We start from the raw sequence: 72,089 nt of genomic DNA on the forward strand, positions 1-72,089 counted from the left end.
AGCTTCTGTAGGTAAACATTTGCTTCAGATAAATTACAGTAGGATACAACCCTACATTTTAGATGCATTTTAAAGAATTCTACATAATCAACAAATATTCAAAATTAAAGCTGTTTTCTATTCAAAGCTGCCAGTTTGGAAAGTCTTGCTTTCAAATATATCTGAAAGAGGATCAGATGTTTGCAGCTGTATATTTTTGGAGCAAGAAAGACATCGTATGGTTAGTTTAATGCACAGTGGGCTATCCAGGGAATACACAAAAGGATAATCTTGCTTCCCGCTTTGTCTGCTGAAGGGTGGCAATCAGAATTTATACCTACTGGGTTTATCTCCTTTCCAGAGCATATCACCTTTTCCCATTGAATTCAGTTATATGAAGGGTGTGTGTTAGATGTGAAGAAATGATTTATCTTTCTAAGAACTCAGTTACATGTCTGTGTAGCGGGGTGGTCACCCTGCTCCTGCCTGAAGGGGATAAAGTAGCTCTGGGGAGGGCTGCAGCGGGAAAAGAGGCTGATTGGGGAAGCAGCCACAGGTGAGGCCACGCCCCAATCAGGCCACGGCTAGCCCTATATGAGGGCTGAGGGCCAGAGGCTGAACAGACACTCTCTCTAGCCTCTAGAGAGAGAAGGACCTGGCTGCCTGGGAAGCTGAGGAGGGTACCTAGGGTGGAGCAGTGCTGGGGAAGGGTAGAGGGAGCTGGGGAGCTCCAGCCTAGCAAAGCCCGAGGCTGCAGGCCTAGTTGAGGGCCCACAAAAGGGTACTAGGGCTGCAGAGGGGCAGCCCAGAGATAGGCAGAGGCAGCTGATCCAACCCCCCTTGCCGATGATGAGAGGTTTATAGACTTCAGTCTACCCCAGGGAGCGGGGGCTAGATGATGACTGGCAGTAGCCACTGAGGCAATGTGGGGATAGGGGGTTGGAGGTTCCCCTGGGAGGGGAGACCCAGACAGAGGGGGTACTGGGGTGGGCAGAACCCTTGGGCAAATGGCACCAGGGTCTGGGAGGGACATGGGGCCAGCGGCAGGCGAGACATCATCTGGCCTGCAGAGGGTGCTCTGGAGCTGGAAAAGAGCTAATTTCCTGGACGACCAGTAGGAGGCACCATGCTGGTGAGTCATCGCCCCGCCACAGTCTGCAATAAAGTTCATTTGACAGCCAATAATATAGGAGGAGTTCAAATAATGTTGCATTCCATTTGTGCAGTAAGCAGGGCCAGCTCCAGCTTTTTTGCTGCCCCAAGCGGCGAAGGGGGGGGGGGGGATAAAGCCGTGATTGGCGGCACTTTGGCAGCTGCTCTACTGAGCCGCTTCATTCTTCGGTGGCAATTTGGCGTCCGGTCCTTCCCTCCAAGAGGGACTGAGGGACTGAATTGCCGCCGAAGATCCGGATGTGCCGCCCCAAACACCTGCTTCCTGCGCTGGTGCCTGGAGCCAGCCCTGGCGGTAAGCGCATTTTAACTGTCTGCGAAATTTTCTTCTACAACCTTTCTGACTTCTTCCACAGAATCCTATTCCATCCTCAGACATTTGGAATATCTGTCACCTAGTAACCTTAATAAGATTTACAACAGCAGAGGGTTGGAGGATTGACAACAAGAGGAGAGATTGGCAGTGGCACTGTCAGGTGGGCGATACTGGCAGCAAAATGACTATACCTAATCAGGTGAGGAATCTGGGTGAAGCCAAGCAGAAACAACTAAGGTGTTTGTATACCAATGCAAGGAGCCTGGGTAACAAAATAGAGGAACTAGAACTAGTGCTGCAGGAAATGAAACCAGATATGAGGGATAAGGGAAACATGGTAGAATAGGAGTCCTGACTGAAATACAGGTATTGAAAGGTATGTGCTGTTCAGGAAAGACAAATAAAAGTAAAGGTGGTGGAGTAACATTGTACATTAATGATGAGTGAGACTGTAAAGAAATTAGAAGTGATGGAATAGATAAAATGGAGTCTGTTTGGGTCAAAATCACTTTGGAGAAGAAATGTAACAGATGCTTCACTGGGATAGTGTGTGGGGTTTTGCTACGGACCCCCAGGTTCCAAAGTGGATATGAACAAAGAGCTCATTAATACTTTTAATGAAATAAATACTACTGGGAATTGTGGGACACTTTAATTTCCCAAATATAGATTGGAGGACAAGTGCTACCAATGATGGTAGAGCCCAAATTCCTGGCTGTGATAGCCAACAGATTGCTTCACCAAATAGTCACTGAACCAACAAGACGTATTGCCATTTTAGATTTAGTATTGGTAAATACTGAGAACCTCATAGAGGAACTGTGTTAGAGGGCAACCTTTGTTTGAGTGACCATGAGTTAATTCAATTTAAACTAGATAGAAGGATAAACAAAAATAGGTCTGCAACTTGGTCCTTGATTTCAAAAGGGCAAACTTAAAAAAATTAAGGGAATTAGTTAGGGAAGTGGACTGGACTGAAGAACTCAAGGATCTAAATATGGAGGAGGCTTGGAATCACTTTGTCGAAGATGCAGAAACTATCTGAAGTCTGCATCCCAAGCAAGGGGAAGAAATTTGCAGGAAAGGGTTGCAGATTATACTTGATGTACAAGCATCTCAAACAGATTATTAATGAAAACGGATAGCCCACATGGTCAGGGTCTAACTGATTGCCATATTTGGGGTCAGGAAGGAATTTTCCCTTAGGTCAGACTGGAAGAGATCCCGGGTTTTGTTTTGGTTTTGCCTTCCTCTGCAGCCTGGGTCATTTGCTGGTTTGAAGTAGAGCAAATGGTGGAGTCTCTGTAACTTGACGTCTTTAAATCATGATTTGAGGACGTCAGTAGCTCAGCTAGAGATTATGGGCCTACTGCAGGAGAGGGTGGGTGAGTGAGGTTCTATGGCCTGCAATGTGCAGGAAGTCAGACTAGATGATCATGATGATCTCTTCTGGCCTTAAAGTCTGACTGCTAATCTACACTAGAATCGCTACAGCGGCGCAGTTGTACCAATGTAGCTACGCTGCTGTAGCGCTGCTAGTGCAAACCTCTAGGCAAGAGAGCTTTCCCATCGGCATAATTACTTCACCTCCCCAGGTGACGGTAGCTATGTCAGCAGAAGTGCTTCTCCCGCCAACGCAGTGCTGTCCTCACTGGTGCTTACGTTGGTGTAACTTAGGTCGCTCAGGGGGTGGCTTTTTCACACACCTGAGCGACTTAAGTTATATCGAAGTAAGTGCTAGTGTGTACAAGCCCTGAGTCGAAAATCCCTCCGGGTTTCCACAGCATAATGCTGCAGGAAGCAGCTTTCTCCTGTCATACCTCTTTCTGTCCATTTGTTTCCCCATACCCTCCAAACTCGTGGAAGCTTGAGTACTGGGAGCCAAATGGCAGGGCTTCTTTGACTTTGGAGGGGATAGATGGTTGCCACACTGCTTCACCCCCATCTTCCCCCCCCCCCAAATAAAGAGTTTTGGCCCTAAGACAGAGGGGTTTCCACTCTTTTCAGTGCCCTCGGGAAATGAAGGAGAGTTATAACCCATGAACTTAAATACCAGAAATCTGCTGAGCAGTCAAGTATGTTCCAGCAAAGCTGGCAGCTTGGAAAAGTTATTATTTTCATACAATTAAAATAATTTCTCTATTTTGACAAATATCTCACAGGAAACAAAGTAACAAGTTTCTTTGTCATTGTCTATATACAACTTCAAATGTTGTTGTTTTTTTGTTTGGTTGGGTTTTTTGGGGGGGGTTGTGTTTAAATTAGGCCAGGCAAGCCCCAATGAAACACTTTTTTGTTTCCTTTAATACCTCAGCTACATTTAAAAAAAAAAAAATGCTGACATCTGGAAATGGCCTGAGTGAAAGAAACTATTATAAATGCAAAGTTGTTGGCAACTCAAGAATGGAATTGGATAACACCGTTACATTGCTTAAACTTAATTAGGGAGGGTTAAAAAGACTGCCTTTGTTGGAGTACTGCAACACAGAGAGGAGAATAGCATTGCTTCATGACATGAGGGGCCACATTTGCAAAGCTATTTAGGCATTTAAGGATTCAGTGGGTGCTTAATCTGTTTAGGCCCTTTTTTAAAAATCCCAACTCCCACTGAAAATCACTTAGGCACCTAACCTTCTTAGGTGTGTGTTTGTTTGTTTTTAAATCCCCCTAGGCACCTTCCTGCATTCTTAGATGCCTAAATACCTTTGAAAATCTGTCCTGACAAGTGCAAGCATCTTCATTCCATTTCTTGCCTCGCGTTCTTAAAGTGGCAACAAGCTCCAAGCTTCCCAACAGATTATGTGGCTGTCAGAGCCTTGATGCAAAGACAGAACTGGGATTTAAAGCATGTGCATGATGTTGTTAGCAAGAATCTACTAACATAAACCACACTTAGTAGCTGACAGACTGTCAATTCTGTATCTTTTCCCTCTGTGTGCACTAATGAGACAAACACAACAGAAATGATCAAATTAAATTTCTACATTTACCACAAGCTTTGATTTGTTCTAACCTTCTCTCTGTCATGATATTACTATATGCCAGCATAAATCTAGTGCCTTAAAGGGTGGGGGGAGGGAATACACATTCTGATTGTGGTAAGGAAGCAGTTTTCCACTGCCAAGTGAGCCAAAAGAGGGCTCCTGTGTGTTTACCAGGAGACTGGCAGTTAGTTATGTGAAACAACAAGCATGTGTGGAGATGAGGATTAATGAGTTAAAGATTCTCAGGATAATTTTGCTCTGCCAAATATTTAAAAAGCAAGAGCCAGTTTTAAGACAGGAAGATGTGTGTAATTTTATAGTTTAGAATGGGCTCACCTTTTTGTGTGCTCCCCAGTCTCTTTCAGATAAAAGTAATAGTAATGAATATTAATGTTACATCAAATGTATTGATATTTATATAGCACCCATCTTCCCCAACCCTTCTCCCTTCCCTGTGCAAACCATCAGAATCCTCCCTTTCCCCTCCAAGGAATAAATCTTCAGTGTAACCAGGGCAACAGCTTTAGGGCTTTACAAAACAACAGTAGCAATGCACTACTTCACACACAGCTACTGTAAGAAATACAGAGCAGGCAGCAACATCAAGAGGAATAAGCATCAGGGCCGCCCAGAGGATTCAGGGGGTCTGGGGCAAAGCAATTTTGGGGGCCCCTTTCATAAAAAAAAGTTGCAATACTATAGACTACTATATTCTCGTGGGGACCCCTCCAGGGCCTGGGGCAAATTGCCCCATTTGCCCCCCCCGGGCGGCCCTGGTAAGCATCGTGTTGGGAGCCAACAACTCCTGCCATTGTGTATGCTCCTTGATAGCCTTTAACAAAGATGGGTAAAGATAACCCTCCAAGCATAATGCAAAGGCTAACAAATCCAGGCTCAGACAGACCAAGGGTTCAGAAGTGAGTTCCAAAATTAAGCGCCCTCACAGAGAATGCCCTGCCAACAGCTCCCTCTGGTTTATACCAAGGGAACTCCAGCTCAGGCACTCTGCTGATTTCAAATGTGTCTTTATGTCATGGGCAGACAGGCAATCTTTCACGTAACCAGCTCCCAAACTATTTAAAGCTTTATAGGTAAAAACCAACACATTGAATTCCACCCAGAAGACAATTGGCAGTCAAGACAGATCAGGGAACACTGGTCTAATGTGCTTCCAATGTTTGAATATTTAAAGTGCTGCATACGTGTTTAAATATTATATATTTATTTATATATTATGGTCATAGTAGCTCAAACTCGAACAATTGGCTGCCACATTTCAAGCAGTGGGACATCCCTACCTGAAGTCCTATTAAGAAGGAGTTACAATAGTTGATTCCTTTGATTAGAGGGTCTGTATTGCTTTGGTGAGTTCAACATGAGGTGCATAAAGGTGTAGCCATTTGTCACAGGGTGGCAAGTCTGTTTAAGAGGGAGCAAAGTCCAGTGCATCTGTGACTGGCGAGCAGCCACACAGCTGGCCTGAAGGCACCTGGGCTGTATAAAAGAAAGACTGAGACAGTCGTGAAGAGGCAGGTGAGAGCTACTTGTGAAGAAGGGAGAAACAGAAGGAGTAGTAGAGAGTTGCTGCAGGAGAGCAGTAACTGAGCTGCTGCTGCTAAGAACTGTGCAAAACTATTAGGAGACTGGTTAGAGCTGGGGAACCATGCCAAGCAGCGGGAAGGCTTGTGCAGAGGACCTAGGAACAAGGGGAAGAATCAGCGTGGTCAGTATAAGCCAGGCCCAGAAGTAAGAGGGTAAATGTTGGAGGGTGGATCCCAGGAGCAGGAACAGGCCTCGCAGACAAGGAGGCCTGGGTGATTGGAACAGTACAAGAAGGCTCTTGGCAGCTGGAGTGAGTGGAGGGCTTCAGGAAGCTGAGTCTAAGGAGAAGGGTGGGGACCTGGAGGATTATTCTCTGAGCAGCAGTAAGACTCAAAGTTGAGGAGGCCTGGGAGATTGAAATATTGTGGGGAGCCTTCTCGCAGGAGACTTGACTTGGGGCTACAGGAGAAGACTTGCAGGAGAGCAGTGGTTCTTGGAGCTCTCAAGTAGGAAGAGTGTCTGGAGAATGAGGCCCTGACACAGGGGTTAAAGGAACTGCGACAGAGTGTTTAATGACTCCTGAGTGGGTGACCTGGGATGGTGGCCTTTGAATGGGATTGAAGAGCTGCTGCATTGTAACCTCGTTTTACTTTGTTGGTTTGGGAGGAACTGTTTTTACTCTGGGGGCTCTGAGGAACTGTATGTGACTAAAAGGGCTTGAATTTGCTGCCAAGAGAGAGACTATTTGGGAGGATAAAGGGGAAATAGAGGCAGGCACACCTGTTGTACCTGTCTTCTGCTGGAGGGCGGTTCAGCAGGAGCTGCCTACGACACTATACAACTGTGGGGGCATGGGAGGGAAACCCCAACACTTCTGTTCTAATGTGTGACATGATTTTCCATGGAGAGGATCCATGCAAAACTGAGACAAGATTCTTATCTTGTTTCATTCTTGTCAACTATCTTTCTAAAGATATAACTGATTTATAGCCAGAGCTGCAGGCAGTATTCATAGAGCCTTGGACAAGGCATAGAAGCTGGGTTCCAATAAGCTGAAAAAGTGACTAAGGAGCAGGGCCGGCTCTGGCTTTTTTGCCGCCCTAGGCAAAAAAGCCGCCGCCCCCCCACCCCATTGCGGCAGGGGAGGGCGCCGAGCCCGGCTACGGGCCTGCAATCCCCGACCAGCCGGAGCGCCGCGGGGAGGGCGGCGAGCCCAGTTGCTGCCCCGCTCTCGGGCCGGAACGCCCCTCCAGGCGCCGCCCCAAGCACATGCTTGGTGGGCTGGTGCCTGGAGCCGGCCCTGCTAAGGAGGCACAAAAGGTTGTAGATGTTTGAAAGCAGGTGGGTAAATAGCCATTTAATGGTGTAGTCACAGCCTAGCAGAAGTGTGTAAAAACTCATATTGTGCACATGGGCAAGTACCTCCAGAAAAAAATGTCCTATCCTCATTTGTCGTTTTTCTTTTCTTTCAGACTCGCCTCAGTTTTTTCCTTCTTCCTCCTCACTAAATATGTCTACTGACCCATTTGACTTCTTCCTTTTCCTTGCATTCTTTCCACCTTTCTTTTTTCACTCTTCATTCACCACCTTTGCTTTTCCTGTTTCCTCTCACGCTGCCTGACACTTCTCCTTGAATATTTAAGCTCCCCCCCATCTTAGCCCTGTGCAACTGTGTCAAAATAGAATTTTTAATTCATATATTTACACACAAGAGCTTTCATGTGTAAAACGAAATAACTTAATTTCAAAGCTAATACAATTAGAAGACAAAACAATGCATGTGGGACGCCATCTCCTTTTGTATTAGCAGAAGACTCTCAACATCCCATTTTGATTTAGACCCCCTTTGTACTATACATTGTGTGGGTGGACTATACTGTAATACACTGTGCTTTTGATTGTTCTACATAAAGTCTTCTTCCTAGTTCTGCTAAATCTCCTATTTGGTAAAATATAAAATTACAAATTGCTCATGTTTTATATATAACTGCATCCGCTTTTGGTGTCAAAGTGCTGCACATAGATGTGACATATATCCTAGGATGTCTCTTCATAATTAGCAAATCCTGCCTGAAGTAAGACAAAGAAGGAATCTTAGGGTTACCTCGATATCTAACTGAATTGCTCTTTGAATGCTCCAGCCCCAGAAGATTTCTTCCTAGCCAACGTTTTTCCTTTAACCAGCTGTTCTTCCACATGATCTTCTTTCTCCAAAACAGTCTTAAAATATTTTCTGTACATCTTTTAAACATAAAGGCTCAGTCCTTTATGTGCACTAGAGAATGACTTGGCACACCTGCAAGGGGAACAAAGGCAGCTTTCCAGCCTTCAATCCTAGGAGCAGCTGGGAGCTATTGGCTCCTAATATAATTTAGAGCAGCCTTAGGGCTATTCTAATTTGTCGAGCACTTAGGGGGCACGGAGCTGGGGGTGGTGGTTGTCTGATCACAGCATGCTCTGGCTACACCCCCTTCTGTTCCCAGCACACCCTATACACCATCCCTGGGGTTTCTTTAGCTAAAGGAAGATTGTCATGTTCTAGACATTGGTGGTAAAATAATTGTCATATCACTCAGAACAGCAGCAGACCTGATGACAGCCCTGGAAATAGTTCTCTAGTGTAATTAGCAATAGAGTGAATGCATTCATTAGTTATTTTTATAGCACTTTGATTATGTGAAGCAATATTAAATGCTAAACGTGGCTATTCTCCTCAGATGTGTAGTGTGTCAGACTGCACTGACATAGCAGCGTTGCAGGATGCAAAAAAGAAAACATCCACCATCCTGATCACAGCTCTTTCATCAACTTCCCTCTAGTTCCAGGCAGATTTGGGCAATGTAGCCAAGAGAATAAACTGAGCTCTGACCAAATCCTCTGAAGCACTGCGCATCCTAAACCCCCTTTGCTGTCAGTAGGAGTTAAGGGAATTCAGCACTTCCCAGAGTTGTGCTTTAGTTTTGAAATTATGGACTTTTAGTATTTGAGTTTAAACTAGTGTAAATGGTGACTTCTCTGTAACTTGAAATCTTTAAACCATGATTTGAGGACTTCAGTAACTCAATCAGAGGTTAGAGGTCTATTACAGGAGTGGGTGGGTGAGGTTCTGTGGCCTGCAACGTGCAGGAGGTCAAACTAGATGATGACGATGGCCCTTTCTGACCTTAAAGTCTATGAATCTGAGTTCAATCCAGTGACAGATAAAGCAGAGCTGCATTACTGCAGAGTACTTGCTGCCAATACATTATTTCTACATGTGTTTTTCATTTAGCTTTTATTTAAGTGGTGCTCATGTAGCTGTGGTTATGTCAATGTTTCCACTATAATCCCCTACTTAGAATTCTGGCAGGAAAGATTTATTGGGATTGAACATTCCATATAGCATTTCAGCCTGCCACAGATGTGTGTTTGTATATCTTGCATATCGGGCCATTAAGTTAATGGGGAGTTTTAGGACATTTGTGCCTAGTTCTGTCATGACTTACACCTCAGACAGTTCCATTGTCTTAAATAGGAATGCAGAGTGTAATTCAGTACTGGATTCAGCCCTATCATTTGTAATGTGGACTTGTCAACCTGTTATGTAGACAATATTGAACTCATAATGTTGGAAGGGCTTGCTTGATGCATTTTGAGGCATAATTAAATACCGGGTTGTACATAGGTGTGGGGACATGCTCTGTTGACACCTGTTCTCAAAAAAACACTTATGAAGTCCCTTGCATCTCAGCCTAGTTTGACCAACCCTTATGTCCCCACCACTCAGTAATAGGCAGCCTTGATACAACACTCCCCCCAACTGCCAAAACCTTCCTTCACCTCTTCCCCCAAATCCCTCCTAACAATGCCCTGGTTTCCCCCCATCTGCTGAGTACCCCAGTAGTAACAAATACTTGTGAGTTATCATTCTTTAACCCGGCACCTCAAACATCCTTTGTGGGTTATGCCCACAGAAGTTTTCATAAAGGGCTTCACAGAACTAAACACACATGTAAACTAAAACTGTGGCTCATGTTTGCAGCTTTTCTGCATTTTTTAATTATTATTATTATTATTTTTAACAGATCTGGTCTAAAAAAATCAAGACTAGAAATTGTCATGGCTAGTTAAGACATGGGAGATAATTGGATGCTTAAACTGACAATCTAGTCCAGAGCACATAAGGAAGAATGTGTGTTTTACAAGGACTAAACCTCTCTTCTATGATTTATTTAGTTCCTTTACTTTGTTGAAGAAGCCTTTTCATTGTGTTTTTGTTTTATTTCTATCTTTTGTATTCATGAACTGAAAGCAAATCTAAATGTTGTGATTTTTTTTTTCTTCTCTCTCTCGCTCTCCTTGTGCACAGCCTCTGCTGAGCTGTCTGGAGGTCTACTCCCAAAGTCTGAAAACTGCCCCATCCATGTAATCCTATGCTACTTTTGCTGAGTTCCCTGCCAGTTAGAAGTACACTTTTGGGGGGCTTATTTTGAGCATCTTTCAGCATGCACCATCTGTGGGGTATTTTAATGTTTTGTAGAAATTACATTGATCAGACTCTCTTTCAGGCATGGCTTATTTCACCTGGTTGCATATATAAATTTTTGTCTGTTGGGGCTTGTCTACACTACCGCGGTAGTTCGACGGCTGGCAATCGAACTTCCGGGTTCGATTTATCGCGTCTGGTGTGGACGCGATAATTCGAACCAGGAAGTGCTCGCCGTCGACTGCGGTACTCCACCTCAGCGAGAGGAGTACCGCGGAGTCGACGGGGGAGCCTGCCTGCCGTGTGTGGACCGCGTCTGAACCGCGGTAAATTCGAACTAAGGTATGTCGACTTCAGCTACGTTATTCACGTAGCTGAAGTTGCGTACCTTAGATCGAATTGGGGTGTTAGTGTAGACCTGGCCTTGGAGTCAAATATCAGGGGGTAGCCGTGTTAGTCTGTATCTACAGAAACAACAAGGAATCTGGTGGCACCTTAAAGACTAACAGATTTATTTGGGCATAAGCTTTCGTGGAGGGTCTGTTGGAGGGTTACAATTTGAGTTTATTTGTGTGAATCTAGAAAGCACATTCTATACAATCAACGCTAAAGTGTGCAGTATGTGTTAAATAACTGTCATGTCAGTGTCTACTCTCTTATCAGTAACAATACGTAGTTCTTATTAGGGCTGTCAATTACAGTTAACTTGAGTGATTGATGCAAAACAAATGAATTAGATTTAAAAAAGTTGTGATTAATCAGTGTTAAACAATAGAATACCAATTTAAATTTATTATAAATATTTTGGATGTTTTACTACATTTTCAAATATATTGATTTCAATTACAACACAGAATACTACGTGTACAGTACTCAATATTATTTTTGATTAAACATATTTTCACTGTAAAAATGATAAACAAAAGAAATAGTATTTTTCAATTCACCTCATACAACCAATGTAGAGCAATCTCTTTATTATGAAAGTGCAACTTACAAAAGTAGATTTTTTTTTTTTAAAGAGTGCAGTTATGTAAAAAAAACAAGTAAAACTTCAGAGCCTACAAGTCTACTCAGTCCTAGTTCTTGTTGGTATTAGCGACTGGCTGAACAAGTTTATTTACATTTATGGCAGATAATGCTGCCCGCTTCTTATTTATAATATCACCTGAAAGTGAGAACAGACGTTTGCATGGCACTCTTGTAGCCAGCATTGCAAGGTATTTACGTGCCAAATATGCTAAACATTCGTATGCCCTTCATGCTTCGATCACCATTCCAGAGGACATGCTTCCTTGCTGAATTTAAGTTGGTATTCTATTATTGTTTAATAGTGCGATTTAAAACTGTGATTAATCATGACTATCTTTTTAATCTGGCGATTGATTGTGATTATTTTTTTAATCACTTGACTGCCCTAGTTCTTATATAGTGCTTTACATTAACTAATGAATTCTCACAACATGCTTGAGGCAAGGAGGTAGGCGGGGGGTAGTATTCTGTTGACTTCAGTGATATTTTTGCCTGCCTTCTTCCTTTGTTTGTCCTAATATCTCACCAATATAAAGCCACGGGTGTCTTTCATATTCATGTACTGCAGCACTGATCTGAAAACCATTCCTTTTTAGGTCCTAAGGTTCCCCTGCAGGTTAGTCCTAGGTTACTGTATCACCATTTATACTCCCTTTAGGATGATGTAGTAGCTTCTTAGTAAAGAGACTTCTCTGTCTGCTCATTCTGTAACGTGAGAGTGGACGGAGCAGTAAAGCTGGTTGAATATTCTACAAACACCTTGAATTTAGACCTCGTTTGATTCAGGATTCAACCCTGATTTCTGTGAATGTACATAGAGATGGTTGAATTGTTCATTGCAGATAACAGTGATCCCCATTAATCCTGAAATTATCCCCATTATACAAATGTAACCTTGTGCAGAGTGCACAAGAGGGCCTGTCCTTCAGGAAAATATTCAACCCCCAATCTCATACAGAGGAGTGTCAGTTAGAGCACAGAAATATAAAATAGCTATTACAATTCCCAAAGTAATAAAACAGTAAGTGGGGCTTTATTAGGTCTGGGGAACTCAGGACAAGGACAGTGGGAAAATGATCAAGATAATAAAAGACAAAAACAACAATACATAAACTACTTTTATCATTCTGCCAATTTCTTTTGACAGGAAAATGGGTTTTGAATAGCAGCCTAAATGTATTGGCCTCGTCTATTCTGGGAAAACTGGGCCCTAGAATTTACTGTGACGTTGTAGGGAGAACATGAGGCCCTAGGGTTAGGAGTTACACAAAAAGATAGTAAAAATGCCTGTGACCTGTCTACACCAGTGGTTCTCAAACTAGGGCCACCGCTTGTTCAGGGAAAGCCCCTGGTGGGCCAGGTTGGGTTGTTTACCTGTCGCGTCCGCAGGTTCGACCGATCGCGGCTCCCACTGGCCGCGGTTCGCCGCTTCAAGCCAATGGGGGCTGCGGGAAGCAGTGCGGGCCGAGGGATGGGCTGGCCACCGTTCCCGCAGACCCCATTGGCCTGGAACGGCGAACCGCGGCCAGTGGGAGCTGCGATCAGCCGAACATGCGGATGCGGCAGGTAAACAAACCGCCCTGGCCCACCAGGGGCTTTCCCTGAACAAGCGGCAGCCCTAGTTTGAGAACCACTGGTCTACACTACAACTTCCAAAGTTGCTATCACCTTTGAAACTGTCTTATGAGTCCCAGTTTCCCTATTGTAGATGCATCCTTTCTAATTCTCCCTGTGAAACTGCATCCAAATTCCTGAGCAGATGTGAGGCTCAGGGCATACCCTAGAAACTTTGCTGTCCTAATGAATCCTCACAACATGCTTGAGTCCAGGAGGTAGGCAGGGGGTAGTATTCTGTTAACTTCAGTGGTATTTTTGCCTGCCTTCTTCCTTGGTTTGTCCTAATATCTGACCAATATAAAACCACAGGTGTCTTTCATATTCATGTAAATAGTGTAGCACTGATCTGAAATCCATTGTGGTTTAGGTCCTAAGATTCCCCTGAAGGTTAGTCCTAGGCCACCTGGGCACGCTTCAGTGTATGCACAAGGCCTGCCCTAGGGATTTTTCTGCCTTAGGTGAACTTCAGTATGAGCACCGCATCCATCCATCCTATGACTCCATGTATTCAATTTTTACTGGGTTATTTAATGTAATTTTTGACACACAACTTTCTATGAGACAGCATACTATTTTTAAAGCACACTGTTTCTTCTTTGGTTTTGTTCTGCCCTCCTTTCTTCTTTCCATTGCCTGTATATTTTGGCATATCTTTTTTTCCCCGTCCTTCTTTCCATCAAGCTTTTGTGTGTGTGTAAAATATTTTACTTTGGATCTCAGAACGTGTCCTGTGATTTGTCTGTAAAGTGCATTGAACACTTTGGGTGGTATAAATAATAAGATGCTCTTTTTCTATGTTATGTACTAGCTGATGGACCTTCCTTTTCCCAGTACCATTTTCTTTTTACATGAAAATGGGTTCTGAATAAGAACTTGAAGTTTGAATAGACATTTGGGGACAAAGTCACCATTACTTGAACTCCACTGAGATCAATGGAGTTACATTTGGGATGAATTTGGCCTCCTCTTTTTGCAGCAAATATCAGCAAAAACTATCAAATTGGATATCTTTAGAGGAGTGGTTGTTTACCGAACAACTAGCAGTCTTAAACAATTGGAGTATTTCGATTGCATAGCCTATTAAGACACTCTGGTTCTCTAAGCCTCTACTGCCACTGCCTGGCTATGAGTAAGCACTGTCAGTCTGCAGGTCCTCCCATATCAAAGGCTTGATCCTTGACTGATTGATTTAAATTGACTATAGTATCCAGTGACTTTAATGGAGCTTTGCTAATTCACATCAGCTCAGCCCAACCTTGCTTATAGTTTTTATGCAAGCTTAACAATTTCCCTTTGTTAAGAGGGCCGTTTATGTTCAACCATAGTTTATTTTTTAGTTTATTTCTGGAAAATGGAAGTTCTGATATCAATTTTCCTACTCTGTTATTTGTGGAGATGTTTCAGCCATTTGTAAATGGGGCCTCACAGAAGTTTTTGGGGCCTGGGGCAAAATCTGAAACTAAGCAACCCCCGCCCCATTCTTTCAAACAAAAATTATCATGGAGATTGAAAAAAGTTTAAGAGGGAAAGGTACGGGGCAGAAGGACATCAGAGAGGGCCAAGGCCTGTGGGGTCATTGCCCTCCCCCCAGGGATGGGTCACTCCCAGTCCCATGTGTCCCTAAGCACCAGCCCTGCTGCCAGTTGGGGGTGGTATCCCCTAGCAGCACCTCTCCCTCATCACACACACATGCACAATCACACTCCTACCTGCAGGCTCTTGGACTGGTTGCCTTGGGCCCAGCTTGCAAGTGGTGGCAATGGTGGGATCTGGGCCCAGCCAGGGCAGGTGAGTCGATTCCTGCATTATTGATGGCAGGAGGCAAACCTGCATAGTGGTGAGACCCCTTGTGCCAGGTCTCAATGACTCTCACTCAAATTTGGCCTGCCCATCCCTCTGTCATTTTGGGGGACCTCCCATATGGGGACCCAGGACAACCCCTCCCAGTCCTGGGACAGCCCTGTTTGTAACTCCACATGTTCCCAAATAGCCTGTTTCAGACGTCTCCAATTTCATTCTAAAAATGGGTATCTATATGATCTAGGTGTCCTTGACATACCTTAAAAGTACATTCTAAGTGAAGCAATTTGATCACCACCACACGTTTGGTAATGTGTTTTGTCCAGTGCCAGCACAGGGCACCCCCATCAATGGCTGGGGCTCCTAGGCATTACTGCAATGTCAAAAATAAATAACAACACATCCCTATTCCTACTGTCAGTTTCCTTCCCCCCATGTTCCCTTGCCCTCCATTTTTAAATGCCTGAGATGTAGGGTGACCAGATGTCCCGATTTTATAGGGACAGTCCCGATTTTTGGGTCTTTCTCTTATATATTACTCCCCACCCCCGTCCCGATTTTTCACATTTGCTGTCTGGTCATCCTACTGAGAAGGAAGATAAACTTCAAATCTAATTTGAGGAAGGAGACTCCATTGTCTTAACTCAGAGTTGAATTCAGTCCTTAATGTATTCCTAAGTTTTCAGTAATAAAGATGCCCTGTTTTAAGAGATTCTTTCATGTGCTCAAATATCACCAAGTTAGTTTCCATTGCTGAAAGTTTTAACGCCGTATATAAGATTATGGAAACAAAATCTCATCATACTTGACCCCCAGTTTACCTTAACCTATTCTTTTTTTCTTGGCAATAGTGACTCTCGTTGTAATTAGCATTTCAGAAACAGGAAAAGAAAAGTAAAAGTTGAAATAACTTTTTACCTAATTCTGTCAAATGTACATATTTATTTACATCACCCTTTGAGATTATCCCTGATTTCTATTACAGCAGAAACATCATATTTCTTCTCATGGTAACTATGTAATATTGAGGTAATGCATTGCTGCCTAATTAACCATCATTTTAATTGAATTATCACTTAAGCTCACCACTTCAGAGTGATTACTATATAAACTCTCCTTTTCGTTACTCAAGTAAGATTACTGAGGGGGAAAAGCCCTATTGGCATTTCAAAAGATGTACACTTAAGGGAATATTTTCCAAAGGCACCAGGGAAATTAGGCATTCAAATCCATGGAAGCTGGGTGCCCTCCTATCTGAGCCTTTAAAAATCTCTCCCTTAATACAGACGATAAAAAAAATCAAAAAGAGAAAATCATCCAGGCTCTATAGATTAAAATCATTGCTATTCATAGCTGGTGTCAATCACCATTGCAGAGAACACACACAAGGTCTCTACACCACTTCAATCCTATATAAGACCTCAAATTAGGGCTTCAGTGGGGTATAAGTGGTGCATTGGACTTGTGGGAGTCCTCTTTGGGGGGGGGGTAATTATATCTAATAAAAACAAGGACCATAACTTTACAAAGTGTCTAAAACTAGGCCCATATTTAGGCACATGAGGGTGAAATTTTCAAAAGCAGCCTAAGTGATTTGTAAGCACAAAATTGCATTCAATAGAGTCATGCCAGTTTTCAGCAGCTGAGTATCTGGCTATGGTAGGCATGTACCCTACACAGGGGGTGAAAGAGTTAATGTGGGACTCAAGCTAATAACCCTCCTGGTTGCATCTGGAGGGTGGGCCAGCCCTAATTAAAGAGAGCCCAGCTGGGTGGTTAGTATAAAGAGAGGATGGGTGTAGGGAGTGAGGAAAGAACTCTGCTGACCCTCTCATGGTGGTAGAGAGCTCTGGGAAACAGAAAGGTTTCTGCAGGGGAGGAGACCTTGGGGGTGGGGGAAGACTGGAACAAACTCCTGTGGCTGACCCTGACACAAAGGTAGGAACTAGACCTCTGGGGAGAAGCCCTGGGATGCATTTATCATTACAAAGAACCCAGAAAGGGACTGGGGAATAGGCCTGAAGAAAGGCTAATGGTAGGAAGAAATCCAGGGAGGCAGCAGGAAGGTGTCTGGTGGAGTAGACCTTGATTGCTTGTCCTAGGATCTCTGGACTGGAACCCAGCTGCTTGGAAATTGGCATCTGACAAAACTGCAGTGCGGGCTATGCAAAACCAATTCTGGCTCTGTTGGAAGGGGAGTGTGGCGGAAAGGCCAGGGCGGATGGCTATGCAATGGGTCCACTGACTACTGCCCCTCTGTGTCTCCCACAGTGAGGATGTGGGTACAAAGGATGCGTAATTGAGATCGAACTCTGTAGTTTTAGAAACCCCATAATCGTAAGAAGGACTCTTCCTAATAATACATAAATTGGGCCTCATTCTCCTCTAATTTATGCCAATGTGCATCAGGAATAACTCCACTGAAGTCAATGGGAGCAGCAAGTGCTCAGCACCTTTGCAAATTCAGGGTACCCTTTTAGGTGACTAAATATAGCTGCTTATATTACATATAACTTAACTATGCACCCATGTTTGAAAATGCTGGCTATCGTCTTTTATTATGAAAGTGCTGTTTGCATTTCTAAGACTGAGTTTTGCTTTGCATAAATAGCAGAAATTTAAACTGTTTTATATAAAACACTGTGCACCTTCTCCAGACGTACAACACTTGCTCTTTGAGTATACAACGAGAATGATTGAGAATTTACAAATAAATCTAACAACTAGCTAATAAGTTAAAATTATTAAAAACTGGGTCCGTCAGTAAATTGAGCATCACTGTCAACTCTGCCCATAATGGTGCCATCAGGGGAAAAGTAATTGAATGTGATGATTTTTGTCTCCTCTGGGACCACAAACGCTAATGTGCCTTAATCATAATCCTATGCTTATTGCATGGTGTGACTACAGGGCCATGCAATATGACTGTTTGGGTTCCTTAATTGTGCATTTCCATATCTTCATATGTTTTGATTTCTTTGAAGAATAATTAACTTTGAATTTCCAAGGTTTATAATGCTTTGTTTTTGGGATAATTACAACTTTTCTGGAATGATTTGAACTTAGTTACTGATACATACTCAACCTTAACTCCATTATAATATGGTTTTGGGTTTGGGAATTTATTGATATCCATGGCTGTGATATGAAGAGTCTAAAAGGCCCTATTTATACTTGTCCACATTTTCTGAGGGGTTCCTGTACTGCTCAATTTGATAAACTGGATCTGAAGATCAAGCACCAAACTAGGGAGCAATGGAACAGCAATGGATTTCCATCTACCGTCAGATTACAGAATCTGATGATCTACTACTTATGCTTATTTGCTTTCCTTTCTGGTTCCTTAGGTGCCCAGTTTAAAATGCCGTACAATGATTATGAGCATTTACGGAGTAAAGATAATTATTTTTATAGTGAAAATAGTTACATATATGCAAAGAATTTACTTCTTCTGGTGCTTATAGTCATTGCTTTAAAAAAGTATCTATGGTATTTGCTGAGAAGAGAAATATAACCAGTTTTATGTGAGGATTACAACGGGTCAAAAGTCAGAATTTCCATCAGTTGGGAAAGTCTGAAATTCGGGGGGGGGGAACCTGTTCCGTTTTTGGAATGAAAAATAGAAAATTCAAAATTGGCCATAAAAGAGAAAATCTGAACATTTGTTTCAAAATAATTGAAACATTTCAATTAAATTTTTTTGAAATGAAATTAAGTCTGGGAGCCCAAGCTCCAGGCTCAGCTGTGGCTCACGTGGCTTTGTGGCTTCCAGCTTCCTGTCAGGCCTAGTGGACTGATGGGGAGCTGGGAGCCACAACTGAGCTAGGAGCCTCGGAGCTTGAAAGCTAGAGTTTCTAGGCTCCCAGCAGGGAGCCTAGAAGCCTTGGAAGCCCCAGCTCAAACTAGGCTTCTCAGGGCTTCCAGGGTCTCAGTTGTGGAGTCAGGAAGCTGAGTCCCATCTAGAACTGCAGCTCTTAGGGCTTCTTGACATGGCACCAGTGAGCCGGAAAGCTGTAGGGTCCCCAACTATAGTGGGACTGCCCTGGAGCTGCAGCCTCTGGTGAGCTGCCAGGAAACCAGGTAGGTTTCCAACAGAACCCTGGTGGTGGTTCACTGGAAGTTTGTTGAAAGTGATCCCTGTCTGTGAAACGTTCGAATTTCTATGAATCAACACTTCATAGTGAATACCTGTTTCACTGGAAAATTCTCACCCTGCTCTAGTGAGGATAACTTTTATTTCTGACATAAGATCCTTACTTTAGGCATTTCTTAGACAAAAATCACAGTAGCTTTAGTAGGCATCTAAAACAAGTTTGAAGTCCCAGGGGAGGACTGGGGCTTGGTATCCTAAGAGATATGTGGCCAAAATAAGACTTTGTCTTGCAGAGTCAGAGGCATTCAGAGAGAGGGTAAGCTGTTCCACTGTGGACTTTCATCTCTCTCTGTCAGCATGACTCCTTCCAGTTCACACAACAAGTGGGTGGTGGCTGGGGAATGGAACCCACATCCTCTGAATCCTACCTCCATGCTCAGTCTTTGCTTTCCAGTCCCCCTCCCCCCATCTCAGTGAATGGGCAACAGGTTCTAGTTTCTAAAAGAAGGGTAGAATAATACCTACCTCACAAGGGGGTGTTGTGAGACCTCATCAATGTCTGTAAAAGTGCTTTGTGATCAGCGGATGAAAGTCACTATAGTGACTTTTAAGTGTTTTTGTTATCAGTTTTTAATACTAAATTGTAGGGCTGGCTGGAAAACAAGAATTCAGTTTTGTGAAAAATTTAGAGTATTCAGCGATTAGGACACTCATGTGGGAGACCCATGTTCAAGTCAGAGCAGGGACTTCAACATGGATCTCCCACATCCCAAGTTAGTGCCCTAACTGCCAAGCTCTGGCTATTCTGGGGTCTATCTCCTTTGCACGTGTGAAAAGCTTCAGTTTTGACAAATTGGTATTTTTTGACAAAAAAGGTTTTGTCAAAATACCTGACCAACTTTACTAATTTGCACAGATTTCTCTGGAAGTAATGGAGCACAGCAAAGTCTATCTGCATGTTACTTTACTTGCACCAGTTCCTGGTTGGTTCCAGGATCAGGGGGCTGCAAAGATGGTTTGAAATCACCTTTGCCCCACAGCCTCTGGTACTAGGGAGCTCACAGCTTGGCTGAAACAGAGAATTGAACCCATAGGCTAAATATTTAAATTTGTGAAAATATCCAATTAATCTGATGTGGGAATACCAAATGTAACAAACTAATCATAATGAAATTTGAGCACATAATATAATAACCTGTTGCACCTACACTTTCACATAAGACTTAACATTTTTATGGGTAGGATTAATGTGATATTTTACTAGAAAATATATATTTCACTCTAGAGAGACTTTAATTTAGCTGAACATTTGTCATGAATATGAAATATTATATTTGGATACTAAGATCTAATGCCTTCACTTAGAGACCTTTTTATTAACTTAGGTCACTGAAATGAAATATTACATAATGATGCATAATGGGAAAAGCTTGAGAAATGGATCTTGCTAAAGGGAAACAAATGTGTTATCTCATGGTACAATGGCTATCCACGGGTTCTTCTGAATGCTGTTTTTTGATGTAAGCTTATACTTGGGATTTTAAATACATAGTTATTAGATTTCTGTAATCATTCTATTTTATGATTTCAGATATTTAAAGCCAGCTCCTCAGCTAGTTTAAATCAAAGTAGTTCTATTGAGAACTTGATTTACACCAGCTGAGGATCTAGTGCATAGTTTTGTTCTGGTATTTCAGTATGTGACATTATGCCCCCATATTCTTCATAGAGAGTTAGGGTTATGATATAATTATGGCATAACTAAGATGTATTTTATGCAAGATAGAATTGGAAAGGTTATGATTTACTGAATATGATTATCCTATTTGTATGTGTAAAGCTGACAGACCCCGGTCGTCAGCAGGTGGGATCAAACCGGGGACCTCTGGAGCTTAGTGTATGCGCCTCTACGCATGAGCTAAAAGCCAACTGGCTGTAAGCTAAGGCTATAGAGAAGACTTATTTAACTCTCTCTAAGTAGCCTCGGTGCCATTAGGTGGGACAGAACACCACATCCAGAAGGGGTGTGTGGGTTACATATGCATGTATCATTTTTGTATCTGAAGTTAGGAATATTGTCTATGCATCTATTACAAATGTGTTTACACCTGGGGAATGCCCACTAGACAGAATGCAACCAGTCTGGATGGCCGGTTGGGAAGGGCCATTAGGGAAAACAGGGCTTTGAAGATGCTAATCTCCCACCTTCCTGGGAAGCCTTCCTGGGGATGCTGCAAACAGCCTCTGAGTTATGGCTGCAGGGACCATGTGACCAAGTTTCCTGGTACTGGACTCCATGATAATACTAGTGTTTTTCCACTGATCGGGGGTGGGGATCAAACTGGGAGACAAAGGATTCCTGCCATATGCAAAAACTATTTGAGGCATCATGCAGGGTCATTCTTCATTGAGTCCCTGCCCAAGAAAGAGAACTGCTGGAAACACCTGAGAACAAAAAAACTGGACTAGGGGAGAAGGGCTGAGCCCCCAGGCTAGAGGGTGTCTGGCCTGTGAAAGAAATATCTGGAATTTTAAGCTGCAAGCATATGCAGCTTGCCTTCAAGAACCTATGCAATCTGTCTAAAACACAATTTAAGGTGAAATGTGCTACTTATAACCAGTTTCTTTAGTGTATATTCAGCTTAGATTGCACATTTGTTTTATTTGCTAGGTAATCTGCTTTGATCTGTTTGCTATCCCTTATAATCACTTAAAATCTATGTTTTGTAGTTAATAAACTTGCTTTTGTTTTGTCTAAAACCAGTGTGTGTGTAAATCATAACTTGGGGGCAGAAAGCTGTGAATGTTCCGCACCACATTGAGGGAGGGGGTGGATTTCATGAGCTTACGCTGTACAGTTCTCTGTGCAGTGCAAGACGGTATAATTTTGGGTTTACACTCCAGAGGAGGGTGTGCATTTGAGTAACTGGGCAGTTCCTTAGCTGAGCCTTCCCATGCAGAGCTGATCTCAGCATCTGTGTGTATAGCTGCAGCTAGGTGTGTCCCTACTTGTATTTGTGCTGGTAAAGTGCATTTTGAAGCCTAGGGGAGGGCTTGGCTGGCTTGCCTCAGCTATATAGTATAAAGGGACCCAGACTGATGGGTCAGGTGGGCTCAGTGGTACCCCAGTTCCAGGTGGCACCCTGAAGAGTTGGGGGGGGGGAAGCCATCACACAGTATCTATCAAATTTCATGCAAAGTGAGGAGAACTAGTCCTTCTGTGCTTGAACTAGTCATGGTAATATTTTGGAAACCAGAACCTTTCATAAAGCTCCAGGTTTTGAATTACCAAGTATGCTTTTTATTGCCTCTTAAAGATTGTGCTGAATTCCTTGAAAGTCTTCCAGAAACTATCTTTAGATATTTTAAACAACCAATGATCATAATTAACATTTAACAAAAATAAATCCAAAGTGCACTTAGACTTCTTTTTAAAGCCACACCTGTGTGCGTGGTATTAATGTTTACGATCCAAGTTATTGGCAGATTTCTTAAGCTGGGAGGGAATCAAAAGACATACACCATATATCAACACTTGTCCTGTTCTTTCATTTCAGAAAGTTTACTTTTTTTCCTGTGTGTTCAATGTTAATCAACCTGTTGCAGTTTTTTTTAGAATTCTTTTAACCAAATGCATTGCTTGTGGAAGGTGCTGCAGACTTAAAATCCAATCTGTGCTGAGCTGGGTCAGCAATAGCTGGGCAAATTTCCACCGACACCGTTAACATACCTCAGTGTTGATTTGGCAAGTCTTATCTCTAAGTGTTAGAGAACATCTCTGTTTACGTGGCCATTTAGTCTTTGCTTTACCTCTATCAAAGGTCTTCATTTTCTTTTCATTGAAAGTGTGCAGTTAGCTTACTGTTTTTCAGAATCCCTATATTTGTTTCCAGTGCATGTAGTATATAGTGCTGTACACAACTGCTAACGTTTCACCTTTTGAAAATTGTAACCCTTCCTTGTCATAATTCAGATTACAATAAGTAAGTGAAATTAGTTGGTATTTTAATAAAATAAACACTTTGTATGACATGACAGCTCTTTGATGCTCATAGGTTTCTATGAAAGTCATGTGGTTAGAGCAGAATACTGTGACATAAGTTCTGACAATTAACGAACCACTAGGTTTCTAGTAGTGGAGAGGATGAGGCCCTCTCCCTGGTGGCTCATGAGCTACTATACCTTGAAATGGTCACTTAATTTAACCCCATTTAATGCATTGAAATTGAGCTGCCAAATGCAACATATACAAATAACAATAATACATCAAATTCACAACAATAAAATGACTAACCAAATAAAGACTAAGTGGGCAGGGGGAGGGAAAGAAGACCAATTATATTCCTGTACTTTCAATACGATATATAGCCTCCTATAACTGAAGAAGGGTAGAAGATTCTGAAGTCCAGTGATTAACCTAATGTTCCTGAAACGCACTTGGGGCTTATCTACATGGTGCTTTAGTCTGCACCAGAGGTATTTAGGTTTTAGTCTGCACTAGTGTGTGGTGCACTAACTGGCTAGTTGTGGACCCTGCTGGCTCACATGAAAAGTTCTGTAGTATGTGCTACTGTAATCCTGTTTCAAACTGTACTCCCATAGTTGGGAGACACAGTACATTAATTGCAGCAGGGGCTTTTGGGGTATTACTAATCTAGATCTAATGGCTAAAGTTGCTCTCATGAGCAAAGCAGAGTCTGGTATAAATCTGGTTCTCTATGATAGAGCAGAATTTAGTTCTTATTTTTCTTTGTATAGCTATAAATAGGCAATGTGATTTCATCCACTTATAAGTGAAGACTTTCATTATTCATTTGTAGTTCACTATACACACAAGCTAAATCTGTCCTTTCAGATGACGCAGAAGGAAGATTCCTGTCAGCTGTAATTGCTGTATGTGGAAGATGAGTGCTACATTATTTTTTCCCCAGTGGAGAGAATGTTTACTCTGTTTATTATCTCATAGGAAAATTAAATTTTATTATATTAAATAAGCTAAGGGTAAATGTTGCCATCCTTCTCATTCTTTAACTGAGGCAAAACTCTTCCTGGTCCAAATCCTTAAGTCATTATTCAATTTAGATTCACGGCTTTTGCAGCAAAAGTCTTGTATGTGGAGACTTTTTTGTCTCAGATAATAACAGAAGAACACCAAGATGAGCTGATACTAGCAAGCATAGGAATTATGGGTCCTCCAAAAAGAAAGGAACTTTTCTCTGGCATATACGTTATATGGCAGAGAGTAGCAGAGAATGTCATCAGTGCCACATTTCTGCCTTCTTAACTTCAGCGTGGCTAAAAATGATATAGAATCCAATCCAAAGCTCAATGAAGTCAGTGGAAAGACTCCTATTGACCTCAGTGGGCTTTGGATCTGTCCCATAGTTGATGAAACTCCTCCTTTTCATAAAAGACCAAATTCTGTTTTCTGGTCACAGCTCTTTTCTGACTCCCTTTCCATGAACACTTATAGGACTTACTTTAAAAAAAAAAATGGTTTCCAAGAAAGCACAAGAAAAATGAAAGTCTCATTATTAATCCTGTGAATGTATTGAAGTCAATAAGTTCCTCCCTATCTATGCTAGTGCAACAGAGAGTGGGATTCAGGCCAGTGGTCCTGAACCCTAATCCTGCAAATATTTACACATGTGCTTAACTGTACACATGCATAGGAGCATTGACTTCAGTGGGACTACCCATGTGCGTGAAGATATTTGTGTGCTTAAATACTTTGCTGAATCACTTCCTGCATTATGAAATTATAACTTTGGGATTTTTTGGGGTGGAAAGAATAAAAGTTGGAAAGAAAGAGCTGATTATTGCAGGGAGAAAAATTCATCTCATGAATTTGAATGATAAAGTTTATCCTTTCTTTATTGGTATAAGCATTATAATACAGCCCAGGAGTCCCAGTCATGGACTAGGTGCTGCACAAACAGAACAAAAAATGTTAAGTGTAAAATCTTAAATGAATTATTTCAGTAAATATTTTTTGGCTCATCATTGAATGACTAAGGCCCTACTCCTATAATTCATTGTGTCTGAGGGTGCCCTATCAACTTCAATGAGATTCTGCAATGGGTGCAGGCAGGAGGCCAGTATGCTGTCAATTGAAGGATTAGGGCCTAGGTGACCCCATCCCCTTCTATTTACTACCCTTAAATTGTGGTCATGTTGGTTTGAAAATGCTTAGAAAATAATACATGGTCTCAGACCACAAGATGTCAGTATGGATTCATAATTCAGTTACCCAATGTTACTCCCTGTTGTAGCATTTTACTGTCACTGAATGAAATGGTGATGGGCCTGAGCTACAATTGTGTATGAACTTCCACAAAGCTCGGAGGTGCTCAGGTTTAGGGCCCCGTTACCTAGGTAAGAGCACATTGATTTGGATGTGATATTTGTCAAAGTTAAAGGGATATTTGGATCTGGCTGTTGGTTTGAACCTTTCTTTAGATTAGAAGTGATAGTCTACAAGAGCAGCAGGTAACTAAAACTGTATGGGGCAGCCATTGCTGTGTAGCAAAGTTTGAAGCATTGGAGATCTCAGAGCTTTCATTGTGTTTAAAAATAGATGTGGCATACTCATTTATCTCTGGAACCCTCTCTTTGAAGCCCTGGACACTCAGTGCGTATGTTTGGTGGCTTATTTGGTCTTTCAATAATATTATTTCTCATAGAAAAATGACAAGAATTCAGTGGATTTTCAAAGGCAAAAATGGTTGCTTAGGCACTTAATGGAGTTTAGGTGCCTAAATACCATTTGCGCTTTTTGAAAAATCTACCCCTACGGCACATTTTAGCATAAGTTCTTAGCTTTTGCTCAGGAGAATTAACTGATCTTAATACTACAGGCATTTACCATATGAGAGTTACGTAATAAGTACTACACACAACTGTTGGTGTGCCTGTTTGAAAACTCCAAAGAGAATTCTGAGAAACATTTGGATTAAATTTCAATTTTAAAATTAAACATTGTTTCCCTTTTGTAATCTGCTTGAGGAAACATTTAAAATACTTTGTGGAACAGATAAATTAACCAAAAGTAAATGCTCAGTAGAATACAGTATAAGTAATATTCTTTATTTTATAGGTGAGTAGTAAGTTGCTTTAAACCAAAAAATTATAGGTTTACTAGATTTATGGTAAATCTGCACTAACAAGATGTTGAAGACATGCACAAAAAGTATGACAGATACTTATATAGTATAACAATGACTTATTTAAAATACATATCCTAGGGTAAGGCAAACAGCAGGGGATTTATCTCTATCAAAGCCAAAGTTTCTTTGACTAGGCAATTAAGATGAAGTTGAAAGAAAAAAAAAATCTCATGGCTGTCACAGTTAAGGAGCAATCCCATTCTTGCTTCAACTAGACAATCCTCAAATAAGATAATTGAACACAAATTTTAAAAACTTAAATATTTAGGTTGCAATTGCAAACACTCTTGGTAGGAAATTAAAATTTAAGGTTCACATAGTGGAACATATTTTGCCCTCTGTTAACACCGGTGTAAATTTGAACTAGCTTCTTTGACCTCAATGATGTAACAACATAATAGGAGGCTGAATTTGTGCTTTTGCACCTTTAACTATGTGGCCACATGAGCTCAATAACCATAGTGTAGAGTTTACTGCTTTGGGCGATAAGCTGGGAACGATGGTATGAAAGAATGAAGAAACACTCAATACTTACCCATGTGAGATGCTTTACTATTTCCCTATAATAAGAATAGGAGATGATATCTCAGATGCTCCTGTGGGGTAACTATTTGTTAATACTGGTTCAGTGGAGTTGTACCAATAGTAAACAGCAAATAATGTGGCTCACTGAATTCTGTTACTTTGGTATTGAGTAATTGTTTTATGCTATACAGTAACAAGGCACCATTCCTTGAAGGAACTGAAGTACATGCTTCCCTTTAGGCATATGAGTAATCCCATTCTTATTCAACAAACCACTTAAGTACATGTTTCTGAAGGTAACAGGACTTGAATTGTTTAAACCTAAGCACTTGCTAAATTGGGACCTAGCTGTCTTGACCAGCATCCACTCTGAGTAACCTGTTTGTCAACCGTCTCTCACAGTCAGCTGTTTGTCAACCAATCTATCAAATGAATCAGTAGGGAATAAAAGCGCCTATTGTTTTAGTGATGAATAATACAAACAGTTGGCTGAGAGACGTAGTGAAAATTGAGCAACATCACTATGCAAGTTTCATAGCTTCTGCCAGAAACCAGTATTATACATGCATTACCGTTTCTGGTTCTTCCCAATCCTAACCTCAGGAACATATGCTAGCAAGTAGAGCCTCATACCAGCAAAAAGCTGCAAATTTCAGAATGTAGACAGTGACTACTCAAAGATGTACCATTCAACTTCTTTGGCACATCAGTAACATTTTAATATGCTAAAAACAACTGCCAGCAGGACAAGCAACTGCTCTTGTCTCCATGTGTGTTTGTAGTGGGATTAAAAGGAAGTGCATCTTCCCATCCTCTCCTTGGCTTTGGCCTTACCTTTATAATGTATTGGATTTCAGTGGGTTTTGGATTAGCCTCTAGCTGTTGGCTTGTGGACTTACCAGAAAAAGGAAGTTCCTTACTGGTGAGCTTCTTGGCCTCCTAGCCTGATACCAGTAGGTGGAGCAGCAGCACTTGACAGAAGAAAGTGTTCCCTATGTGCCTCCTTTTCAGCAACATCTGCCCCTTCACAAGGGGCGAAAAATGGCTCAGAATTCACAATGAAAAAAGATATGTTATGGATAGAGCTCTCGTAATGTACTGGTGTGTTCTGGTAATAGCTGAAATGTCTCATTTAAAAATACCACTTGTAGTAGACAACTTGAATCATTGTGCTTTAGTTTTCATATATTACTTCTTGACTCCGCTCTTGGGAATTTTCTTAGCGTATCCTTATTTTTTCATAGTAGGCCTTTGATTAACCTACTGAGGTCTTGAACTGCAGCATAGAACAGAATTTAGGAATGATTCTGGTGCCACGGAATATACAAAAAATTGGCAATGAATTAGGGAACTTTTATTAATAAACTAAACACCATGTGTAGTTGTTTAATACTAAAGTTCCATTCAGAATATGTTGATTCAGAGATGGGTACTGTGTCAGTAATTTACTAGATGGTACCACAATGAAACAACTTTCTGGATTTACATTGAATTTTCACTATACATGAGAAAATCTCCATTCTCACAGTACATATGCATTCTTCTATCATTTTAAGGCATGACTTGTGTACTAGCTAACACCACTTACAAAGTTTAGGCAGTTCAACTCTCTTTCCTTCAACAGAAGAGGTAAACCATAAGTCAGGGAACTGAATTGACTGCATGTTTCATAAACTGACAAAGAAGAGCTATCAAATGGTCACATAAAGTATCTCAAAATGAATTTAGAGATTTCTCTGTCTCACAGTGGTATACAATAGTAAAAGGGGCAGAGTTTCCCTCATGGGCCATATTGTACCATCACTTTTTAAGCCGAATTCTTCATTGATTTCAGCAGGGAGTTCTGCTTTAAAACTGATGACATGATTTGGCCTCAACGAGTGGCATAATTTACCTCGCTGTTTTAAGAAGAGGGGATAATCCACCCCCAGTCTGTCAGTTAATTTTGATAGCATGGAAAGCTTTTTAAAAACTGAGGCTTATTATTATTATTATTTATTTCTTAATCTGAAATGAGATTTTAAAGTGTTCTTAGATTTAGTTTACAAGTAAATTGCTTTGGTGCAGAAAATTAACCTCTACCTTGAAATTAAAAAAAAAATCTCTGCTGTACATTGAAATAATTTTATAATGAAATTACTTTAAATAAGTTAATGTCTGTAGAGCTCTTTGGAAATATAAACTTTGAACTATTATTATTTCAGGGTATGCCTTTTCTATAGGTCCGTTCCTGAAGTTCTGGCACAGCCAATCCTAACTTGGGCAAAGCTCCCATTGAAGTCAATGAGAGCTTTTATGTAAAGGCTTCAAGCTTGCATTAGGCCCAAATCTAAGACTAGAACAGAGCCCTCAATTCCCATTGCATTCAAACTTCACAATTTACCTTACAAACATACTTAGTTTAGCTTTAATTATCTGAACCTCAGTTACTATGTCAGAAACCTCCTATGATCCAAAAGATGGTTGCTTTCCCTGAATTCGTCTGGGGACATGACCTTCTTTCAGATAACAGGGAGTGTGTCCTACAAATGCTGCACAGATAGTGTATCACCAGAGGGGCTAGAATTGAGAGATGAAGTTCTGCTTGCTGTGAGCGGAGGAGTACTGCAGAAACATCCTTCATAACCTCAGCACTCCAAAGCACCTATAAACAGAAGAACCACTCCAGTGCTTATGAGCAGCACACACAGAGTCTTTAGTAGCATCCCTCCAGCCCCAAAGATTCCTTTACCCAGCAGCCCTCCATATTAATCTGGCAGGCCTTTGGAAAACTGGCCATGTGGTTCATGAATGCAGATTTCAAAGAATGCTTTCCCTGATCACCAGAAACCCCGATTATCAGAAGGTTTTGCATTTCCCTAGAGCCTTTGGGTAATAAAGTTGCACTGCCTAAAGTAATCATTTCACACATTGAAATGCAAAAACCCTTGGGATGGCACGTGACAGTTGTTTAACAGGGCATGGCAATGCTACACAACAGTTAACAATATGAAGAGAAGTGTCCCGTTGCTAATGGAGTGATATTTTTGTACAGTGCTTGTTGGCTTGGCAATAAATTTAGCTCACTCATTAGATTCTTGACCTATTTTTGAACATCTCAATGCACAAGTCTCATTCAAAGCTCCTTCATCACTTTGGTGCTTTTGAAAATTTCATTCAGTCTCTCTTGTGCTTTGTTCCCCAATTGTACAGTAGGAATAATCCCTTTCTCCCATTCTTTGTCTTGTTTATTTAGGGTCTCAGGTATCTAGTCTAGAGATGTCTCTTACTATGTGTTTGTAAGCACAATAGGGCCCTGAGCTTGACAGGGTCTTTTAAATGCAACTGTAAAACAAAAATACAAATTAGCTTAGTGCACTTGTAACTCCCTAGAAAGAGATAGGTTGAAGAAGTATATTCAGTACTCTGCATGGGTATATACAGTTCATCTAATCTAATTATAATGATACTGTGCCTACATGATCAATTAATGCATTTGCGAGGATTGATTACATTTATTGAAAGGTTCTGCAAAAGAACGCTGAAGTAACATGATGATGTTTTGAATGTTAGGATAAAAAAACCCTCAATCAATTGCTTTAGATTTTGAAGCCATCTTTTAGCGGAAGCCAATAAGCCAATTGGAAAGGCTTATATGAATCAATGGAAAACAAAACCATATGATAACCCTCAAGAAACTGGCTAATCCTTAAGTATTTCCCCCCCCCCCTTAAGGGCTAGCCATTTACCTGGGCTTCTGGAGAGGCCACTGGGGGTCTCTGTATAAGAATCAGGCCCTGAGTGTCATTGACATTGTTATTGGAATGATAATATACCTGCTGCTGCAGTAAATATGACTGGTTAGTATCAAGAAATTGGTCTGGTTTCTGAAAGATCAATGAGGAGTAGTTTATCTTTTGTCACTGGGGAATTTATGATTATGCCTTAATCTTATTACAGCTCTTGAGAAAATCGAATAAAGTCTTATTATAGCAGTGCAGTTGCACAAAGATAGTGTAGTTTAAGGTTTTGTTGGCACGTCCACGATAAATCCTTTATTCCAAGGGGATATAGCTCTGCTGTAAAAACTGGCTCTGAGCTAAAGCTTGGCAAAGATAACGTATCAGTGAGATTATTTCTAAATAACATTTCAAACAGAATGTTTTAGTGTGTGAATTATAGGATTAAACAAAACATAATTTTACCAGTTTGATACCTATTTATGCTCAAAAGTCAAAAGTGCTTTGTCTTGTTAAAGTAAAATTCTGTTTCTCTAGCACATAACTCCACTGGGAGTCCAAAAGCAATAAAGACAATACTTTTCCAGGATATCCAAGCTCAAGACAGTCTTGAGGACCTATGCCTTGAAAATAAAATCCTGTCCCACTGGAGTCTATGGGAGCTTTGCCATTGACTTCAATGAAGCTTAGAATTCACCCTGAATGTCTGTGAGGCCATTTAAAAATTATTTTTAACTCTAGCTGTGCTGTGGCTTTTACTGATGACTCCCATTAATTACTGGGGATAAGGCAATGGCCCACTTGCATGCAAGTGATGGAATTGCTCAGAGAGGGCCTGATATGGTTCCATTGAAATTTAGTGGCAAATCTCCTATTGACTTCAATAGGAAAAGGACCAGGGGCACAGTATTTTAAAAAACAATACATAGCTAGTGAATAGATATGATCTTAAGCTAGGAAATATTCCAAAGTTTGGGAGTACTTGAAGTTAGGAGTTTGGTTTGGACCCATTTCTCATTATCGAGTGATCTTGTGGAGTAATAGCCTGAAGGTGCACTATCTCCTGCCACCTAGCTATTGTTGGAGGTAGAGAAGACTGGGAAAAGTAGAAGGGATTCTAAGTTATTGTATGAAAAGAGGGGGAAAAAACATGCAGAGGAAAAAGATGGACATGCCATAAATATTTTCCAATAGCTTTTGCCAACAACTCCGAAATTATTTCAGTGTTCCAGAAAGAAAAAAGATTGTGACTAAGAGAATACAATGAAAAATTACATTCTGTAGAATGGAAGAGAATCTGGGAATTATATTAAAAATGCCTTCCTGGAGATAACACTAAATATAAGACTCTGTAGTCAATATCCTGGATGACTTTCAGTGTAATGAAGATGCAATATTTCCATTAGACACTAGCAGTTAGGAAAAAAACATAGTCCTGATTACTGCCATCCAAATGGCTAAGGCAACAAATATGATTCAAGATGACACACCTTGGGAACTCACAAATTCAATTCAATTAACTCCAGAAGTTTCAGAATAACAGGAGAAGCTTGGAGATTTTTTTCAAAGGAACAAATGGCAATTAGGTGTCTAGCTCCCACTGACTTTCAGTGGGAGCTGGATGCATGACTGCCATTTTTGCTTTTCAATATCTCCCCCTTGGTTAGGGGGAGAACAAAAAACAATTATTCAGATACTTTTCTGAACTTTCCGAAACACGTGAGTTGCCATAACTGGTCTGAAGATCTCCTGGGGACAGGCTTTTTGGTACTTGTCCTTTTGGGTTTGGAACTACCTCAAGAACAGCCCTTCTTGAGTAGTTTCACCAATTCCACTTCTAGAATCAGGAAACACAATGGATTATGGGAAAGAAGGGGGGAAAAGAGAATCTCAAACTATTTTTAGCTTCCTAAAAGGCTTGTTCAAGGAGTGGCTGGAGGTATGTGTTTGGTGCAGATTATTTTTACCTGAAGAAGTTATCTAGAGCTGCTAGTATGGTGCCTTATTATTTAGCACCTATGGACCCTGGTCACGGACCAGGATCTCCTTGTGGTAGGTGTTGTGCAAACAGAATGGAAAGACCTGTTTCCCAAGGATCCTACAATCTAAAAGCATATGCTGGTGTTCAGCACTGTGAACAAACCAAACCATGAAACTGCAGACCTAAGATGTAGTTCAGCACCATTTATATAAACTTTTCAGGGACATTCAAAAATCTTTAGATAAAAGGTATGTTTAGATTAGCGAGCTCCTGGAGGATGTTGCCCAACCTTAAAAGGCCCATGCTCCGATTAGTAGAGTCTGTTTAAAAGTAGTCTGCATATATCTTTACTGTGGTAAGGGCTGGAATATGGAATGCAGCTTCCTCTGTAGTGCCAGATTGCCTTGGATGGTCTCTTTGCTGAACTCCCAGGGTTGGAAGCTGGAGTTCAGTCTTCCCCTCACTGCTGACCTGACCTGGGTAAACTGACTGGTGGTTCTTCACTGCTATACAGATTTGAGGAAACTAGAATGCAATGAAAAGTCCAGTATATACCAGGAGTCAGAGTTTTGTGTAAGAGTTTAATTAAATGGCTGTTGCTGTGTGTAAAATACCAGAAACCAAGATGAAGAGGATATGTAAGTGTGTGTATGTTTGCGCGTGCACATGTGCGCACACAGTCTATAACAGCCTGGTAATTACTGTGGTATTAGATCTTTTCTAACCAAGTTTAGATCATGTTTTAAATACATAGTTGGTTTTCATGACATAGAACCAGACGGGCACTGCTCCTAGCATGGCTGCTTGTGGTTCACATAGTGTTTCAATTTTTGTATCACTGTTACACTGGTTGTGATGCATTTTTATTAAACTTTGTCTACTGTCATGCAAAGTGAAAAAAGAAAAGTAATCTGTATATAACAATAATATAATAACTTTCATTAATGGAACAATTTCCATTTAAGGATCACAAAATGCTCTCCAATATTAATTAATTACTAATTAGCATCCCCTGTGTGTACCACAATCCTTATTTTACAGCTGGGAAATGGGGCACCAAGAGGCTAAGTGGCTTTCTTAAGGTGATATGGGAAGTTTGTGCCAGAACAAGAGAGAGAACTCCTCTCTCCTGATTCATAGTCTTGTGCCTTTACCATAAGATTCCCTTTCCTGTCTAATACACTAGGTAGAATCTCCATGTGTGCATTGATGACTGCCACTATGCTGTTTCAAGTTTTAAAAGCAATATACAATTAATTAAAAATGTCTTCCATGAACTGCTCAATGAGAGTGGGTAGGGTCTTGAGTTACCATGCTGTTTTACCAAATGAGGGTCAATGGGGAAAACAAGGATGCCAGTCAGATATTAACTTGTTCATAGATTCATATATTTTTAAGTCCAGAAGGGTTCATTATGATCTAGTCTGACCTCCAGCATAGCGCAGGCCCTAGCATTCTCTCTATGTTTGTGTACAAAGTACCAAAGTTTTTAAAAAAAACAAAAACAAAAACACTTAGCGCTTATCAATGACAGGGATACATATTTGACCCCTCAGCAGTGTAGTTCTGCATATGTTATTGGATGCTTACTATTAACTTTATGGGGGGGGGGAGGGGAGAAATGCCCCCAGACACTGAGAATTCATAGTTCTCATCCTAGAGAAAAGATCATACTAGGTCTTTGAGTGGAACATTTGCTGGTGGGGGAATATGAAAATAAGAATAAGAAAAAACACATGCTACACCAAGCAGCATGATAGCACACGAATTTATTCTATTTCTATCCATCCAGTTTACTTTTAACAACTTCCTGTGTCATTTATCCTTTTTTTGTTGTCGTTGGAGTTTTAAATAACATGTTAAAATTGGATACTGCCAATTGACTCTGGATCAATTTAATTAAGGCTTCATATCGAATACAACAGAGGATATTTAAATGATTTAGAGACATAGCTCAGTTCTCATGATTTATGCTTTTCTTTATACCAGTTATCCAAGATGAATTGCCAAAGAAAATGGAATACAGGTTTCATATCCGATATGATAATGAAAATATATTTTTCTTACTCTTGCAGTGCAGAACAATGGATTAGTTTGGGAATAATGTGACCTATTGTGAAGTCATGCTGACATGTTTGAGCTCCATCATATGGGTGCCTGTTTTACTAGCTATCCACTGTTATTTCCTACTGAACTTCAAATTAATTGCAAGATAGTTAATAAAAGGTAGCTAAATGCATTTTAAAACAAAGGAGGAAAAATAGGTTATCTGTGATTCCTACACTGATCCCAATTGAGTGGCTTCTACATTATCTGTTTACCAACCGAAAGGCCCCAGAAAGGATTTTGAAAGAGAAGATCCCTTTTATAACATCCGATAGAGATTTTTTCAACTGCCTTTTTTTTTTTTTTTACAGTCATCCTGGATTACCTCTATTTTCTCTAATTCCTAGAGATAAGAGTTACCTTAATCCATAAAGAAGATTGCACCCATGTGACTTTTTCCTCCAACTCCCCACTTCCCTGTTGAATTGTGACACGAAATGTCCACTATATGAACAGAATTGAACATTAAGAGCTGTCCTTGGTTAGATTGAGTTGCTTTATCCGTGAAAGCCATTCTTTCAGTTTCTTATATGGATTAATACTGTTTGTTTTGGCTTAGTATAAACTGTTGTACTGCTTCTACTAAAAAAAAAACAGACTGAGTTGAGCTTTATCAGATAATAGATTTTAGTAAGGACTAATTTTCAGACATGTGCCCCACTCCACATGTTCGAATGTTTTGGTCAAAGGCATTTTCACAGGATTAGTCTCCAAAAAAGAATAAAATTTTGGAGGTTTAAAATGTTGAGCCTTTACAAGATGTACTGGATAGATGTTAGAATCACCCTTGGTGGATGACATTTTACTTTTCTTTGGAATCAGTGGAAAATGTCCCTCACTCATAAAATACTTAGTTTAAATTCTTTAGATTGTCCAATCTCAGTGGGTTTAGGTTGGAAAAAAGTTTGGGAGTCTTTGTTCATTCATTTATTCCTGCTCAGCGTTTGAAATCTATTCACTTGTCTCTGCTTACTCCCCTGGTTCAGAGGCTTATTAAAGCACTTAGGAAGCCCTTTACTCTCTAATAAACAGAAACTCTTAGTGGTGAGTGGTTGCTTCAATGGATATGCTAAAAGTCAGACTCTCTAGACTTCAGTGGGGCTACGTGTAGGAATATCTATATACCAGTGTTCACAATCTGGTCCTAAACTATTAGAACTGCCCAAGGGTCCAATTTTGTTCCTTTGCTAGCTCTACTAAAGAAGGTGGGAAAATCCTGGAATAATATATAAATTAGCCAGTTGGGTTAGTGCAATCTATCAAAATGAACTGGCCATTTAGGATAGATTATTTTATTTATTGTGTGTGCCTTTCTCTGACTTTTAGCAAAGTAATATGGAACGCTTGTTTTTGTTTTTTTGCTTAAACATGTAACTCCTACATCAAATGTAAAATATTGCAACCACATTAGTAGGTGGAACATTTAGGTTTGCCTGATTTGAAGATATTGTACCCTTTAGGGGGCCTTGCTTTGGTTTTTGCTTTATTGAAGTTGCACTATTAAAAGTATTGGATCTTTATGGACCTTAGTGTATTATTCCTATTTATCAAGTTGTCCTGTATGGTTTGCATTCAGGCAAGGCAGTTGTATTGCATTTCTCTTTGGATTAAATTGGATGCACACATCACCCATTGTCTTTAATGGGAGCGGCATATTGTTGCTTTTCCTTTTAAGGGTGGGGCTTCAGGAAATCAATCTTGGTATTGCAATCTTGGTATTTACCTCTTCCATCAGAGAATCTGTAGTGTGTATATATATTATCATTAGCACAAGAATTAATTAAACGTATGACTAGTTCCCAGGGTTAGTGATATTAGTCTCATAACTGTTGGCCAGTACAACAGCAAGAATTAGCTTAGATTGTAGCGGTCAATTGATTTCAACCAAGTCTTTATCAAGGTATTGTTTAATTAGATTCTGCTCTATTAATGTGATGTGTGAGGCTTGTTTGCACAGGACGAAGATGCTGAAGTCCTATTGAAGAGGCCATAAGGAAGTTAGGATTTATTCAATTTGCATTAGGGTATAACTGGCTGTGTGCTGTCACATAAGCTATGCAATATTTGGGTCATCAATTGTAAAGACTCCTTGAGATTTGTTTTACAGGAGGGCTTCCCTAGTAAAGTCTGCTGTCAACAGAAATGTTTCTGAATTCTTACCGGGATCCGGGTTCCAGTTTTACCGATTAATGAAAAAAGCCATTTGTAAAATTATTTTAGCTACTTGCAAAAGGTACCACCTGAACTGCAATGGAAACTGAACTCTATTTATCCACAGATATAGCACAAACATTATAACTTTCCTCCAATTGTGCCATCAATCTGACTTAGCTCTGGAGGGCCTATGTCATAGGGTCACTCCAACTGGAGCTCCCTCTTGCAGCAGGCCAGTGTACCAACCTCAGTTTCCCCTCTCAGATAAGAACTCCACTTCTGGCTCTCTAGCTTCAATGATACCCTTCTTTGGAGCCAATTTATTATGAAAACCATTGTGCAAATCGGTCCTTAACAAAAGTCCCCAACATAGCCCATTTATCACCTCAGTGCATATAGTCCTTAAAGTTCCATGAGGTGACACCAAACGCCGGCACATTCCACCACACTTAAGCTCCTCTTCTGTCCTTCTGCCAGAACAGTCTCCCTAGCCCATCCAGCTGGAGTACAGCCCCAGTCTTCCTAGTTGGAACCCCAGAGCTGCTCTGGTGAGAGTTCAGCCACCCAGGGGAGTATCCCTCATTCCCCTGGACCCTCTCATTCTTTCCCTGGGTCCAGCTCTGGTGTGGAGCCAACAGGTAAGCTCCTCTACTGCTCTCCTATCTGCAGCCCTCTTTCACCCTTAGCTTTGGCCTCCAGCATAGAGCCAGCAAATAACTCCCACTGCTGCTGCTCCTCCTTCAGCTCTCCGGCCCTGGCTCTCTGGCTTTGGGGGGGGGGTGATCTTAGTGCTCTCCTGCCATCAGCCTTCCCCCAGGTAACACCTTCTGGCGCTGGCTGCTCTCACTTGCCCTGTCTCCTGATGCACTCTCTGACTGCCCTGTCTCACTGGGTCCCCTGCCCCCCCCACTTCTCCTTGGTCCTTTATATCCTGCAACTGCTGCCCCGCCCTCTTAATTAGCCAAACAGGAGAACCTATTCAGGAACAGGGTAGCTGGACTTTTTCATTTACTGAGATCAGCCACCCTATGACAGGCCACTTAGCCCTTGGTTTCTCTGTTGAGACTGGCAGTGAGGCGTTGTAATGCTGGATTATCTGAGCTGAGACACTCCGCCATTAAGATCTGAATGGGGAGGCCATTGATTGACTTCATATAGGCCAGCAAACTGAGCATACCTACAGTATGAGTAACAATGAGATTTATTACCCACGGGCATCTTTCCTGCTCCCTTAAAGTAAAGCTGATGCTCCTGGATTTCAAGGACCAGCATTAAGTCCCAGAGAATATTGACTGCTATTGGCTGTAGCTTCACATTGTCTAAATTGCATGAATAATCAACACTTTCTATTCTTTACCATTATTATCTTCGCTGAAAGCTGCTCATTTGGTTTTAAAATCTCTTTGGGGACAACACTGAAATGGAGACACCATCTGTCTGAGACCAGCCCTGCAAATGGAATGCCATCATTGTGGTGCTGTCACAATCAGAGAGCATTAAATGCTGAGGAGATAATTGCCTTGAATGTCACTGACTTCCATGTTGAAAGTAGCAGAATCCAGAACTAAATGAGGATCCAATCACAGCAATTGTTTTCGTTTCTGCTACTTGTTCTTTCCCCTCGGAAAGAAGATGAGTGTAACCAAATCAGCAATTCATATCAGAAGAGATATGAGCTCTATTGTGCCTCGCCCTACACATGGCTAAAGAGGGAAGAGGTGGCACTGCACCCACGGGCCAGGGCCAGGCACGGGCACAACCCTAGTGTGCAAGGAGTAGGAGAGACTAGCACACAATAAAAGGGATGGACAGAAAGAGGAGGGGGTGGGTGAGTAAGGCCATAGTCTGTATGAGCTCAGTCCATGGAATAGTGGCAGGGAAGAGTGTGTGCTGTAGTCTGGAAAATGGCAGGGGCTGCTCTGGCCCATGTTCAGATGAGCCTATCTCAGGCACAGTGCCTGGTAGTGGAACCTCTTCATTGCATTTTCCTTGCTGAACATGCTTAATAACATGAAGATACAACTTTGCACTAAAGTATCCTATAAAATAGATTAAATTTTTCTAGAGACAGGAACAGATCTTCAGTTGGTGTAACTTGGCATAACTCCTTTTGGAGTCAGTCACACTCCACTGGCTTGCACAATACAGATATGGTTTTGGAGGCAGATAAACAAGGATTTTGAGTTGGTTGTGGAACAGGGGAGAGCTCATATTTGGAATGATTAGGGAAATTTTCTCTGAGGGATAATGCTGCTGTATGCCAGTTCTTGCAGGTTCTTTACCTATAATCAATAGCAGGAGCAAAAAGATATGGGAAAGACACTACAGATCACTGATATGTTTTACAGTGGAAAATGCTTACAAAAATGTGGCACTAGCGCTCTCTCTCTCATTTTATTTTTGTATCGATTTTATGCACAGAATTTCCAGGCTTGTACTTCCCTATCTCCCAGGAGTGCTCCGAGGAGAAATCCATTGCAGAGTGTAAGACACTCAGACACAATGGCAATGAGATCCATATAAGTAGATAGAGCCATGCTGACTGAAGTCACTGGGCCTCTGTGAGTGCAGGGGCTCTCCTGTGCAGAGGCACTGGCGCAATATGCTCCCCGGAGAGCATAAGAGAAAATATAATGTGAAAATAAAGTATCAGTGTTTCTGAAAAGCCAGAATTCTCTTCCTTGACAGAAGCTTCACAAATTTGGAAGGCCCAGGTTTTCAACAGTGACCCTACCTGCCTCTAGTTTTGAATGCTCACCTTAAGATTCTATAAAGAGGCCTGATATTCACAGGAAGGGCTCTTCTTTAAAATCACGGCCTGTGATTTTGGGTGGCTGACATGGACGCTAGCTCCATTTTAATATTAGTCTTTTAAAATGTGAATTAGACACCTGTTGACTGCAACATTTTATAATGGGTGTCTTCTCTATGGACACTCCTGACAAGCCACCAATAATTTCACAAAAGGAGAGAAAGTTGTGAGTGCTCTTCTGCTCCCGGTTGCTAGGGAAACCACTCCCCAGGTATCTGTGTGCTCAGTTGTCTGTCTTTCATTGTAACTTTATTTCTGGCTCTGAGATATGCAACCCACTGCACGGCATCTATAATAGAGTTGGAACATGAAAATGGGCCTGAATCAAATATCTGCAGTCCCCATGGGTAATGAAAATATAACTAAATATTTTATTCTATGTTAGCCACACTACAATTAACAAAATGTACCAAAACAGCATGGATAAATTGAGTTAAACTAACAGTGGCAATTTATCATCTTTTGTTTTATTGAAAGGGATTCCCCAAAAATGACATCCTTAATTCATTCACTGGTTAATTTGATTCTCCATTTAATTTGATCAGAACCTAACGAGCTAAATTATTTGTACTATCTTTTCTATGATTCAAATTTTATTAGATTGTTTTATGCATACAGAATATAGAAATAAAAAAAACATAAAAGCCAGATAACTAATTTATCTGTGTTTAAGATACTCATACACTAGAAAGGTATGTAAAGTAACATTTCTATAACTAAGTCCCCCTCTGCAGCAATACTTTGAGCCAAACATAAACCCACACACTTAATATACCAAACTTAAAGACGTCACTTATAATATCGACAATGAAAGTTTACCTAGACACCATGACAAAATCAAGAGAAAAGAGGGATTTTAGTCTTTAATTCGATCATCTTTGACTGAAATGGCTAATATTGGTCTAATGCAATCACTGCCTATAGAGAATGGCCATTTTATTAATAAAGAAAGTGAAAATTGTGAATTGGTTGGAAAGAGAGAGAGCCAAAGAAAACTCTATACTATTATAAGATGACTGAATGTAATTTTTTTGTGGTGGGCCTGTTATTATTGGGTTAGTAGATCTGAGTTAATATGGAAAGAAAGTATTTGGGAACACTCATTTAAATCAAAGCCATGAAGTAGCTTTCACAGTATTCAAGGCCCTTTTTGTCTGTCTTCCTCAGATGCACATGGAGTGACTGTATGTTCTCAGAACCTGAAGGTCTTGTCAATACTTGAATGAGTATGTGTTCATACAATGGCTTGCGCTGGAAGGTTTGGAGCATCCCTTTTCAAATCTCTGATTTCTTTCCTCCTGGTCACAAGTTTCATTCATGTAACTTGGGAACAAAAGCAGTGCTATGTGACCTAGGTGACCAGTAGTATATCATGTATAACAAATATAAGAGAGTCAAAGACATAGTCAAAAGTGTGAAGGGGCTTGTGCAGACACGTTCATACCATAATCCTACAGTGGGGTTGTTCAGTGGAGGCTGTCACCACTCTGCTGCAGAGGGCAGGGATGTGGATTGTTTGAGGGGGGGCAGAAGAGCCTTAATCATGTTTCCAGTGGCCCAACTGCACCACACAAGCCTTGGCTAGATGGACCATTGGTGTGACCTAGTATGGCCATTCTTATGTTCTCATCTATGTGCTCCATCCTCATAATCTTCCTCATCTACTTCAGTGAGCTCCCTCCTCCTCCTCCTCCTTCTCTTCCACAGGCTTATTTTCCTCTCATTATGGACAGAGAAGGTCTGCAGAGTTTCATTTTAAGCACGTAGCACATGTGAGAGCCCCACAGATCCTCCCCTAAGAGAATCCTCCTCTAAACACACTTCAGTGGAGGGAATGGCTGCTATTTATTTTCTTGAGGCCCAGGCCCATCTAGTTGCATGCAGTGATTTTTGTTTTCTAAATGAACCTTTGGCCATATCATGAGAAATCTGAAAAGTTTTATTTTCACCAGTAGTGGTTTATTTCCCTCCAACCGGGAGCTTCCAGCAACAGCGCCACTTGCATCCCAAAGAAGAACAGTGTGTGTGTGTGGGGTGGGGGGGGTGGGGGGGAAGAAGGAGGGAGGGAATATGACTAAGAGGTGTCCAATAGTGTATCCATAATGCTTTCATTCTCAAGTGAACTGGTTCTACATGCAAGTATTGGTTTTGTTGTATAACTAGGGATGTTTGAGCAGATGAATATTTTCCTTCTTAAAGGCCAATATAAGTGGGGGAGGGAGGGGAAGAACCATTTTAGTGAATTTTAGATGTGTGATGCACAAACACCCTGATCCAAAACACTTTAAAATTAATGGAGAGTCTTTCCATTGACTTCAGTGAACTTTAGATTAGGCCCATAGAGCTCTGTGGAACCCACAGGGTTAAATACAATGCAGAGCTGTGGGAAGGTTTTTTTTTTTTTTAAACACACTGGAACTTGGCCCCAGGTGACATTCAGGCTTTATTCCAGACACACAACTTGTCCTACCTCCTCCAACAGGTTCATTGAGGTTTGCAAACGTTCTGAGCTACTTGCACCTTGAGAGTTCTCTTCTGATTAAACATTAGGGAAAGCATAAATCTCTTGCTGCCATTCGAGGGCTAGATTTTGCCACTCCTTAATTACCACGAGTAGCCTCATCAAAACATGCCTGGTGTCACACTCTGTCTCCTTGTATTTTGCCCACTACTAGTCTTGCGTATAGGTAAGCGAATAAGCATAAAAAAATTTAGACATACTCATAAAAACTCATTTGGGGCTAAGACAGTTACAGCAAAGTGTAGGAATGATCTCATAAGACATTAGCATCTGATGTGACTAGAGCTGGTCGCAAAAGGTTAAGTCTCTCAGATTTTCAAGAAAATACTGAAAAAAAAATTACTTTGAAATTTCCTGGAATTTTCTGATTTTTGATTAATCACAAAAATTTGTTTGAGTTTAACACCCCCCCACACAAGTTTTTAATGTTTCTTTTTTCACTAGTCTCTCCTCTTTCCCTTTTTATCCCCTTTTCTGGGGGTGTAGGGAAGAGCAAGGAGAGGGTGAAAGTGTGTGTGTGGGCGGGGAATATCTGTCTTTCAAATAAACATTTCAGTTTTTGATTTTCAATGTATGGTTGCTTAATTTCATCATTGGAAATGTCAAAGAAATTGTTTTTTTTTCCCCCTGAACTTTTGTTTCTTTAAAAAAAATTCATTAAAACCAACTCAACAAAAATACTTCTGAAAACATTCTGACCAACTGTATTTGTGATCTTTTCTGCAACTCATCCAACTACCTGAAAAGGAAAAGTATTTGTAAGACTATATTCAATGGCTACAGAAAGGAGCTTTAGGTAAGTCAGGGTTCCCCATTCTAGATCATTCTGGTAATAATAACCTAGGTCTCATCATTAAACTGATGCATCATATGGTACCTAAAGGAGTGAAAAAATACACTGAGGAACAGTTACCCACTGCTATAACTTCATATTTCTTTTCTAATCATCTGGGACCAGAGTCTACCACCATTCTTCCCAGTGACTGGCACCTTATTCCCTATTGAAATCAATGGGACTGTGGTTAGAGTGAGGTATTACTCAACATGAATGAGAATGCCAGATTCTTCCTCCTTGTCATTATCACCTTGCTCCGCTGAAGTCAATGAAGGGAGGTACTTCTCACTGCTAGCAAGGGCAAAGGACCCTCAGCTTTTATAAGGGAGCTAGTTTTCCATTTGTAACCTCTGGTAAACAGCTTGCTGAGTGCTATGCTCACAGTCCTGTGCATTGAGTGACACTGACCCCTCCCTCTCACATTGAGCAAGGTGCTTTTTCTTAGGGTGGAAGAGATCACCGTATGATACAGCACTGTCTACGCATTGGGGTAGACGACGCAGCCAAAGTTCTCCAGGAAAAGATAATGCACATGGAACTGGGGACGTTCCTTCAAAAGACATAAGGGGAAAAAACCAAACCCTAACATTTTTGCCACTGAGTATTACGTTTCCCAAGGGTTAAAGTCAAACTTGTATGTTTTATTTATGCACTTGTACATTTTGACTAAAGTGAACAGCTGGATGCTATTGCTTTTAGCTTCTGCCAGGTGCCAAATGGGGTCAGTTACAGAATTGGAGCTGATTCATGTGGGGTGAGCACTAGAACGTAAGTCCCCTGTACAGAGCACTTAGATTAAAGGGCCATATGCAGCATTAAGAGGATTTGCTTCTATTTCTAGTGAAGAGCTGCTGTCTCAATTGTCCAGAGCTGATGCTGGCAATATGATTAAAGTGCAAGTGGGTGGGTGTGTTTGTTTTCAACTGCACGTCACATGTGGGAGAGTCTGTAAGTTAGAGATCTAGTCGTTACTTGAATAAGATCATTACTGAAGAAAGGGCTCCAATAAAGGATTTGCCAGAATTCAAAAATTACATTAATTGTACTGACAATATTAATAGGGGCATATAATCCCCAGAATCGCATTTTTTTTTCCCTGAGGATTTTTTTAATCCTTTTGTTTATGGTCACTGTTGCATGTAGCCATATAAGGATGATTTTGCTAAATTAAATCTCAAATGGCATCTTTAAGTATTATTTCCAATGCTTGGGTGACACTATTCAAATACCAAGACTAGATAATTGCCATAAAAAAATGAGGAGAGGGGGAAGTTGGAGACCCACACTGGCCCTGATTTTTTTTTTAAAAAGAGATGTTCTCTGTCTTTGGAGATGTGAAGAGATCTTTTGGGAGGGACCCATGGGAGGTTCTTGAGGTCAAACTCAGAGTCCTCATATTTTCCTCTCTAGAGGAGGAAGCCCAGCCACTCAACTCCATGGATCCATAGTTTTTGCAGGGAATGGAACTCACAATCCCGTGAAGTAGTTTTCTTCTGTGTTGCTCCTGCGCTGGTTCTTTCTTCATCTGATAGGACTCATGCTGGCATTGGAAGAGTACCCTAGCAGCAGTAGAATGACAAAATCAACAGGATCTAATGCGAAGATGTGGGACAGTGGGCTCACTACTAAAGTGCCTCCTCATGGCTGGGCATGGTGTAGCTGGCATTTCTTCCCTAGCATTTCTCCTTGCTGATGGTTGCTTTGGTCATGTGGTGGTCTTTCTTCTTCCCACTTGGCCCTCTGGCCAGGTCACACTTTAGAGCCACCCCTTGCGGGGTAACAAAGTCCAACAAAAATATCCAATGCCCTTACATCAAGTCTTCACCCCCAAACACTGGGACCAGTGGTCCTTTCACCCACTTGGCTCAAGATTTTCCAGTGTCTTATCCTCTTACATTTGGGGCCTCCTGTCACCTTCCCCGGTGGATAGTAGGGGAACCTAGGCCCGCCTTCTACACTGGGTTCCAGCCAAGGGACCTATAGTGAGCAGGCAATGTCTGTCTGTTCTGACCCATCCGTGCTACCTCCCTGGGCTTTTACTAAGCATGGCCCTTTTCCAGGCCTTCTCTAGGTTCATCCTTCTCTCAGGACTGGAACTGTCAGTGCTTTCCCCTGGACGCCCCCTTCCCTAACAAAATCCCAACAAAAATCACAAATTTTAACCAACTTCTGCTCTCCTCAGACTTGACCTTTCAATGCTTTGCAGTTCCCCTTGCACTGTTCCTCAGCTGAATGCCTCCCAAGGTTTTCTCCCTGGAAGTTCCAATCCTGTCCTTTTCCAGGGCTCAACACTGGCACATGCTCTACCCTGGTGACTGCTCCACGTCATTCCTGGCCTCTTGGAAGACTTCTCTGCTCCAGAGGGGATCCCAGAGCCAAGTCCCCCCCAGGCTTCCTCTTTCCTGCTAGTCTTTCCACTCTCTGGTCCCAGAACTGACTGCAGAGTTCTTCACTCTCTCCCCACAGCCCCCTTCTTCTCTAAACTTCTTCCGTTTATAGTCCTCTCCCAACCCTCCCACCCCTCATCAGTAAACCCTGACTCATCCTCCAGGTGCATCTCAGTAGGTTAGTTGGCCTTTCAGGCACACACTAACCCATTCATTGCCTGTATGGGTACACATCCCATCACAGAAGGGAACAATGCTGCAGAGAGTGCTGATCCTCCACCTTCTCAAAACCCCACAAGAGTCCAGTTCCCAACTTCATACACCTCAAAAGGAGGCACTTCCATAGGAATTCTAAAGACTGTAATGCCTTCATGAGTTCTCAGGCCTCCAAGTCTCTTCCCTTTGCACAAGTGGAGGAGATTATCAGGTCCATAGCTTCTGGACCAATGCATTTTTTTTTTTTTTTTTGGAGCTTATGGTCTTAAGAGACAACCTCCTCCTTCACACTGAACAAACTATGTGCTGGTACATAAGCAAATCTGGCAAACTGTGACTGAGGACTATGTGGACTAGGCACAGGATATTCCTCATGATTCCTGTCTGAGATGCAGCTCTGTTCCTTTTCTCTCTCCTTTTTTTTTTCTATTTCACCTGCAGTTGCCACTGTTCCAGGGTACTTGACTGATGGCTCTTTTCCTCTCATAAGATCATTGTCCTCTACTCTTCATTCATAAGAACATTCTCACAGCTTCTTTAACATCTTCCTTACTTTATGTAACTGTCTTGTCCAGTGCCTTGTCTTATGAATGTATGTGTTTATGATGCGATATATGCTTTAGGTTCCGTTATGGTTCAAGGAGCTTGAAATGCATTGAGAATGTGGGGTTAGAGAAGTGCACTGGAAGTCTGGTGGTGCAATGCTACCAGTGATGGGAGCTAGATATATTTTGCCTTTGCAGTTCAAGAGAAGGCATATTGAGCCAGACTTTTAGCTGGTGTCAGTCAGTATAGCTTCATTGAAAGCAATTTGGCCTAATATACGTGAAGCTGTCTAATGGTACATATACAGTAGCCAGATATATGGCCATACAATTCATAAAGGATAGGCCTTACCACCCCATATTTTTTCATGCAAAAACTCTTTATTGGCCATTATGCTGACAGATTGATGTTCCCTAGGTGAATATTGCATGTCCTTGGAAAGATTGCAACAGCAACCATCTCTGTGTAGGTGATTGAATGTTTGTGATTGAACATTTGTGATTGAATGTTTTCCTCCTCAATTCTCCTTCCATCACTGATGCTAATTGATGGATCATTAATTTCTCTTTGTGACATTATAATATCCTGGCTGGAACTTTGGACTCTAAGAAGAGTAATTCCCTAAAAAAAAAAAGTCCAAAATGAAAACTATCTGTAAGTAGGTGGCAAATAAAATAGACATTTCTCTGTTTCATATCTGCTCATTTTAGTACCTGATACAATAAAAATAGACCCATGCTGAGCTTCAGTAATCTTGTGTGTATTGGGAGACCAGGATAATTTTTCTGCATTGTTTCAGCCTAGTAATTATTAGCAAGGAAGTGAGAGACAGGACTAAGGAAACAGTTCACGAGAATTTGGTTTGCCTTTGAACACTATTTGGCTAAACATGAAATTCATTTTATAAGGCTTGCTGGGCAAAGCTTGTCTCTTTTTATCACCGTCTTTGCTGAATGTTTGCTTTCTCATGCTATTTTTGTTTCTTTGCTCTCATTTAATGCCATCCTGCTGCCTTACCTAGTGACACAAGCTAACATGGCAAAAGAACTTTGTCTAATTTCCATCAAACTGAATCAGGTTACAAATATGAAAACAGTCTTGGGGGAGAGGGGAGCAGGGCTTTGAGCACTCAAAACAGGGTCTAAATAATCAGATATGATTATTAATTAGTGGTGGGCTACAAATGTAGCATGAATGTTTGAGTACATTTCACATAATCAGAGGTTAAGGGTTGTTTCCATTTCAATGGGTTTTCTTCTTATTTAACATTCAGATAAGACAAGCAGGGAGTTTCTTAAATAACAAATTGAAATACCAAAGGGCTGCTTCAGCAGAACACAGTTCATTGAAAAGAGAACTTCTCTCTGCAAATTGGATGCAACAGGAGCTTACCATAAAGGAATAATTAGATGTATTGTTGTTATGATGATTGAACTAATATGTGCCTTGTTGAGTACATTTTTCATATTTCAGAGATTCTATTTGAAAAGACAGATAATGTTGTCCAAAATTAATCCATGGTGCAATTCTATGGACTTCAGCGACATTACACTGGGATTGAATTTGCCGTAACTGTAGCTGAACTTGGGGCCAATATTTTCAAATTTTGATGCCTAATGTTAGGCTCCTAAATCCATATTTAGGCACCTAAATAAATGGTGTGATTTTCAGAAGTGCTGACACCCTACTGCTCTTATTTACTTCAGTGGGGAACTCTGGAGACCTCTTTTTCCTCTCTTTTGACTAATGTTGTGCTAATCACATAGTATCTAATGAACAGGTTAAATTTCCCCCCCTAAAACCCCAAATTAAATGAAAAAGGAAATATATTGTATAAATAACAAGACTTAATCACTTTTAGTCGGCATTGTACTTTTCAGTCGTATAGGCCTGATTAATTCTTGCCTAACAAATTTCGTTCCCACTTGTGAAGAAGCTGAGTGTGAGCCTGAATTGAGACCAAGATGGCGTGAAAATAGTTTTTTCCTGTACTCGCTTTAAAAGAAAATAACCCAATTTCTCTAAATTATAATTTGGCTGCTGGCCAGTTAGTTAATCCAAATATAAAATATATTTAAGCTAGCTCTATGTGGCATAGTTAAAGAACTTTTTTTAAACCCATCTTATTCAGATGCACTGATCGCATCAGGTCTTTGCTCTGGATAGGACCCTAAAACCACTGTAGGGGTGAAACAGTGGGTTGCTTTTAAAAAAGCAAGAAGTGGAGCACTGTTTAGAAAGGTCTGTGTATTCTTGAGAGCGCTTTGATCACTGAAAAATGTTCCTGGAAAAAAAAATATGACCAAAAGTCTCTTTTTAAAGAAATGTTGACAGGAGTGCCCCACTTTTTTATAACTACTGCACCGACAGACAAACATTTGCAGAACACTAGATGAACCATCTCTCAGTAGAACAGAGCTGTCACACGTTAACAACATCATATCATTATGAGGAAAAATGCAATTTTTCTGTAACTGTCTCCACCAAGATTTGCCATTGGAAGCCTAAATTTTTGTGAAACACTCCCACTGGTACTTTACCCTAGCTTTTCCAAAGCAACTGAACAACATTTATTACAGTGAAGAAGATGAGCAAGATTTGGCCTGGACAAAACACACATTTAAGTCAAATATTGACTAGAAATCACTGTAAATACAGGCTGGGTTAAATATTTTACAGTATAGTTTCCTGTGCCAATAGAAAACTGCTTTGCTATCCTGCCTTAAGGTACTTTCCTTTTGAAACATTGTGTCCACACAGTTCTGCAGTTGTTGGAATGAGCTGTGCAGCATTCTGGGAAGATTCAGATCTATGCCTGTAATTTTTCTCTTATGGAACCAACAGGGATTTTGGGACTTGGGATCAAACTAAAAAAAGCCTGTGAACACTTTCCTAGCATGCCAAAATGCATCTGTATGTTGCAAGTGCTATTTCTGATCTGCTGTCAGGCATCATGGAGAACATGTTACTGAGCTCCATGGTCATGACAGTCTCTAATACAAACTGCACATATATTGGCAATTGCGCAGCCAGATGGCCTCAGCTCGGCTGCTTCGTAGGGATTTGGATGTCTTAGTGACAAGGCTTCAGGGGTGGGAGGAAGATGAAATCAAAGTTACTTCTGCAGGGCGTTTATCTGAATAGTGCCAAGTCTTGGGCTTGGTCACCTAGCAGTGACTGGTGGGACATAGCAATGCAGAACTGGGATGAGCAGCAGTGGTGGCAGAATTTCAAGATGCTAATGGTAGCTTTCCTAGAGATCTAAGCAGAGCTCACCCTAGAGCTGCAGTGTCAGCACACCAAGATGCGAGTTCCCTTCAGCATGGAAAAGTGTGTGGCCATCACCATATGGAAGTTTCCCACACCCAATGGCTAGTAGTCAATAGCTAACCTGTTTGGTACTGGCAGATTAACTCTTGGGGCTGTCATCATGGAGGTTTGTGATGCTGTTATGGGGGTGTAGCAGTGCTGGGTCATAAAGCTTGGCAATGCACAGGAAATTATTGATGCCTTTGCATGGATGAGGTTCCTGAACTGTACAGGGGCTATTGATGGGACATGCGTGCCTATGCTTTGCCCCACCCCGCAACCCAAGCCAAAGATTTTTAACAACTGGAAGGGAAATCTCCATTATCCTGAAAGACCTGGATGATCACCGTGACAGGTTCACCAGTGTTAAGGTGGGGTGGTCTAGAAAGGTCCATGACATCAGGATCTTTAGAAACTCAGGTCTGTTTGCTTGAATGAGCAAGAGATTTTTTTCTCTCCAGGCCACTATGGATGTTAATGGAGTTAAGATTCCAGCTATCATTCTAGGAGACTGAGCTTACCTCTGCTACCTTGGCTTATGAAGCCTTTTAATGACACTTTCACAGGAGAAAAAAAGTGGTTTAATTATACTCTGAGTAGCTGCAGAACTGCAATGGAGTGTGTGTTTGGAAGGATGAAGGGAAGGTGGTGGTGCCTCATGACAAGGCTGGGTATTTCTCAGCATAAGATGACTTGTGTGATAGGTACTTGCTTTGGTTTGCACATCATCTGTGAGAGCAAGGGAGAGTGCCTGGATGGTGGGTGGAAGCAGGAAGTGGAGAGACTTTCCAAATGTCATGAGCAGCCAGAAAGGGTGACTCTGAAAAATGCCTCAACTGGTCAGGGAAATAAGGTTCGGGATGCATTATGTTCCTTCTTTGAGGCCTGGGGGTAGTTGTGGGTAATGTGTGCTGTAACCATTGAAATGAGTGACATGTGATTGTGTATTGATTATATTAGGAATTGATACAATGAAGGGAAGTTATGCTATTGATAGCTTGAGCTGCACTTCAATGAAATTTTCAGCCCAGCTGTATCACAAAAGATGTATTAGTTAAATAACACAGGTAACAAATTAGACAACTTGGTTAAAAAAAGTTTACCAAGTGTGTAGTGGGAATTTAAGACCAATGGTACTGTGGCATGCCCAGACTAAGGGATGCTCACAAGCTCCTGTAGGTGATGCAGTTGAGAATGTTCTCCTTCTCCCACTCCAAGGGGATTGATTGTTGTGGGAGAGGCCTGTAATTAGGTTGATTGAAATGGGGGTCCCAGTATGCTGTGTTCTCCATAGTTTGCACGAGAGTGAACAGGAAGCAACTCGGGAAGAGGTGTGGGTTATGGAGGCAGCATGTGTGACCCTGTCAAGGTTCCTTCCCCACTCTGAACTCTAGGGTACAGATGTGGGGACCTGCATGAGAACCTCTAAGCTTAACTACCAGCTTAGATATGGTTTTGCTGCCACCACCCAAATTATTTGAGTCATTTGGGAAACTCTGTCTACCTCCCCCCGCAGAATATCTCCCTCCCAAGTACTATAACCCTTCCCTGGGTAGCCTTGAGAGACTTCTCCACCAATTTCCTGGTGAACACCGATCCAAACACTGGGATCTTAAAACAAGGAGAAATTAACCATTCCCCCTCCTTTCCCCCACCAATTCCTGGTGAGTCCAGATCCAACCCCCTTGGATCTTAAAACAAGGGGGGGGAAATCAGGTCTTAAAAAGAAGGCTTTTAATTAAAGAAAGAAAGGTAAAAATCATCTCTGTAAAATCAGGATGGAAAATCTCTTTACAGGGTAATAAGATTCAAAGAGCCCAGAGGAACCCCCTCTAGCCTTAGGTTCAAAGTTACAGCAAACAGAGGTAAACCCTCTAGCACTTAAAACTAACACACCTTGCCTGACTGTTACAAGTTTGAAATATGAGAGACTTGTTCAGAAAGATTTGGAGAGCATGGATTGATGTCCAGTCCCTCTTAATCCCAAAGAGCACAAACAAAAGCCTTCCCCCTCCCCAAGATTTGAAAGTATCTCATTCCCTTATTGGTCCTTTGGGTCAGGTGTCAGCCAGGTTACCTGAGCTTCTTAACCCTTTACAGATAAAAAGATTTTGGTGTCTCTGGCCAGGAGGGATTTTATAGTATTGTACACAGGAGGGTTGTTACCCTTCCCTTTATAGTTATGACAGACCCAATGGTTTTGGGGTTTGATGCTGCAAGGAAATAGAAATGTATAGCTTTAATTTGCCAGTGTGACTGCCATTTGGAGCACTCTGAGGGAGAAGGGGGTTAAAAGCCAAGCAGGAGGAGAGACTCCTAGCTCTGTCCAGCATGGTGGCAGAGAAACCGTATGTGGAAAAAGGAAGGTGTTTAAATCCCCTATGCCATTATATTGTAATACAATTGCATAATACTTACTGGTAGAGCTTTCATCCACAGCATTTTCAGGGTAGCTGCCTCCATGATGATCTTGTGTAATCTCTAAATCTGTTATGCCACACAGTTCTTCGCTCCCCAGAAAAATATCCTCTTGGTTGGACCCCATAGTATACACAGGTCAGGGGAGCTTTCCTTAGGGTCTTGGGTGCTTGCTCTGTTGGCTGGGGTGCTTTGTGGAAAACTATTCACCACATCATTTTTTAGTGTGGTGATGACATCATTCACAAAAATGTGATCCACTTCATTGTATGGGCAGGTAATGACAGCATTAGCAGAAGTCCTCCTTTGGTCCCTTTTCTTCAGGTAATTCTGCTGGTGATGCGTTAGGGTGGAAAAGTTGCTTAGTGCAGAGGTTGTTGGGTGAAAGACTGGCATTGTTTGGGGAAAGAGGGCTTTTGGCGGTGGCCACTCTCCTGTCCTCTACCTTTCTCATGTCTACACGATGTTTATCTCTGTGGAAACACCACTTCAAGAGGCTAGAAATCCAACTTCACAGCTCCTTGACCCTGAAGCTGACAGGTCCACACTTGCTTGCCCTGGAGATGAGTGCCCTGCAAGTAGGTGATGATAAATCACACTAGGATTGGGTGGAGGATGGAGAAGGGACAGTAGCAGTTTAGGGGTGGGGGAGGGAGGCAGAGATGGGTTGCTGTTTCCCTTCGCTGCCTGGGCTCCTACTGGGCCCTAACAACCCAGGACATTTTCTGCTTTCTCCATCAGTGTGAACATGGTTGGGAGTGAGTAGCTGTGGTCTCTGCCACTAAATTTCTTTGCTGATATGGGGACATGCTTCACCTTTCTACCTTAGTTTCCTTAGATTATTTCTAACATGGGGATAATAATGCATATCACCCTCACAGGGATGTTGTGGGGATGGGAATGACAGTGGCAACCATTTTAAAAGTCAAGAGTTACCACAGAAATATGTGAAATACCACAGCAGTTTCCTATTCTGTAACGGAAACTGTTATATAGAAAAATTATACAATATTTCAACTATTCATAGAATATCAGGGTTGGAAGGGACCTCAGGAGGTCATCTAGTCCAACTCCCTGCTCAAAGCAGGACCAATTCCCAACTAAATCATCCCAGCCAGGGCTTTGTCAAACCTGACCTTAAAAACTTATAAGGAAAGAGATTCCACCACCTCTCTAGGTAACCCATTCCAGTGCTTCACCACCCTCCTAGTGAAAAATTTTTTCCTAATATCCAACCTAAATCTCCCCCACTGCAACTTGAGACCATTACTCCTTGTTCTGTTATCTGCTACCACTGAGAACAGTCTAGATCCATCCTCTTTAGAACCCCCTTTCAGGTAGTTGAAAGCAGCTATCAAATCCCCCCTGTAACAAGGTTGGGACTCACAACCGCAGCGCCTCCCACTGGTTACTCCAGGAATTAGCTCAGTCCAGTGGAGCGTCCCCTCTCTGTGGTATCCCGCCCGTTGTCTTGCCCTCGGTTGGCTTCTGAGCCCACATCGCTCACCAACTCGTGGCATCCTCTTCAGGACCACTGCCCTCCGGCAGTGCCCCACAGTCTTTCCACACCCCCTTCCGGGTGTGGGGGGGGTAAATCAGCAGTCTCTATGTCCAGCCACAGTGGTCAACCACACACCCCAAAGTCTAATCTCTCCTGTCAGGGAACTGGCGTGTTCTATAATGGCCGCTCCCTACGGCCAATGGCTGGGTGTACTGCAAGGGGGGGGGGAGTAGGGGATCCAGGCCCGCCCTCTACTCTGGGTCCCAACCCAGGGACCCTCTGGCGGCAGCCTCGCTGTCCTCCTTCTCTCCCCTCGTCTGTCCGCTTACGTGAGCTGCTTCCCCTACAGCCCCTTGCACCCGCTAGGCCCTTCTCTTCCGGGCCTGCAGCCTGGCAGGCCTCAGGCTAAAGCTCCTCTTTGCTCCCGGAGCCTAGCCAGCACCGCGCTGTCCATGGTGCTAGTCTCCCTGCTCTGGAGACAGACCTTCTCCTGTCGAAGGCCTGGGACAGACTGCCTCGCCTCGCTCTGAGCAGCCTTTTATAGGGCTGAGCCTGGCCCTGATTGGCTTCCTCCAATCTGGGCTCTGATTGGCTCCCAATAAGCCCTTCTCCCATTGGCTGTGTGTCTGCGCAGGCCCAATGGCCTGCGGCAGCCCATGCTCTCAGGAGTGGGGCAGCCGCCCCACTAGACCCCCTCATTCTTCTCTTCTGCAGACTAAACAATCCCAGTTCCCTCAGCCTCTCCTCATAAGTCATGTGCTCCAGCTCCCTAATCATTTTTGTTGCCCTTCGCTGGACTCTTTCCAATTTTTCCACATCCTTCTTGTAGTGTGGGGCCCAAAACTGGACACAGTACTTCAGATGAGGCCTCACCAGTGTCGAATAGAGGGGAATGATCACGTCCCTCGATCTGCTGCTATTAATGTGTGTGTTTAACGGCAACCAATGCAATTAATATCTGTAGAGCACCATCTATGTGCTAAGCATTGTTAGGTGTATCTCAGGCTCCAACAGAAATTGGGGGGGGGGGACAATTGTGCTATGAGAGTACAAACACATTATTAGAAACAGTTCTTGTTTTGAAGGGCTTAAAGGCTTACCGTCTAAAGAGACCAAACAGAAGAAGTGTGAGAGAAAGGAAGTAGTAATAACCTCATGTTACAGATGGGGAACTGTGGCACAGAGGGATTAAATGACTTTCCCAAGGCCCTAGAAGAAGTGCATGGCAGAGCTATGGGAACTAAACCCATGTTTCTTGAGACCCCGTCCAGTACCTTAAGCACAAGACCACTGTGAGGTATTCTTACAAACCGGTTTTGTCATTTTTCTATCTCCTGTCAAATGTTTTCTTATAGAATTATTTATAATATCTTTATTATTTAACTGTTTTAAGAAAAATAATCAAATAAAGGGGGAAACATAGCTATAGACTTCTAAAGCTAAATTGTATATGATCATTTCTCACCTGTTGGATCAGAGAGGTCTGGAGTAAATTGCAGCATACTTGTTTTAGAGACCTGTACCTGAGAAACTACACTTCTGTCGAAGTTAAACATGCTTCTACTTAGTTTCAAGCTTCAGAATTTCCTTTTACTTCTAAAGGATGCAGCTGTGATATTAAAAATGACAAAAATAGACATTTTGCTGTCACATGGAATTGTCAGGCATGTTCCCTGAGAGATTCATTACTCTATTATGCATTCTAGCAATCTGCCATAAATCTGTATAGTGCTTCAACATAATCTTTTATTACTATTGCTAAGCACAAAAACATTATTCTAGCACCTCTTGGTGGCACTTTAGTCTACTTATTTGATCTCCTCGCAGTTTAAGATAGCTTTCTTTTAGGCAGTTTCCAGCAAAGAGTAGAGACCGAGAAAATGCCAGCTAAAACCAATCAGATTTACTTTTGCCATAACTACATCATTAGCAAGCATGTAATATTAATTTAGGAAGGTAGTGGAGCAAAGAAGAGATAGTAACTGTATCTGAGAAGAGTATGCAGGTTAACTATTCACTGCAATATGATGGGCTTCAGATATATAAAAGTATTTTTTAATTAAAATCAAGTTCAAATTTGGAAATATTTTCTATTTTGAATAGTAACTGCTATAAAATAAGCCAGATGCATATTGTATATGCTAATAGAATTAAAATCGTCCTAGTAAGTCAATTTGGACTTATTTTCATATTTTGTCATGTAAAAAGCTTTCAGAATCATGTTAGTCATATAACAAATATTAGCATTTTCTCCAAAGAGCACAAGAACTGTGCTCCTAGGACACTGTTGAGTTGCCAAACTGCCCAGCCTGAGGTTGCTAGAATCCACTGTGCCCTAAACTGCAAATCGGGAGGGGCATTTTTCAGCCACCAAAGTCCTTTCTATTTTTAGTCCTCTTAAGCTCTTTAACCTGGTACTGCTTTACTTCCAACCAATAAAATAAGCCTGACTGACGTGACCAACTTTCATTTGAGGGGAAAAAAACAAATTCCTGATAATCTGAAAAATCACTGCAATAGGTGGAGATTACTGTAGCAAATATTGTTTGAAAGAGAAAGGAGTTTGCAGTATGATCAGTCTTGAGGAAGTTGCTCAGCCTTCTGTTGCTGAATCTTCTCCTAAATCAATTGGAAGAGAGAGGCACCAGGGTAATAAAATTAACTCTCTTACCTTGTCAGGCAGCCTAACCAACATACCTTGGGAAATAACTCTATTTATTCATTGGGGGTTATCATTGCTAAATATATGGTGTAAGATCCAGGGCAAGAAGTAGGAAAGGCAGAAAAAACACTGAGATCAATAACACTGGTCTACAATTTTTGAGAAGTTGTCTGCTTCAGAGATAAAATGTGCTATTTATTATGTATTTTGATGTGCTGAATTCAAATATGACAATTAAAACAACTGGCTACTGTTTCTAAGATATTTAAGTTTTTACATTTTATGTCTATGTATATTGTGTAGATAGTAGAGTTTTAATCATAAATTGTAAACCTAGGTCTTTTCATATGTTTATGGTTGCTTTACATGATAATATTTCACCTGTCCTCTTTATGTAACACTTTAAAAATCAGCAAAAGGGTTATATAAATAAAATTTATTATGAAACAAAAGGCAAAAAACTATTCTGTACATAGTTTAGTCCTATTCAGTATCTACTCGGCGCTTCTTGGCTTGTCTCTTATATTCATTAAATGGAGCATCTCTTGTCACTGTCCAGCAATAGTCTGCAAGCATTGATGGGCTCCATTTGCCCTGATAGCGTTTCTCCATTCTTGCAATGTCCTGGTGAAATCGCTCGCCGTGCTCATCGCTCACTGTTCCGCAGTTGGGTGGAAAAAAATCTAGATGAGTGTGCAAAAAATGTATCTTTAGTGACATGTTGCAACCAAGGCTTTTGTATGCCTTGAGGAGGTTTTCCACCAACAACCTGTAGTTGTCTGCCTTGTTGTTTCCGAGAAAATTTATTGCCACTAACTGGAAGGCTTTCCATGCCGTCTTTTCCTTGCCACGCAGTGCATGGTCAAATGCATCATCTCGAAGTTCACGAATCTGAGGACCAACAAAGACACCTTCCTTTATCTTAGCTTCACTTAATCTTGGAAATTTTCCACGGAGGTACTTGAAAGTTGCTTGTGTTTTGTCAATGGCCTTGACAAAGTTCTTCATCAGACCCAGCTTGGTGTGTAAGGGTGGTAACAAAATCTTCCTTGATTCAACAAGTGGTGGATGCTGAACACTTTTCCTCCCAGGCTCCAATGACTGTCGGAGTGGCCAATCTTTCTTGATGTAGTGGGAATCTCTTGCACGACTATCCCATTCGCAGAGAAAACAGCAGTACTTTGTGTATCCAGTCTGCAGACCAAGCAAGAGAGCAACAACCTTCAAATCGCCACAAAGCTGCCACTGATGTTGGTCATAGTTTATGCACCTCAAAAGTTGTTTCATGTTGTCATAGGTTTCCTTCATATGGACTGCATGACCAACTGGAATTGATGGCAAAACATTGCCATTATGCAGTAAAACAGCTTTAAGACTCGTCTTCGATGAATCAATGAACAGTCTCCACTCATCTGGATCGTGAACGATGTTGAGGGCTGCCATCACACCATCGATGTTGTTGCAGGCTACAAGATCACCTTCCATGAAGAAGAATGGGACAAGATCCTTTTGACGGTCACGGAACATGGAAACCCTAACATCACCTGCCAGGAGATTCCACTGCTGTAGTCTGTAGCCCAACAGCCGTGCCTTACTCTTGGGTAGTTCCAAATCCCTGACAAGGTCATTCAGTTCACCTTGTGTTATGAGGTGTGGTTCAGAGGAGGAGGATGGGAGAAAATGTGGGTCCTGTGACATTGATGGTTCAGGACCAGAAGTTTCATCCTCTTCCTCGTCTGACTCAAGTGAGAATGATTCTGGTGCATCAGGAACCGGCAGTCCTTCTCCGTGGGGTACTGGGCGTATAGCTGATGGAATGTTTGGATAATGCACAGTCCACTTTTTCTTCTTTGACACACCTTTCCCAACTGGAGGCACCATGCAGAAGTAACAATTGCTGGTATGATCTGTTGGCTCTCTCCAAATCATTGGCACTGCAAAAGGCATAGATTTCCTTTTCCTGTTCAACCACTGGCGAAGATTTGTTGCACAAGTGTTGCAGCATATGTGTGGGGCCCACCTCTTGTCCTGATCTCCAATTTTGCAGCCAAAATAAAGATGATAGGCTTTCTTAACCATAGTGGTTATACTGCGCTTTTGTGATGCAAAAGTCACTTCAGCACAAACATAGCAGAAGTTATCTGCACTGTTCACACAAGTACGAGGCATCTCTGCTCACTTTGGCTAAACAGAAATGTGTCCCTTTGCAAAATCAAACACTGACAAATAAGAGAGCACGACACTGTATGATTTCTAGAGCTGATATAGGGCAATTTGTTCAGCAGAGTGATGTAAGCTTCGTTATGATTGCATCATCCATGACTTCTAGGAATAACATGATGCAATTCATATCCTGTATGACGCAATACCAGCTTCAGATTGCATCATTCATTGTTTTGCCTAAAAAGCAAGTACTGTCCAAACCCAGTCATAGATTTATTCATCGATCCAGTCAAAGATGTATTTTAGTCATTTCTGGTTTAAATTGAGATCCCTTCCCTTTATAACTCACTTATCCTCCGCCATTCCCAAGTCAAGGGTCATATATACTGACCCAATCGCATATCTTGAAAACTAGAGCCAATCAACAATTTTAAGCATCATTTTCGTTGTCAGTGACCCAGAATTAGTAAAGTTTGACTACATTTATTTCAGAAGCATTTTGGCTGTAGAGCAGTGTAATAATCAGTTAAATAATAACAACAATAATCATTCTCTACGCTTTGGTAGCCCTTGTCATCTCAATATCTGAAAGCGTGTTTTTTTTTTTTTTAATTGCTTGATTAATTAAGGCTCTGCTGGCCTCCATTTGAGGTATCTTGCTTTAAAGTTTGCCAGTGATGGAGAATTCCCCACAACCCTTGTTCCAATGGTTAATTACCCTCCCTGTTAAAAAATTTACATCTTATTTCCAGTCTAAATTTGTCTAGCTCCAACTTACAGCCACTGGATCTTGTTATACCTTTGTCTGCTAGATTGAAGCGTGCATTATTAAATATTTGTCCCCATGTTGGTACTTACAGACTGTGATCAAGTTGCCCCTTAACCTTCTCTTTGTTAAAATATTTAGATCGAGTTTTTTGAGTCTATCACTATAAGGCATGTTCCAAACATTTAATCATTCTTGTGGCTCTTCTCCAAACCATCTCCAATTTATCAATATCCTTCTTGAATTATGGAAACTAGAACTGTATACAGTATTCTAGCAGCAGTAGACCCAGTGTGAAATACAGATGTAATATAACTGCCCTACTCCTAATATACATTCCCCTGTTTATGTAACCAGGGATCACCATTCAATTATGATTCTCTATTTACAGTTATATTTTGAGACCTATTGTTTGCCATGTTACGCTTCGTAGTTTTTTAATCAAAATATCCTGTGGTAACAAGTCAAATGTCTTACAGAAATCTATTACATCAACACTGTTCTCTTTATCAACCAAACTTGTAATCTTGTAAAAAAAAAAAAAAAAAAAAAATAGTTTGACTGGATCTATTTTCCATAAACCCATGTAGATGAGCATTAATTATATTATCATCCCTTAATTATTTATTTATTGAGTCTCTCATATCAGCCAGTCCATTATCTTGTCTGGGTTCAATGTCAGGCTGACAGACCTATAATTGCCTAGGTCATCCCATTTACCCTTTTTAAATAGTGGCAAAATGTTTGCTTTCTTCCAGTCTTCTGGAACTTCCCCGGTGTTCCAAGAGTTACTGAATATCAACATTAATTGTTCAGCGAGCTCCTCAGCCAGTTTTTTAAACTCTTGGGTGCAAGTTTTCCAGACCTGCTCATTTAAAACATATCTAATTTTAGTAACTGCAGTTTAACATCATCCTGAGTTACTACTGGAATGGAGTCAAGTATCAGAGGAGTAACTGTGTTAGTCTGTATCCACAAAAACAACAAGGAGTCCAGTGGCACCTTAAAGACTAACTAAAAGAATAACTGGTAGTCTTTAAGGTGCCACCCGACTCCTCATTGTTTTTATTGGAATGGAAAGTGTTTCATCATCATCATAATATGTTACACCATCTCTTTTTTTTTTCCATATACAGAACAGAAATATTTATTGAACACTTCCAACTTTTCTGCTTTATTATTGACAGTTCTAACATTTCCAACTAGTAATAGACCAATACCATTGTTAGGCTTCTTTATGTTCTAATATACTTTAAAAACCCTCCTTATTGGCCTTATCTCTGCTATCCATAGATTTCTCCTTGTGTCCTTTAGCTTCCCTATCAAGCTGATTTCATTTCCCTTCTAAATTAGTGGGGAGAGGGGGTTAACCAGTACAACCTTCTTTCTCGATTGTAGCTTTTTAGGCATCTAGTAAAGTCTTCTCAAAAGAATTTCCAATTTTTATTCATATTTTTTCTGTTTAAATTCTACCTCCCAGCTGATTTGGGTCATACTTGTTTCCCACCTAATGAATATGGTCCTTTTAAAATACTAGTGTATATATATTACAGGTTTGATCTTTGTTCCGTTTTCATGTAAAAAGTATGATCACGTCATGATCACTTGCACCTAAGCTATCATTAATATTTAGTTCTGTGATAAATTTCACTTTATCTGGCAACATGAGGTCTAAACAGAATTTTCCATGTTGGATGCCCACTTCTTGAATTAGGAAATTGTCATCTCTAATATTTAGAAATTCAGAGGGTGTTTCTAATGCTGGCAGCATGAGACCTCCAGCATATGTCACTCAGACTGAATACTCCCCATGATCATGAAGCTTTTTTTCTTACACGTTTTAGATATGTGCTTAAGAAGCCAGTCATCCTGTTCCCTAGTGTGATTTGGCGCTCTGCAGCAGACATCAACTAATACCTTGTCTTTTCTTTTCCTGTTAGGACATTGATCCATAAACATTCAAGATCATTTTCTTCTCTGTCAGTGACTTGGAAGCAGGTAATGCCATCTTTGACATAGAGCTCCACTCCTCCTCCTCCTCTTGTGCCTACTCAATCCTTCCTAAATAGATTAAACTATAGATCTAACATTCCAGTCATGCAAATCATCCCACCAGGTTTCAGTAATACCAACTAGTTTGAATTTATGCTAATCAATTAGCAATTCCAATTCCACTTTTTTGTTACCCAGGCACCTAGCACCGGTGTACAGGCAATTAAATAATGTATTTTCTTCATGTCCTTTGGTTTCTTGATTAACTTTGTTCTCAATATCTCGATTTTGTGTTAAATGAGTGCTCACATCTTCCCTCTTTTTACTCTCCCCTTTTAATATTTGTTTAATGTTTCTGACTACCCTAGCCAGCCGGTTCCTGAAAAGATTGTTTCCCCATTTACTGAAATGGAGGCCATTCAAATTGTACATCCCCCTCTCTCCAAAGAAGGTGAACCAATGTTCCACAAAACCAAAACTTCCATGTACACTATTTACCTAGCCAGTGACTCACTTCCAGAATCTTTTCCTCTCTGAAAAGATCACTTGGTTATTCCTTTTCTTCAGTAACATTCTGAGTTAGACTGTAATGTGAAATATCCTACAACATGATGTTATTAATGCCAATAACCACCATCAACTTCAGAATCCCAATCATTCTTTTAGTGATGTCAAATTTGAAAAAAAAAATCAGAAAAAACTGACAGATTCCCCTCCCCCAAGTTTTTGTTAAATTTTGCAAAGTTGGATAAAATTTTGAATAAAAACCAAGCAAAACAAACAAACAAAACAAGGAAAAAATCTCCAAATGTGTTGTTTCCCCCTCTTTTACCAAGGTATTTAGAAACATGTCTATTGGAATTCCAGAAGGTCTAAGTGCTTTATGGAGAAACTGAATTTAAAGTGTGGTGGAGTTCTAGAATAGAGCTGGGAAAAATGTTTCAGCTCAAAGTTTTGTTCCCCCTCCCCACCCACCCCCCAAGAAGTGATTTGTATCAACTGAAACACTTCACAAATTCATGTAGCATTCCCTGAATTGTTCTGGTTTAAAAAATAATCTGAAAAAAATCAAAATTTTGTTTTGACATTTTTCTAAATGAAAACTTTTGATTTTTCAGTATGAAATGACTTATCAGTTGGATATGTACTTCAACTGTATTAACAATAAATAAATGATGAAAAAAGCTCAACAATTAAATGGATTTTTTTCAGATAAAATAAAGCATTTTGTTCTATTTCAAACAATTTTTTCTACCTTTCGGTTCACCAAAACATTAAAAAAAAAATTGTTTTGGGTCAACCTGAAATGACTTGTGTTTTTTTGTTTGTTTGTTTTTTCTTTGTACAGCCACTGAAGTGAAAAATCAATTATTTGCACAGCTCTGTTCTAAAGGTATGTAGGAGATTGAAAATATATGTGCAGAATACACACACGCTACTGGATAATATTAGAAAAGTAAAGTCTTAAGTATTAAAAATACATCCATCCCCAAAGTATACACACTCTTGCTAGAGAGTGAAACACTGTTAAAGAAAGCATGAAGTCATTAAAGATTTTACAAAGTAGTACAGCTGCAACTGTTTTCACAGAACACAGATATTACCACTTTCCCTCTCTTTCTTATAGGAAAATAGCAATACTAATTCTAATTTTGCTTATTTATTAGTACTGAATATTGCCTAGACCAGTACCTCGTTGTGCTACACACTGTACAAACACAGAACAAAAAAAACAGCTCTGACCCAAAGAGCTTACAAGCAAATTCCCTTTGTAATTTCATTGACTTCACTGGCGCTACACCAGCGCAGAATTTGCCTCAATAAGCTACTATTGAACTTTTCTGTTTTTCATATTCCATAGCAGATTCTATCCACTCACCACAGAAATTTTACATCTTAATTACATCATTATTTATTATCTGATAAGTCCCAATTTAGTGCTAAACAAGACACACAGATAGGCACAGTCTTTGCACTGATTAGCTAATGATCAAACAGTAAGACAACAATTGGATAAAAATACTGTGTGAAGTCTAGAGGTCTGAAACAACATTTTTGGTGGTGGTTTAAACTGAAAGGGGGATAGGGCTTCATGGATGAAGTGAATTTTTGGGGTCCCACAACAGGCTGGCACAGTCTTCATTTCAGATTTGCTAATCTAATTTATTCCATAATTACAAATGTACCACAGCTATAACAGGAGTGTTTTTTTTCTCCTCTACGCTTTTCAGCTCAAAACAAAACAGTGTGACAGCTGTCATTTAAAAACTGTTCTGCCACATCTCTCAATTTGCCAGTTCTCTTGCGATTTAGTACTCCTGGGGGAATTCTGTGCCAAAAAGTTAAATTCTGCACTAAAAGATTAAAAATTCTGTGCACAGTATTTTAAAATTCTGCATATTTTATTTGTCAAAATAATGTAATACAATCACACCAGTTTCAATTACTTTGGTAATTTATTGAAACTACAATACAATGGATGGAGAATGGGAGTGGGGAGCATTGAAGGAAATCCCCAAAGTCTCTTTTTATCTAACAGTAATATAGCTAGGTTTGATTCTTTATTTCTAGATATTGGTCACCAGATATATGCAGCCATACGTTCAGTTTTACATCATAGGCAACTGAAGAGCAAGTGGGGGCTGTGGAATCAAACTCACAATTTTTATTGGCTACTGGCCATCTCAGAAAGGTCAGTAGTAAACAGTTCATGGAGCATATTTCAGTAGGAAAATTTTTCAGTAAAAAAATTTAGACCAGTTCTAAAGCACCATAAGCATGTATAAGGTCATACTGTCATTTAGAATAAGGCTCCTTTACACCACTCTGGCAATGTAAAGGAGCCTTAAAACTTTTATACCTGTTTTATGATCCTGGGGGAATTCACTAAGAATGGGAACTATTCAGCAACAACAATGGGAACAACTAAGTAGGCAGGCTGCTACATTATGCTCTGCCTGAAGGGACAGAGCCTTCCACACCTCTACCTCCAAACACCCTGAAGTCCTGCCCCTCCAGGTGCACTGAATAGTGAGCCAGAGTCTCTCTCCTTCACTCGCTCGCATCCCCTTCCCCGTGCTGATTTATGTCTCCACCGGCTGCTCCGGGCTGCTGGGGAGGAGTGAGTGACCACTCTTGCAGCTTTCCTTTGCTTCCCCTCAGAAGTCATTTTTCTGTGGGGAAGCAAAGAAATCTGCGGATAACATGAATTCTGCACCGGTGTAGAATTCCCCCAGGAGTAATGTAGAGAATGGGATATAAATAGGAATACATAATGTATATTTTTGGTGAACCACAAATCAAATAATTAAATAGGGTTTTCTAAAATAAAAATGTTGCTCAATATACTAAGGGCAGGTCTACACTAACCCCCCTAGTCGAACTAAGGTACGCAACTTCAGCTACGTGAATAACGTAGCTGAAGTTCAAAGAACCTTAGTTCGAACTTACCTCCGTCCAGACGTGGCAGGCAGGCTCCCCCGTCGACTTCGCGTACTCCTCTCGTTGAGCTGGAGTACCGCAGTCGACGGCGAGCACTTCCGGGTTCGACTTATCGCGTCCAGACAAAACGCGATAAGTCGAACCCAGAAGTTCAATTTGCTTGCCGCCGAACTACCAGGTAAGTGTAGACCTACCCTTTGTATCAACATCCAGAGTGTTTTATCACACCTGATTAGCATGCCCATTTTCAGTTAAAAGAAAGTTTACAAAGTATACACTATTTAATAGAGGTGTTACATAAATCAAATCCAGTCTGGCTATTTCTAACAATTAGGTTCACTCAGGCTCATCTAGATTTGTTTGGATAGTGACCAATGAAAACAGATGCAGCTCAGATAGACCCCCAATTCCGGAAAGCACTTAAGTGCATGTAACTTTAAGCACGTGACCACTCCTCCTGAAGTCAATGGAGTGATTTACTTTCTTACTCATGTGTATAAGTTCTTTTCAGAATCAGGGCCATAGACCCCTTATTATCACCTGTTGCTATTCCTACACATTTGACCTGTTAGCTTTGATAGATCAGTCAATGTTTAAACCAGCTGGCCTCGCCCAGTTTGTCTCAATATCTTCATTTTTAGACTGAGGGGAAAATGAGCAAATAAAAATGAAACATTATATAGGAGTTTCTCAGTGAGTTGAAGTAACAACTTGGAAAATCATGATGAGAGTGAAACCAAGCTTCCAGAAACGTATTTAAGAACCACAGTGTGTTAACTGGAAGACTTCATATTACAGAATATCAATCCAGCCACAAATACTAAGAGAGCACAATGGTGGATTGTACAACACAGAAGAGCTAAGAGGTAAATTCTCTAAAGGTTGGTAAGATCCCTATCTCCAAGGAGAAGTAATGACAGAGAACTAGCAGCGCACTACTGTTTGAGAGGTTGTAGATTTTAAGGATTTAATGGATCATTAGAACCTAGGTTCCAACTGTGCTCCCATGCATTTTTTTACACCTTTCTGCCTCTCACGTTTGGTAAGACTTGCATCCTGACGAAGACAGGATTATCATAAGAACATAAGAAAGGCCATACCGGGTCAGACCAAAGGTCCATCTAGCCCAGTATCCTGTCTACTGACAGTGGCCAATGCCAGGTGCCCCAGAGAGAGTGAACCTAACAGGCAATGATCAAGTGATCTCTCTCCTGCCATCCATCTCCACCCTCTGACAGACAGAGGCTAGGGACATCATTCCTTACCCGTCCTGGCTAATAGCCATTAATGGACTTAACCACCATGAATTTATCCAGTTCTCTTTTAAACTCTGTTATAGTCCTAGCCTTCACAACCTCCTCAGGTAAAGAGTTCCACAAGTTGACTGTGCACTGCGTGAAGAAGAACTTCCTTTTATTTGTTTTAAACCTGCTGCCTATTAATTTCATTTGATGACCCCTAGTTCTTGTATTATGGGAATAAGTAAATAACTTTTCCTTATCCACTTTCTCCACATCACTCATGATTTTATATACCTCTATCATATCCCCCCTTAGTCTCCTCTTTTCCAAACTGAAGAGTCCTAGCCTCTTTAATCTCTCCTCATATGGGACCCGTTCCAAACCCTTAATCATTTTAGTTGCCCTTTTCTGAACCTTTTCTAGTGCCAGTATATCTTTTTTGAGATGAGAAGACCACATCTGTAGGCAGTATTTGAGATGAGGGCGTACCATCGATTTATATAAGGGCAATCATATATTCTCAGTCTTATTCTCTATCCCCTTTTTAATGATTCCTAACATCCTGTTTGCTTTTTTGACCGCCTCTGCACACTGCGTGGACATTTTCAGAGAACTATCCACGATGACTCCAAGATCTTTTTCCTGACTTGTTGTAGCTAAATTAGCCCCCATCATATTGTATGTATAGTTGGGGTTATTTTTTCCAATGTGCATTACTTTACATTTATCCACATTAAATTTCATTTGCCATTTTGTTGCCCAGTCACTTAGTTTTGTGAGATCTTTTTGAAGTTCTTCACAGTCTGCTTTGGTCTTAACTATCTTTAGCAGTTTAGTATCATCTGCAAACTTTGCCACCTCACTGTTTACCCCTTTCTCCAGATCATTTATGAATAAGTTGAATAGGATCGATCTGAGGACTGACCCTTGGGGAACACCACTAGTTACCCTTATCCATTCTGAGAATTTACCATTAATTCCTACCCTTTGTTCCCTGTCTTTTAACCAGTTCTCAGGGAGCCAACCTCTGTAATTTAAGTGAGTGGCCAAGTGATGTAAGGATGGTAATGAATGTTAAAAGCATTGTGCCTTCAGGGTTTTCCTTTTAACCTTCCCATATCACAGGGAGTCCTTCCAGCTGAGTTTGAGACAGGCTGTGAGTAGTTTGGGTCCATGGCTAGAGGAATACCCTTACAGACCCTTCTGATCTATAAGTAGCCTGAATCCTGTTCTGAGAGGACATCACAAAATCTACAGCTACATTTGTTTTGGATCAGAATACATGTTCAGATATGCCTGCTGAGAGGAAACATGATATTTGAAGGAAAAATGTATTCACAGGAAGAAAAATTAATACCATCAAACTTGCCTAAGAATTGAGTGTGCTACAAGCACATAACAATACTGCTAGGCAACTGAACACAGGAGACATTAACTGTACATTAGTTTATTCTTACCAAAGGTCTTTAGTGATGATAATTAAGAAGTCAAAACAGGCTTTCAACTAATCAACTGAACAAAAGCTTTAATGAATATGTTTCGTGACCACTGTGGTGCATTATTAATCTGAGTCATAACAGATACTCTATTAATAGGAAATGACATTTAATTCTCCGTCAAAGCCATCTTTGCCAGACATAGCAGATTATTTACAGGCTGATGTGATATATCAACTGCTATGTCTGGAAAACTTATTGACTGATTTCAAATTAAAATAAAACTTAGCATAGAGCTTGGTCAGTGATTTGGATTGCATAAAAAACAGCAGATATTATCCTCATGTTCATGATATTCTTTGGACAATTAAATCATCTACATTCTTTACAGCCCTATTGATTTGACTCCTTTGTGGATGTAAGTATCAAATATTACCCATATTCACGTAATTACTCCACATTAGCAAGGATACCCATAGTACAGTGGTATTATAGGCGGGACTGGTAGTTTCAGAATTTTAACTATCTAGGCTAAAATTTTCCCTGGAAGGTGTCTGCCACTGGCTGAATTTTTGTTTGTTTGGTTTTTTTTTAATACAATGAGAGGTGCATCAGTCCTGTAAGTGCAGAATGTTATTGTCAGCTAGTATCCCTGTACTACATTATATCAGAAACAGAAAAAATGAGATGATGGGGAGCAGAGGGTGTTACCAGATGTGCCCATTACTTTGGGGTATGCTTATTTATTCGGGTTACTCCTCTGGGGAAGGGGGTTCTGTAATCCTGTCAATGTACTGCTTGTGTCACTTGTGTTTACATATGGAGCTCTACTTCTCCCTTCTGCAAGTCCCCTCCCAATGGAGCTATCCTGCAGGACCTAAGGTCCCTAGGGCTGGGTTACTCCCACCCCAGAACCAGATAAACACCCACACACCCACATGTACATTAACAGAGCAAGTCTGAGCGGACCGGGTCAATCAGCACTGTCAAGCTGACCCCTTATATGTCTCTGGACTCACTGGGCTGGATGAAGCAGCACTTTCAAGCTGTCTCTCCTTATATGCCCCTGGGCTCCATGGACTGGGTCAAGCAGCACTTTCAAGCTGTTACCCTTATGTGTCCCAGATTCAGCACGTCCCTATCCCCACTCCCCCAACACAATTGTACTGGCAGTAACCTACTTGATGAGCAAACTCCACAGTATTTTGGGCGCTGCAGGGATCTTTAGCTTAGGTAAAAGAAGCGTTGCTGTAGAGTGAATGGGGGAAGCTAAAAACACAAAAGAGTAAAGTTCAGCAAGAGAGAGAGAAACAACCAACTTAACCATAGAAGTTATTTATTGAATAATAGTGATAACTATACAAGAAGGACTAAACCAACATAACATACATTATTAAAGGCTAATACCTAAGGTAGACAGGAAAACAGAGAGAGAGAGAGAGAGAGAGAGAGAAAGAAGGGGGTCTCACCGCTCCCTGAAGCTTGAACTGGTCGGGGTTCCCAGATGATGGTGGTAGCTGAGGGTCGTGAGGGCAAGAGGCAGGCAGAGTCCCCAGCACGATCAGTGAAGAGATGATGGAGTTCCAGTGGAACTGATGCCTAGTTTGGATCTAAGCATCAGAACCCTGACTAGGGGGTGAGTAGGGATTTTTGTAGAGAAAATACAATGGTTCAAGGGAGAACACTAGATTTGTTTATAGGTAAACTGATGACTCAAGGCTTTTCTTTAGACTAGACAATAGGAGCTGATCACTCTTGGCTATGGGTGGTGTTTTCTTCCAGGGAGCTCACAATGCAACTAGGCTGCTTCAGTATTTGGATATCAATTAAGGATTCATTACTAGAATTGGTCTCATAATTGCTGAGCTGGGTGTGTGCAGACATAGGTTCATTAGCATCTGGAGCAGAGATTCCCATGATGCAGTTCTTCCCTGCTTTTTCTGGTCCCAGAATTCAGTGTGGTTCTCTGTTCTCCATTCCTTATGTAAATTGAGATGTCTTCCTGTCCCATCTTTCATGCAGATGAGGCTAGGGGAGTTGTCTCTGCTCTCCATTCTGTATGCTAATGGAGATGTCTTAATCTTGTCACCCTTGTCAGGAGGGGTGTAGGTGTGTCTCCCAACGCCCTTCACTGCTCTCTGCAAGTTTTCTTTTTCTGATGGGTTTTGGTTTAAGCAGAGGCTGGGGGGGGGAGTGTCTTTCATGAGTCAGGCTGGATACTGCACCCTGGTTCCCCAAGAACACAGAGGTGTCTGGTATCAAGGGGTTGGTAGGCATTTAACCCAGGAGGTGTAGCTTTTTCCTTTTCTGCAGTTTTTAACAGCTAGGGTGGGATTCTGAAAAGCACTCAGCATTGGCTAACACTGAAATTCCCACCTCCTGTTTGTTTTTAAAATGTTTACCTCAAAATAATGTTTGTTTTGTATTAATGACATTTAAATTATAAAGCGACTGAGCGATCTTATGTGGAAAAATGAAAAGAAGTGATTATAGCTTGGCTAAACAATGATTGAGGGGACTGAGAGACACAAGATAAATCTCGACTAGTGTTTGCAGTCTGTGTGAACATCCAGGAGACAGATTCTACCACCTTTATGAACACGGAGTTATAGCTCACCCAGGAGTAGCATTGTTTACTTCAGTGTGACTGCATGTGAAGTAAGGTGCTATTCAGCATGAGTGAGGCAACCAGAATCTGGCCCCAGGAAAGGAGAGGATTTCTTACGGCTAATAGAGGTAAAAGCGGGAGTAATGGGATAAAATTAAGCTAAAGATAATTTAGGTACAATATTAGGAAATATCTCCAAATGAGAAGAATGTGATGGGATAGAAGTCCAACTGCTTGAGTCATTAAAAACTTGGCTGGACAAATGTTTGAGAATATACTTCACAGAAAGGAAAGGAATTGCATGATCTAACACAGGGGTCGGCAACGTTCGGCACGCGGCTCGCCAGGGTAAGCACCCTAGCGGGCCAGGCCAGTTTATTTCCCTACTGATGTGGCAGGTTCGGCCGATTGCGGCCCCCACTGGCCGCGGCTTTCCGCCGCCCCCATTGACCCGGGACGGCGAACCGCGGCCAGTGGGGGCTGCGATTGGCTGAATCTGCCACGTCAGCAGGTAAATAAACTGGCCCGGCCCGCTAGGGTGCTTACCCTGGCGAGCCGTGTGCCGAACATTGCCGACCCCTGATTAACAGGTCTTTTCTAGATCTAATTTCTCTGAGTCTCTCATGCTAAGCAAAGAAATTTTAAATTAATCTATTTTTTGCCTTGCAATTATCTGTATTCATTTTACTTATGCTAATTTATCTCCATCTATCACAGCTTCCAGTTGGAGAATAATATTACTGATGGATGCCCACAAACTCTCTAAGTGGTAGGATTAGCAGTCCTCTGGTTAATATCTTGCAGTTCATTGCAGCAGGATGAATGCATATATTTTTAGTGCTGCAGAGATAAAGTTGAAATGACTGAAAACCTTCCCCCTTTGACCAATTAAGTTAGTTATTTCCAGCATTTCTTTGGTTTATCTTGGAAAGCTCTTGCCTGAGATATAATAATAGGTTTCAATAGAAGAAGTCATTGCCACTGTGATACAAATGAAAACACCATACTTTTAAAACAGGACACCAAATTATTTTTAGTTGAGCAAAATGATCTCTAAAGCTGCTGTGATGGCTGATGCCTGTGTAGAACTCCAGGAATTTGAAAGGGTCCATTTTATAATGGACATGAATTATTCAACCCCTGGGATTAATCAGGCATACAGCACAGTATGTCACAAAATAGCTTTTCAAACTAAAATGGGTATTACTCGTGAATTTGCCTCTAGGATATGTATTTTCATCAAGATTTATCGTAAAAATCATCTGAATGATCAGACTTGAATCACTACAGCCAAATGTATTTTGTACAAGTTTGATTTTCATGTTCACATAACCAGCCAAATGCCAAGGCAAAAAGCAAGCTGTGTGTTTGAGGTGATGCAAAACAAGACTGCTGATCAAATTTTTGAGGATAGGTTGTTTTGTTTGTCTAACTTTCTTGGTCTTTCTTTAGATGTATTCTTCCTCCTTTTCCCACCATAGCCATTTTCAGTGCATCACTCAATCCAGTCTGGTTATTCTAAGCCTAATTTTTGACTCCTCATCTTGGAGGCTGGTTAAAGGAGGACAGTGTAGCTTGTTAAGAAGAGAGGACAGGGGTGAAAGAAGACAAGAAGATTGAAGGCAGGCTGATTGGGGGCAACCTTCTAGGCAGATCCTCAGTTGAGCTCTGACAATTTACACCAGCTGAGGACCTGCCCCTTCATGTCTTGTCTTGTCAAAAAAAAAAGGGGGGGGGGGGGGGGAAAGCCTTACGCTAAATTATTATTATTTATATGACCATAGCACATAGGAGCCCCAGTCATGGACCAGGATCTCCTCATGCTAAGCCGTATATACTCCCAGAGCAAAAAGACAGCCCCCGCCCCAAAGAGCTTACACTGAGGAGAAAAACAGTAAGGGAGAAAGGGCGAAACTGTGATCACCTTATTTGAAGTCAATTGGATTTCTCTTGTGTGCAAGGTGATTACATTTGGGCCCTAAAAATCTATTCCCCCTTGCATTTAACAGGCTGAAGGAAAGGGGTGTGTGTGTGTGAATATGAATATGAATACCATTTCCCAGCACTGGGAGTTGATGCAACTTCATCATCAGCATAAAGGCTCAGTGAAATATTTTAAGTAGGTTATTCATCCCCACCCAGAAATGAATGTAGGACCAGATCTTGGTATGATGGCAATCAGCATTGCTCCCCTCAAGTCCATAGAGTTGCACTGATCTACACCAGCTGAGGATGGCACTCTAAGAAGTTGCTCCACTGACAGCTCTAAATATTGAAGTTCTCTCCCTAAAAGAGGCTTAGCACGGGGCTGCTGCAGTACACATTTTGTCTCCGCACTATCCCACCGATATGTGCTTCAACCCTGATCTGAACAGAGTATCTGTAGGGATAACAGCTCTGTATGGATGGCACATCCAGTCCTTGGCCTTTTTGCTGATATGGCCATCAAGGACACCAGTCAATGTGGTGGCTTTTAGGACGTGTCCAACAAAACCACCAAGGCCAATGAAAATTATATAGGACCCAGCTCCAGCCCTCACCTCTGTCTTGCCCACATCTCTCTCTTCTGCTCCATGGTACATCCAC

This window comes from Terrapene carolina, unplaced genomic scaffold (genome assembly GCF_002925995.2).
Source record: "Terrapene carolina triunguis isolate 2854851 unplaced genomic scaffold, T_m_triunguis-2.0 Scaffold179, whole genome shotgun sequence".
Lineage (NCBI taxonomy): Eukaryota > Metazoa > Chordata > Testudines > Emydidae > Terrapene > Terrapene triunguis.